Consider the following 72,089-nt stretch of genomic DNA (forward strand, 5'->3'; position numbering starts at 1 on the left):
TGCAAAACCTTTTCCATTTGATGTAGTCCCATTTGTTTAAATCTATTATGATTTTATTCTTGTATATGGTATAAGGAGGTGGTCTCATTTTTTGGCATATATTTGTCCAGTTTTTCCAACACCATTTATTGGATAGGCTGTGTTTACCTCATTGTATATTTTTGCCTTCTTTGTCAAATATTAATTGACTATAAGGCATGGGTTTATTTCTAGGCTCTCCATTCTGTCTTATTGATCTATGTCTGTTTTTATGCCAGTATCTTGCTGTTTTGATTACTATAGCCTTGTAGTATAGTTTGTTATCTGATAGCGTGTTTCTCCAACTTTGTTCGTTTTTCTCAAGATTGCTGTGGCTATTCAGTGTGTTTTGTGATTTTATATACATTTTTGTATTATTTGTTCTAGTTCTGTGAAATACACCTTTGGTGCTTTGATAGGAATTGCACTAAATTTATAGATTGCTTTGGTTAGTATGGACATTTTAACAATGTTAATTTTTCCTATTCATGAGCTTTCATTTATTTGTATCTTCTTCATTTTCTTTCTTCAGTGTCTTATAACTTTCTGAGTACAGTCTTTTACCTCCTTGGTTAAATTTATTTCTAGGTATTTTATTTTATTTTTTGATGCAATTATAACTGTAACTTTTTCTTTAGTTTTCCTTTCTGATGGTTTTTTATTGGTGTACATCTGTGACTTGTTATATTAGGTGAATTTTATTCCCCCTAGATACCATTGTGAGGGATTATAAGTTTTGAAAATCAAAGTAGGAAACCCTAGAGTTTGTGAAGAGTGTAGTGTTCCTCTTTCTTCCTTTCTTTCTTTTTTAATTGAGGAATATGAGATCACCATGCATATAAAACACACCCAAGTGTAAGGCAGTAAAGTGAACCCTGACTAAAAGCAATCTGGATAATGAAGTGGAAAGTTTGTGTCTGAGTTGCCGAGAATCTTTCATTTTGCCTGTGACTACAACAATTATGTTGTATTCTAGAAATTAAGAGGAGTTCTTCATGATGAAGGCAGGGGGTTCTTCCATGTGTCATGGTTGAAGAGCACTGAGTAGGTGCTAATTGAAGGATCAGTTCAGGAGAAATTTTATAATTATAAAAACTCAGATTACCTTTGATCATTTTTAGTGTTTCTCTTACTTTTTATATAGATATTATTGAATTTTTTCTTGTCAGAGAGCAATGTTTAGTTTTGACCCTCCTGCAACTCTCAGAAGCATAGAATACAATTTTTAGTTATTGTAAGAAAAAAGGCAAAATGATCATTAAAATGTTGGTATTGCTTTGAGCAGTGATTATTGTTTAAGTGGTCTTCATTGAATGAAATATGCTAACTTACACATATCTGTGCTTTTTAAAAACAAGCTTTTTAGACTCATAGTTTACTACCCCTTTTATATTTAGCATTATTTTTAGGTTGATTGTTTAGGTAATATTCAACAGGAATAGTTAAATGTGTAACCTCACGGATAGCTAAAAGGTCCATGAAACTAAAATTTTAGCTGTTTAGGAGATGAAATGCATATAAATATATTAAGAATCTTTTATTATAACTTGTAAATTAGCACTTTTGGACCAATTCTAACTTCAGGATTATTTTTTGTCCCTCTAAAATGCATTCCAGTTGACTCATTTATCAATTTTATGAGTAGCATAAATAAATTTAGTTCATCTGCCTATTTATATACTTTAAGTAGACCAATGTAAACAGTTTCTTATCTGCCATATGTTGAAATGTTTTAGTAAAGTAAAGACAAAACTGGCTAGTCAACAAAGATGGCATTGAATTTCATTGTTTTGGAAAAAAAAAGCTAAGTGAACTAGATGCCTGTTAATCTGGCTCTTTAAATATCATCAACAAAAGTTTCAGAATGTGTTTCCAAGGACAAAGGCGGAGTTTTCCCGGCTTTGATTGGTTGCTGCTCGGTCCTGTCCCGCAGCCATCCTTAATTGGCTTTGGGTAGATTGGAATCACATAAGCAGAGTGACATTTATTGCTTTCCTACTTGTTTCTTTGCACTGAGCCCTGAGATTCCCAAGGAGTCACTGTAAAAGATTTCTTTCATTTCGTCCATGATCTACGAGAGGGGATCATACTAAGAAGAGCAGGCATGAGCGTGAGTGGGAGGAGGGTCACTCTGCCTGCAATTACACCCTTGGTTCTGCAGAAGAGGGTATGTGCTGCTTTCCCTTTATTCCTTTCTGTCTCCCCCCCCCTTGTTACTGTGTGTTTATTAATATGTTGGAAACTTTAGTTACATATCCTGAGAGAGACTCTAATTCGTTGAGGCTACAGGTAATTAAAGAATATGCTATTAGCTTTAGACTAAGGGAAAAAATAACATCTTTGCTAGAACATCTTTGTAGTAAAAGCTCCCTGTAACAGCAGTTTGGTCTCCATTTCAGGGCATTGTGATTTAGAGACTACTGAAGCTTCTACTTTTTTTTCCTTCTATTGTAACTTCAGGCCTCTTTGCCTTTAGTGCAATAGGAAATCTGCTAGCTATTATGTTTTCTATTTGTTTACTGAGGAACAGTTTCTTTGTTTGACTATAATTTCTTATACATCCAGCTTCACTTTTGTATGGACTGTATATAATTGTTTTTACTGCTTACACATGTAGCACCAGTTTATTACTCTGTGATTTCTACCCATTTGGATGAGTTTCTCCCTATTTGCTTAAGAAAAACTTCCCAGTAAATTTCCCTGTGAAAGGGCTTTCTGTTAATTATTAATGCAATCAAGCCTGTGTATGAAAATAGTTTTTCTGTTAGTTTTTTGCAAAGATTATTTTCATGTCTTGCAGCAGTGTATTTTATAAGGTAATAAATACACTGTGTAGTGTACCATTTAAGTAAAACTGAATATACTAAACTTCTCTTGAAATTATACCAAATAAGAATATTGTATTGAATTCTTTCAAGAATCAAATCTCTTGCATAGAAAAAGAAAGCACAAAAACACATTTTGGCAATATTTTCTCTGAATTATTTTGGTGCTACTAGAAACTGCAATATTTATTTCCATGCCTGACTTTTAATAGTTAACTGTTGGTTAACTATTAGTGTGTTCCACTAAGTCAAAGGTCATGGTTTAATTTATTTGAAAATGACAACTGTAACGATTAAGAAGAATTTTAAAAAATAGAAGTATCTCTTTTTTTATTATTTTCAACTTTTAGGTTTTCAACTTGCTTTCTTATCCTATCCACCAATTTATTCACTACGGACATTTTACTTGGCACTGGAATAGTATATGGTAATTTTGCCAACATTTGTTTGCAATCTTTCTTGATGCCTTTCTCTCATTTTATTATTTTATTATTATTTTTTAATATATTTTTTATTGATTTCAGAGAGGAAGGAAGAGGGGGAGAGAGATAGAAACAACAATGATGATAGAGAATTACATTGATCAACTAGCCTCCTGCACCCCCCCCCCCCCCCCCCCCTGGGAATTGAGCCCACAACCCAGGCATGTGCCCTGACCTGGAATTGAACCATGACCTTCCTGGTTCATAGGTGGATGCTCAACCACTGAGCAACACTGGCCTGAACCATGACCTTCCTGGTTCATAGGTGGATGCTCAACCACTGAGCAACACTGGCCTTTTCTATCATTTTAAGCAAATTTAATTTAAAATATTTTGCTTTGAATCTTTATTTTGATTTAGGATTGGCAGTGCATTGATGATGACCATATAGGTTTTCTTAATCATTAGGGATGTGGAAAGGCACATTAACATATATCAAATCTATGTTCTTACGTTTTTCTTCTTTGTCCAGTTAATATTGCAGTGTAGATTGACCATGAAATGCTCATGAGGATTTTTGGGCAGTGTGCTGGTGTGGTGGAAAGCATACCACCTGGACTCTCCATTGATTGGCTCTGTGACCTTGGCACGTCACTTAAACTCTCAGAGACATGATTTCCTCACCTGGATGAGAACAGCTGAGAAATTTTCATTCAGTGCTCTCTTAAGTCTTATTTGCATGTAATTCTGTGAATCAAATCATATATTTTGCATTTTCATAGTTATAGAAAATATTAAACCATTTTTTTTATTTTCTTAGAGTATAAAACATTACAAAAAGGTGCTGTCATTTTTAAAGATTTTGAGCAGTTAGGCCCTTCCACAAAATACCGTATGGGCCATGAAGTTTCAATTGAGGGTCTAGGGAAAGTGGTATGAGTACACCATGGCTCTGCCTGGTGAGTAGCAAACCAACCATACTCTGGGAAGCTGTGATTATAACTGATGTTAGTTCTGAGCTGTCACTGGACACATCATTGGGATTTCTCTTGGTCTTTTGATAATAAGCTTCTTGCTAGGTTTCTATTATAATAATTACAGAAGTCAAAATTCCCTAAGCCCAAATCTATGTTACTCCTTTCCATTGAGTACAGGTATTAAATGTTCATATATTTTAGCACATTGTCATTTGCAGAAAACACTTCTTTCACCTGATATTGTAACCCCCAAAGGACCCATCTATAATAATAAAAGCATAATATGCTAATTAGACCAGATGTCCTTCCAGACATCCTTCTGGATGACCTTCCGGACGAAGCCAAGGCCGGAGGGAAGCCCCGGTTCCAGGTGCCAGAGGGAAGCCTGGGTCCTGGGTGCCAGAGGGAAGCTGTTTCCAGGAGCTGGGGGAAGGAAGGCCTACTCTTGCATGAATTTTGTGCATCAGGCCTCTAGTTGTGTATAAAATTGTTCTGAAAATTTTAGAACCTCTTATTTAAAAAATCAAAAAAATTTAAAAACCTCTTATTTTTCTGACTAAAAAACATACACCTGCTCTGGTTTACAGCATACTTCTTTTTCCCCCCCTCAAGATAGAAAATCATTCCACACTTGTAATTAACTTGTCATTTCCTGTATGCACAATAATATGATGCTCTTACAAATCAGTACAAGCATTTCTCAGTGTTTTGGGAGCAGCTTTTTACGTTCCCAAGAAGGCAGGTACTTTTCCCACAGGTTTGGCATAAAGTTTGCTCATCTTTAAGGAGTAGTTCTTGCAAAATAACTTGCCAACTGGAATCCTAATCATTTGAAAAGCTGAGGGCATTTCTGAAAATGCTCAGCAGCACTAAGAAGTGCATTTCTAACCAGCTAGTGTATCTGGCTGTAAGAGTCTCCTGGGAGTGGTTGGGAATTTGAATTTTAAATATGGCCCATAACATTGTATGGGTCATTTTTTTGTGGCAGATCAAATACACTTTGATTTTTGAGGAGCAGAGTATTTTGGTAGATTTCCTGTCAAGCAAATTGTAAATAAATTTTTGGCTTTCTCTAATTGTATTTAGAACTGATTTCCTTGATTCTAATGAATCGAAATTCTAGTGAAGATGGTTTTATCACGTCTCTTATAAATTATCACATCCTCACCAAAGGTTTGGAATGAATCCTTTACCTCATTTTTTCTCAGATAACTACTAGGTTATGCTTTTTTTTTTTCAATGAGAAGACTGAGTCTCATGGGTGTTGAGTGACTTATGCAGGGTCACTCAAAAGGTCATTGCCAAAGCTAGAAATAGAATCTAGGTCTTGTGACTTCGTGTGTTTCTCCTAGATACCTGTTACTCCTGAAGTTAATATGTCAATGAAATTGCCTTATAGTGTGTGTAGTTGCCATTCAACTTCTAGTCTGAAAGTAGTTTAGGCAAATTCTTTCATCTTTCTTTGTACCTCCGCCAACTCCCATATGCTCTAGTGTAGAAAACATATTATTCAGAAAGCAATTGCAGGCAACAGAATGAGTGTGTTTGTGTGCCTGTGTGTGTGTGTGTGTGTGTGTGTGTGTGTGTGTGAGAGAGAGAGAGAGAGAGAGAGAGAGAGAGAGAGAGAGAGAGATTTAGAGAGACAATTTATACCCAGAGCTCTAGATTGGTACATTGCATCAAGAAAACATTTTAAGGTTCCAAAGAGTTAACTAAAGACTCAAGCTAACTAACTTGTAAGGTATACATAAAGTGCAAAATAAAATCTACATTTTTTATAGAAAGGCTGCAAAGTCATAAGGCCAGATGTCTATATTCTGATTCCGTGGGTAGAAATGTTTCATGCCTCTGTCAGATTAATGTTGTTTTGTAGATTATGCTTACAGGCATTTCTGCATTCTTTATCTAGACTTTAGTTACAGATATATTGATAAACACACACAATCCTGAAGAGTCTCAAATCTCAGAGGAAAAGGAATAATTTTTAGAATATATTTTTCTTAAGATTCATATCCTTTTGAAAATATGAAGTTCGTGAGTATAATATGGAGTAATGCGATTTAACAGAATATTCAGTCCCCCTCTATACAAGAGAATAGTTATATTAATTTCCTTCATACAATTAGAATCATTGCTATATTAAAAAAACTGAACATGATTTTGCAAAGAATGAAACATCCTATCACTATTTTGTCCAGAACCTTTCAAGTACGTACAGAATCAATCCAAATGTATGTTGCATTCACTGTGCTTCAAGGCCTGGAGCTACCGCAGTTCCCCAGCTTCACGTGACACCTCCCTCCAGCACATTGTTTTTCTCCTTGTGCTCCCAGCAGCATTCACTGTTTGTCCTTCTGTGCTCCCAGTCTTGTGCTCAGTGGCCCATAGACCACTCCAGGCTCCTGTTTGCTTTTCCGAAGGTTGCTTATTGCCTGTGTCTGAGCTCTGGTACCATCTTGAAGCCTGGAATACTCTTTCTCATCCATTGTAATGGTATCTCGATTCAGCGTCAGTGGACATGCCTTTGTTACTCATTTCTCAATTCAGTAACTACTGTCATGTGACCAATTTTATTGTTACCTTTTATGATATTTAAGTCTTATTAGCTATCTTATGCTTTCTGGCTTTTCAAATTTGACTTCAAGTCTTCTTTGTGTATCTTGGATATTTTTTGTATATCTTATCCTATGTGGTTTTTAAAATTTGTCTCTTTTTGTCTTCCAACTAGGTTTTTAAAATTTAAGGGAAAGGCTCTTCAAACAAACTGCTATGTCAGTTACAGGCTGAATTAAATTTTATGTAATCATAAAACTCAAAAGAAGCATATTAAACAGGGAAGATACTTATTTTTCTTTTACTTTACAGGAAGAATCAGTCCAAAGCTGATGTGGCAGCCTCAGCTTCTTGCTTTCTCTTACATCTTCCTTAGTGTGTGTCCCTTTCCTTTTATGGAAAGATAAATGCAAATCTGCAGGCATCCTGTTCACCTTCCCGGCATACAGCATGGGGAGGACCTAGGGCATGCCGGCCGGTTCTGTGGGATGTTAGTGTGCTGCTCCGAAATAACCAGGAGCGTCTGCTTATGTCCTATTGGCCAGGACTGTGTCACATGGTCAACCCTGGACACAAGGGAGGCCAGGAAATGTAGGTCTTGAACTCAACTCATTGCCCTCCTCAAATCCTCATCCAATCAGGATTACAGGAAGGGAGAAGGGAAGCGTGGCTCCTGGTGGGCAACTAGCCATCTCCACTACAAGTACCTTGGCTATATTAGGCATCCAGTATGTATTTGTCCCTTGGATTTTTATTGTTGTTATGACAGATACAAACTATGATTATGCTCTTTGAACAAATGTTTTCTATTTCTTGTATGCAGATAGAAGGGGTGCTGAGTGGGGAGAGAGCAGGTTTCCTGAGTAGGGGAGTTAGAGAAAATCCACATATGGGGCCCTGAATTCAGACGGTTAGCTTGCTTGGAAGGTGGCCACGAGGTGGTAGTGAGTATAATTATTGCCCAGAGCTCTTGTTCTTGCCAAACCTTGATCTTTCTGCTGCCCTTTTAATTTTTAATATGGGGTAACTTATTTGCATATTCACCCAGGAAGGGTGCCACTGAGATGAGTGGGTTTTGTGTTTTTACAGAGTTTTTTGTTTTGTTTTTTTCCTGAGAAGTGAGTTTTTGAGAAGTGGTGTAGTAGAGATCGTGCGTTTTGGAGCCAGGAAGTCCTGAGTGTGAGCTCAGTTCTGTCACTGACCAGTGGTATGACTTAAGGTGCCTCTTTTAAACCTTTCTGAGAATCAGTTTTTCTGTCTTGGAGATAATGATGCTTCTGTACAGAACAGTTGTTAGGATAAATAGGGTAGATATTTAAAAATACTTGCCATATAGGAGTTCAACAAATGTGAATTGCCAACCCCCTTCCAATTTGTAAAATGACATGTTTTACTAGTTTCATAAACACTTAAAGATCTCCCTATTTCTATGAGTGGACTTTAATTTGAATTAAAAAAATTTAAACCAACTATTATATGCTGATAAGTGGTTGTTAGGTGATAATAGGTGGTCCTGTTATTTCTCCTTTTTCTCTCCTAGGGACTATCTGGTAGGGACTCATGGGTTGTATATTTGAAAGAAGTAGAATTGTGCCTTGTGTGTAGACATGTTTCAGTAGACAGAGGTGTCATTGCTGTAATGTTAGTGACATGATGGCAGGGCTGTGTCATTTTTCATCATCACTGGACTTAAGTGTCTGGCACAGGGAAGGTGCAGAGTGGGTTTAAATTACTATCAGTTCAACAAACACAATTTTTAACAAAATAAAATTGGGCTCCTCTGGCACTCACCTGCTGTTGACCTTTCTTCTCTACGTTTGTCTGTCTGAGGCATTCACATCATTTTTCTTGGGTTTCTTAACTTGTGGTATAAAGTCATGTGCTCAAGGCCCACCTCGGCTGGTCCCCCTGCCTTTTTGTTAGCGTATCCAGCCCCAGCTTGCTGCTGTGGACAGTTTGGTGTGCTCACTGCCTTCCACACACACCAATAAAGATAAAAACAGCCATCAGCTGTTCAGCACTGATTACACATTCTCTTTAATCCTCATAAGAACCCTGTGAGGTTGAGGGACAAGTTGGGAGGAGGAAAATGAGGCTTGGAGAGGGTAAGTGTCTTACCCAAAGTACACCACTAATGTCAAAGCACTTCTCTAATATCAACTGAGTGCTATCAGTTTGCCAGCAGTTGGTCCATGTTCCAGAATGAGGAATCTGAGGCTTGTGGCTGATGAGCTGGCGGTCTAGGATCTGCTCACAGAGCGGGCTCCAGCGTCCATCACTGCTGTGAGCACCTGGACTGAGTCTGCAAGAGAACAGGGCCCGTGCCCCATATCACTTTGTAAACGACAGCACTTGGTCCACATTTGGCAGTGAAGGCAGATTAAAAATAGCTGGCTGGTTAACAGTCTCAGACTCTTGCTGGGGCAGTCTTACGGCTGGTCTCCTGGCCGTGCCCCAGCAGCCTAAGCCAAATCGAGAAAATAAGAATCTCTTTTTGGCAGAAAAGGGAAGCAAGACCTTTGGTAATTTCAGATATTAAACCCTCTGAGAGGATAAAGATTTTCTACCCCTGTAGGATATTAAAAATGCTTGCTCTTAAGACAGCTCCAAAAGAGAAATTAAAAAACTATTTTGGCAAAAATAGCATTGTTAGTAAGTGATTATAGCTTCCTACTTGGACATCCATATTTGGACATATACATTCAGTTGTGTTTGTGAACATGTCAGGAATAGTATCTCTTTGTTTCAGAAGTCAAATTAGTTTAGGTAGTTCTGTCAAGATTTGAAGAAAAATTTTGACGTTACCATTCTAAATGCCAGAAAGAACCTCCCTTTGAGATTCCTGGTGAGGTGACTTCACACACACACACACACACACACACACACACACACACTATGTACAAACAAATTCATATTGAAGTTTAAGATGTAGACATGATTTACCTTAAAAATTCAAAGAATTAAGGATATTTAAAAACAGATTTAAACTGTATTACAAAGCTTGTAATTATATTAAGCAGGACCTCCATAGGGTTAATAGTGTTCAAGTTGTAATTTGCAAACCATCTTATTTCTTCCTCTTTTTTTTCACCCACTGGGAAATCAAGACTCCCTCTGCTGGCTATTACAGTATATGCAACTTTCCTGGCAAATTATGCTAAGAAAAATGAAACAAAGGAAAACATTTTTGGACATTCAAAAAGCTAGGTCTTTGGGACACAAAAGCATTTTTATGTTCTGGTGTTCAGTTATCTAACACTTGCATCTGCGAGGTTCCGTAGAAGTAGCAGCTTAAAGGAGCACGCAAGTTGGATGAGCGGAGTGGAGGGAACAGGATCAGGTACGAGCCCAGAGACAGGTTCCACGGCCGGCTCTGCCAGTGACCGGCTGGGATCCCTGGGCAAGTCACACCCCCTCCAGCCTCAGCTTCTTCACTGGTAAAATGAGAGGATTTTAGTGCCTGTTCTCCCAGAGCCCTTCTAATGGTTACATTTTCAGATTCTAACAGCATCGATTCCATTGCTTTCACAGGAATATGTGCTACACGTGTTTCACACCAACATAAATACTTAGGGAAATGAAGCAAAGGTAAAATTACAAAAATATATACAGATCATTTGTTCCTCATGCTGTCACGGCATGGCAATGTTAGGTTATTGCCTAACATTGTGATAGCAAACAAAGTGATATTTTGTTTGCTATTATAAGTTTGTAAAATAATACCCCCACATGTCCCAGAAAGACCGAAAATCGCCTGTTGCATTGATTCTGTGAAACCTTAAATTATAAGATGCATCATTATTTTATAGGTTTCTAATTAAACTATGACCAGCCACTGGTGGTAAATTACATCTAAGTTTCAGGGAGGTCAAATGTGAGAAAATGTGCTTATAGGAATCCGTGAGATAAGGCAGTGCCTAACAGGGCTTCAGCTGATGCCAGCCAGCTCAGGATTGAACAGTGTGATGTGTCCTGGCTTCCAATAAATCTCTTTCCTGCCCTGGTGTTTCCCCCTCTGTCTTCTAAACACTCGTCCTCTCCTCTTCAACTTGCCTTTCTTTCTCACCATGTGAGACGGTTTTTAACTTTTTCGCTGAGACATGTCCGGTGGTTATTCTGGGAAGAAATGATTGCTTAAAAGGTGAAATGAGACACTGGGGCAACACTGCGTCCAACATAAGCATGACCAGTGGTTTTTTGCTTTAAATATGAATACGCATTAACACTTGCGAAGGTCTTTTCACTTTGAGGAGGGATTAGTCTGTACTGGCATCTTCGCGGGAATTGAATGTGTTTCAAGAACACCAGGCCTCAGAGAACACTCCTTTGATGGAGTCATCGGACGCTTTAGGGTGGGATTTGGGATTTGACCCCCTTTATTTTTCATATTCGATTTAGGTTCTAGGATAACATTTATATGTGCATATGTATATGTGTGTGTACCTCTACATCCATGCTTTAGGATATTTTTGGACTTAGTTTTTAGTTTGACTTCTTTCATGATGAAATTGGAGCTGTGTGGTGTGTTTTTTTATTACTTTTTTTTTCTTAACCACATAACAGCGCAAACTGAAAGAGCTTCCAATTTCTCTTTGTAACATCTCATCCCCTCTAGGGAGAAAGGAGGCCCAAGGAAGGGACAGTCTGCAAGGCTCTTGGCCTGAGGCAAGGATTGCAGAAAAGTAAAGAACAGAGTAGGGGAGTAGAGTAGAGCAGAGAGGCTCTGAGGAACTTTCTGGGCCTCCCTGCCCCTGCAGACTGTCTTTCTTCCCTTGGTTGGAAGCCTAGATGTGGCCTGATTTGGCAGTGTCACTGATCCAAGCTGCCAGGTGTGGCCATGCTAAATCCTCTGCCCTGCCAAGTGTGGCATTTCCAGTAGTGAGGCCATACTGGTCCTCTTTGGCCTGGCCTGATGCTGGCCTGGACACGAATTCATACCCAGAACTCCTGTAAGATCTATATGGGCCACAATAACACAGGTCCTTTCACCCTGGATTAGTTCATCTCTTTACCCCATCATGCCCTGTGATTTTCCTGTGGGAATGTAGTAACATGGGAACGTACACAATTCAGTTTTTGCAGGGGAGGTATGGAGGTGATTCATCTTGTGACCTTGAGGATTGCAGATGACATCGCATCACCAAAGCCCCAAACTGCCTGCCTCTGGTTTCGAATGTGAGAAGAAACAACATGACACCTAAATTGTGTGAGAAGAAACAACATGAAATCTAAATTGTGTCGGGTAGCTTTTCTGTTACTTGTAGCTGGACTGCTTCCTAAATGATTAAATCATCATGTGATTACTTATCCTTTATTTTTTACCTCTTTGTAATCATCTGCTTGTAAATTTTCATTCATTGAAAAAAGGTACCCTGTCATTTATGTGTCTTTAAAATGATCCCTTGTTGTAGCGGCCCCATGATCCCTTGTTGATGGGAACCAGTGTTCGGCAGTGCTGGGCAAAAGATGCTTCTTCCACAGGCACCTGTGATTGCTCAGCTGGTCCTCATAACTTTGTCCCTCTGATCTTGGCATAGTGCTCTGTGTACTGGTTCTCTACATAATTTTGCTCTTTCAGTCCTCAGTATCTTTGCTCATAATATTTGTCCCACTCAGATATTCTCCTCCCTTCTTCTTTTTTTTGCATTTTCACAGATTCCCAGGTGTGACATGGACCATTGAAGTCACCTGGCCCACCTTTGTTTACTTCACATATTTCATGAAACCTTGCCTATCTTTTCTGTTTGGTCCATATGTTTCTGTTCTTTAAAAGTTTGCAGACCTTGCCCTAGCCAGTTTGCTCAGTGGATAGAGCATCAGCCTGTGGACTGAAGGGTCCTGGGTTCGATTCTTGTCAAGAGCATATGCTCAGGTTGCGGGCTTGATCCCCAGTAGGGGGTATGCAGGAAGCAGCAGATCAATGATTCTCTCTCATCATTGATGTTTCTATCTCTCTCTCCCTCTCCCTACCTCTCTGAAATCAATAAAAAATATATATTTAGAAGTTTTCAGACCTTGTGAGGTTTCAAAGCTGCTATTTTGGAATCCCTAATATTGTTTCCTACAGGGCTACACATGATGGTTTCATTCATCACTAAAAAATGTTTGTTTGTTCACTATGTGCCCGGAGCTGTGCTAACTGCTGGGGATATAATGGGAAGCAAACATTGACATCATCCCTGCAATCATGCAGCCTTCTGAGGTTGGTGTATAGTAATTACATATTCGCACACCTGCATACGTGGAGCAAAGGGCCTGGACCTAAACTGGGAGAGTCACCGAGAGCTTCCCAGCAGAAGTAACGGTTATCTGAATGGGGTGTTTAGAGAAGGTGGAGAAGCAGTGTTCCAGTAGAAGGTGGAGAGAGTGGTCTAGGCAGCAGAAACAGTATATGCAAATGTCCTGTGACAGGAAAGAGCATGGCTATTTCAAGAAACTTGAGAAAAAGTATGGTTAGAGATCAAGAATGAGAAAGGGATCCTAGGGAATAAAGTTGAAAGGGCTTACGGGGGTTTGGAATGGACCTGTTTGTGTCAATCAATTTCTGTATTATTTATATTGATGATATGTTTTGAGTTGATATAACTAATTGGACATGTACTGCTCCTGGTGAAGTAAAATGTATTGTTGAAGATCTCTTGATAGAAAGAATTTAAGACTCCTTACTACTTGATTTCTCTAAACTATATACTATTTTACTCTAGATAAGTATTTGACAGCTAGCAAAAGAATTCAAGATGGTAGTAGGAAACAACAGCTTTTCTTGAGCTGTTAGGGTCTTTTGGAACAATCTTTCTTAAAAATTATAACATTCTGTTAGAGATTTAGAATAAGTACTGATGAATATATTATTTTCCATTATCTTCAAGGGAACACAATAAGTTGCTTAACTCAGAATATCTGAGATGTCTACTCTTATCTTAGGACACTGTGTTCCTTATTTAGAAGAATGTAAGAGGGCTACTCTGACCTCGATTAAAAATATTTCATATGACTTAGGCACAGTTGCATTTGTATTAAAATAATAGAGGAAAAAAACAAGCATTAAAAGATGGCTTTATAATCCTACTCTACTTGGATGGTAAACTTTTAAAGAGCTGTACAAATAAGCTTTATTTTGGGATATAGTTGAGAGCAAGTTTCTATATGGTCCTTGTTCCTTATTTTCTACTATATATAAATAATATATATATAATTAATAGATATAATAAATGAATGATCCTTCTTCCTCCCTCCCTCCCTCCCTCCCTTTCTCCCTCCCTCCCTCCCTCCCTCCCTCCCTCCCTCCCTTCCTTCCTTCCTTCCTTCCTTCCTTCCTTCCTTCCTTCCTTCCTTCCTTCCTTCCTTCTTTCCCCCTACTTTTATCATCTGGATTCTTGCTCATATATTTGTTTAATCAATGCTTTTTTAAAAATAAATTTATTAGGGTGACATTGGTTAATAAAATTATGTTTCAAGTATACAGTTAATTCTATGATACATCATCTGTATATTGCATCGTGTGCCCACCATCCAAAGTCAAATCTTCCATCACCATATATTTTACCCACTTTACCCTTTCCTACACCTCTTCTCTCTGGTAACCACCATACTGTTGTCTGTGTATATGAGTTTTTGTCTAGCCTTTTTTTTTAACCTGCTGAATGATTATACCTCTTCTCTCCTCCCTTCTCTGGACAAATGGGGGGAAGCTATCCAGTAGCTAGATGCTTACCTATGGATCCAGTGCCCCTTTCTGCTTGATGGTGTTGCCAAATGACCAGATGAAAACCCTGAATACCTTTGAAATACCCTTGTATGGACCAGGTTGGAAAAGGACATGGCTCTCCCTGCCATCACATTCCTGGGTCTGCAGGGAGGAGGGGAAGGGCTGACTGTTCAGCCCCTGCCCAGGGCTTTCCTAAGGCATTTCCTATAGTCTCTTCTGAGCATCAGAATCTCCGGTGATTGTAGAGATAAATACTTGGTGTGCTTTGGGAGCAACGTGATATATATTGAGTTGACTTTCAAACTGGATCTCTTGACTTTATTTTTTCAGAAATGGCCTTTGTCTTATTTTTTAAATATTCTGTGTCTTTTAGTCTCAAGACTTCAGAGGCCTCAAGACGTTTCCTGAAAAGTTAACCATGTCTTGCTGTCTCTATATGGACATTGTTGTGTCTACTGTTTTAAAAATGGGTTATGTTACTCTTTTATCTCTTGCCTCCACTTAATTTTTAAGGAGGGCAGTGGAGGGGAGTTGGGTAGAAAGTGTATCAACTGCCTTGATAAGGATGTCAGCCAAAACAGAGCTCTGCTCCACCCACATTCCAGCACACCCCCTGCAGCGGCTACTCTATCTGTGTGTTACATTTTCATTGCTCGGTGCCATGTGCTTCCAGAGCAGTTTTTTAATCTGTAAACCACTCCAAAGGCCAAGGTTGCTCTGATAGCCAGGATTGCAGCGACATGCAAGGGCTTCCAGAACACAGCCTGTATGTCTACACAGTTGGCTGTCCTTGGGCGCTCTGTTTATGCTGGTGGGATGTTGTAGACAGACCTTATCAGTACATGTCTGTCTTGCTAGCCAAGTGTTTGTCCACTGATGAAACAAAAGGAGTTTTTATTCTTCTTTAGGGTCTAGGCAGTATTTCTTCCTGCCGGTATACAGTTTCAAATGATCTTGTGGGTAAATTGATATGATTAATATTCTTCTCTCCCCACTTTTTAACGTTATAAAGTAAGCTGGGAATTGGGGCTACTGAACTGGAAATGTATAATATCCCTTTGTTAAATAGCATGATGATAGGATCTTCCACTCTCTTTTTTACCTCTCAGTGTATAAAGAACACGGGAGACTGGTACTTTGCGATAGCGATTCTTAAGAACAGCTCTGTTATTTGGTTTTTACATGATCACAAAAGCTTTTAACTTAGTTTTAAAAGCTATTTAAGTCATGTAGCTTTTCTGGTGACTTCAATTTTTTCTCACATAGGAAGTTTTAGCGAAGTGATACTTTTGGCAAGAGGCACATTAAACTCTGTTAGAGAGTTTAGGCTTGGATTAACTTTCTCTTTTTCATAACCTTTAAGGAGAAGTAAATAGAAATAAAATGAGACTTTTAACAAAGGCATCCCATTGGTAGTGTAAGGGATTTTTCATAGTTACCGAAAAGATCTAAGAGATGACAGGGACTTACTACCATGGAATATCAAACAAAATAAAACTTTTTATTTTTGTTTAAATGCTTTATTGTTGAAAGTATTATATGTTTCCTTTTTAACCAAAATATAATTTTATTACTCACAGATGAAAGTATATTTTGGATAAATGTCAGAATTAAGTAGGATTTTTTGAAAAGTACGGGTTTGAAAAGTATTACATTTTGCTCTCAGCAGGTGTTATTTATTTAAAATGAGTACTTGTTCCTATTCCAGACATTTAAGTTGGCCTAGCTCTTCTAAATTTATGTGTCTTGATTCTTGGCAACTTATTTTGTTCAAATTTGTACCAGCACAGTTTGAAGAAAATCCTGGCTTTCTGGGTTGGTTAGAAATCCTTTTCATTTCCCCCATCTTTACCTCTTGCTCTTTCCTTCCCTCTTCATGAATTTGGCTTAAGCTTCAGAATGTTTACAATTTTTCATTTACTTAGCCCCTCTGATATAAAAGATAGAGCATGAAAAATAAAAGGCATGCTCCTGTTTACTGTAAGAAAACAAGGGGGTTCAGGAAATGCAGGGAACCCTTTTAGCAGCCACCAGGTCATTCCAGCCCCCCAGTTTCCTGGTGTGGAATGTGCAGCTGGTGTCTGAGGAAACTGAAACCATAGCTCGTCTTTAGGCTTGGCTCTCCTTGTCCTCTCAAGAGTGGTCATCTTCATATTGCTTTTGGCGGGAGCACCCTCCAGTGCTCAGTCCAGTCATTAATCACAGCAGCATGGATTTGGACAGCATCCTTTAGAGTCCCAACAGGGTGCTCTGAATCTAGCACAGATACAGACACTGAAGGTGCACTCTTAAGAGCAATGGCTTACCCAGATGCAATCATGATTCCAAATAGATCTTGGGATCTTACAGACCCACGTGTATTAACCACAAAATAAGTGAACTGAAATGAAAGCTCAGACAATCACATCTGACTAAAACTCAGAACTGCCACTAATGATTGGCAATATGGACTGGGATTATTAGTATGAAAAATTATATATGAGTTGCTCATTGAGAAGAATTTGACAGGAGATTTCTGTGGGCTAGGCTTGGAAGTGCAAAATTGAATGGGCTTATATTTCATCTACTAAAACACAGTTTCATGGCCACAAGTAATTGCAAGGGAGAAAAGAAAAAGGATTTAGTGAACTTCTAGCAAGTCTTTGGCGAAACTACCATACTTGAAATAGAGAAATCTTTTCAAAATGTCTGATTTTCTTTACTGCTTTTACTGTTAGAGTATATCTGGGAATAAATCACCCATGTTACTTGGATTATTTACAGGATTTAAATATGACATAGAAAATTTAAAATATTGATAAGAGATACAGAACTTTTGACTAGACCAGAGTGGTAGAGAAAGGTCATCTTCTTATAATTAATTTAATTAACATGTAACATTATATCATTAGGCTTTAAATGGTCTTTGTCCTCTAGTTTAGACATGGAAGAAAAGAGTGGAAATTGTTGGATAAAGTGACTTTGACATGTTGTAAACAAGTCTTGGGATAAGTAATCATTCACTTATGTATAAATAAATTAGATGTTGATCAAAATGTATAAGCAATTTATAATCAGCTCAACCAATAAGTTTGATGACTTCCTATAATGTTTCTAATATAATATTTTAGCTTATTTTCTTATTTCTACCTACACAGGTAATTAAAATCTACAGCGAAGATGAAACCAGCAGGGCTTTAGAGGTGCCCAGTGATATAACTGCCCGAGATGTTTGCCAGCTGTTGATCCTGAAGTGTCATTATGTTGATGACCACTGCTGGACCCTTTTTGAGCATCTGACTCTCCTAGGTCTAGGTAAGGACACAGAATCATGGTCACATCATTGCTTTTCTGTTCCTTATAGTTTGGATCATATGGCAAAAATTTTCTTCAGATACAGAAAAATAAAAGAAAATAATGAATAATTCTTTATTCTTTTTACTTTTGGTATTGGCAGTTGAAAGATGAAAATGGTAGAACAAAATGGACATAAGGATAATAATATTACACATTTACCACCCTTGTTTTTTAAATAATGATTTATGGGAATTTTAGAGCTAGAACATTGAGTCTAAATTGGTGGAAGGATATATTTCATAATAATTTTTAGTAGCACAATTAACACTTTTAAAGAAGTTAATAAATAAACTGTTATTTGGAATATTTTTTGAATTGATTATAGGACAGATATGGGGAGTATCCATGGTGGTGGTTCTTTTTAAGGGAGCATACACCCTAAACTTTTCTTGAGGAAATAAGTAACTCCTTCACATTTTATAATCATAAACATAAAGAGTAATCTTAAAATTTTTTTAAATTGAAAATGCATTGTTGTATTGTGATTCATAGAGGGCTTTTGTTTATTTTTCCAAATCTTTTAATGAGTTATACATTTTTTTCATTCTGCTAGAGTGAGTCAGGATTGGCAACAATTTTGTCTCCCCCCTCTTTTGTCTCCCCTTTCTTATTTTTGCATATATCAGTTAAAAAACATGTTCCCTTAATAAGTAGATGAGAAAGGAAGACGTCACAGCAATGCTGTTCAATGCTTTGAATTCTGCATTAATTTCCTGCAGCCACTGTAACAAATTACTACAAACTAAGTGGCTTAGAACAACTAAATATTTATTCTCGCAGTCTGGAGGCCAGGAGTCTGAAATCAGTACTGCTGATTCCTGGGCTGAAATGAAGGTATTGTTAGGAGGCTCTTCCCCTGCAGACTTCAGCAGAGAATCTTCCTGCTTCTGGGGGCAGCTGCCGTTCCCTGGCTTATGTCTCTATCACTTACGTCGCCACCTGTGTCGTCATCATGTTGCTGTCTCCTCTTCTGTCTTTCACATCTCCTTCTGCCTCTCTACCATAGGAACAGTAGCACTTAGGGTCTACCCAAGTTATCAGGAGAATGTCCTCATTGCAAGTTCCTTAACACAATCATAGCTGCAAAGTCCTTCTTTTAATTTCATTTTTTTTGCTATGCAAGGTAACATTCATTGGTTCCAGGGATTAAGGTATATATATGGGGAGGTGGGAGTTAGACATAAACTCCTTTGCATTATATGTATAAAATTTTACTGATAAATCATCAAAGTGATTTTTTTATTATTTTTTATCAGAGTGATTTTAAATAATCACTTTGTAGTGACAGCTACATTATTTCCTTCCATTTGTTTAAAGAATTGAGACTTGTATACCTTAGTCATGAGTCATTCACTTTCTTGCAAAGCTAGCAACCAATATATAAAAAGTGCTGCCTTTGTTTGATGCCTAGTGGGTGTTTACCCAGAGCAATAGCCAACGTACGGTTCAGTTCAGAAGAGAGGCTTACCTTTGTATTATGAAATGGAGTAAAGATGATGCTGGCAGACAAGGCAGGTTCTGCTTTTTAAAGATGCTGGAAAGTGGTTCCTCTAAACCTCCCTGCATTCCCTGGACCCTTCAGAAAGTGTTTGTGGACTTCAGTTTGAAGACTGTTGTCTTAGGGCACGCCAGAACCTCAGGGAGAAGACAGAGTGAAGCCCGTGGGAAAGAAGCTGGTAGTCCGACTGTGTCCACAGTGATTCTGAACCCCAGCCTATCCCCCACCCCTAGTCACAGCTGATGGTCCATGAGCTGCAGTATGTCAGCTGATCTTGACAGCTGAGCATGCACCTGCCAGGAACACCTGAATTCTGAAGGCATATACTACATTGGCCCACGCGATGTAGTCTCACCTTCCCCGGGCAGAAAAAGCTCCACCTATACTTTCTTCATTGCCACTTGTGACTAATTTAATTCTATTCATGATAATTCATCGCCTAGAAATAAGGTGTTAACTCTCAATAGGTACCTGCCATCTTCCAAACCATTTCACTTACTTATGCTTGTTGGAACATAGCTCTTAATTAGAATAATATATAATTACAGTATTTTAGACTCTTAAATTTTTCCTTTGGTGAGACTTTAAAAACACCTTTTTTTGTATAGTCACTAAAATGTATCCTTAACAAGTAGCTTGAAGTAATAAAAATCTATCCTATAAATCAGTTTTCCTTGAGACTAATGCAAGTTATATTAAGGAATAATGCACAAGTCTTTAAATGTAGAGGCTTAAAATGGAACACTGGGAAGTAATTTGAGCAACATACTAAATTAGACTTTTAGACATCAAATTGAAATAAATTTCTCCATTACTATTTCTTGGAAACTACAGAAATAAAACTAAAGGTGTGAGAATATTGTCTCATGGCTTCATCAACCATGCATTAGACCAAAGTTCATGAGAAAGAAATTTAATTCTAGAGCTTCCTTGTATTCTTTTTGTCTTTTACGCAGATTATACTTTACAATAGTAAAAAACTTGTAGATACCCAAATACTAATGTGTAATTGATTTACCAGCTTCCATTTCTTCATCTAACAATATAACAGCATAACCACTATTGCCACTATTGGCCTTCCTCAGCATAAAATGTAAAACCAAGATGTTTATTTACACACATTTAATTTGCATGTGTGTGTCTGTAGCAATATCCAATCAATCTAATATGATATTAAGTAACTTTTTTCTTCTTTGCATATTAAAATGGATGAAAAGTACTGGAACAGGCTTTCCTCCCTTAAATGTGACTTGAAGTGCAGATGCTCTTTGTCAATAGAATGAATCACTGACACCATCACCTTTAATCTGCTGTGAGTGCTATTGATATAAAGAACTAAAGGACAAACGATTTGCCAAAATTTTGATGACCAGCTTGTCAGCTCTGTATATTGCTGAGGAGACACCCTTGATCTCTTTGTGATTGACATAACGAATTTTCAATAAATAGAATTCCAAAAGAGAGGGGTGATACCTGTTATTAAAAAAATATTTTCAATACAAAAATAATTCAGCTCATTGTAAGTACCTGAGAGACAATGTCAAGAAAGAAGCAATATTATCCATAATCCATAATTTTATAACATTGAGATGATGTTGACTAGTTTTAACATTATCACTAATTAGATTACTTCTTTTTGTGTATGGGTGTACTACAAAAACATTCTGAGTATTTTAGCTTTTTTTTTTTCCACTTTATAGATTCCAAAAAAACTAGGAATTCTCCCTGACTTCGCTTCCCCTGTTGCCTTCCTCAGAGAATTTAGCAAATATCTATTAACTATTTTGTACCAAGCACATTCTGTGTGTGGATCCTGGGGACATCAGATGAAAAAAGTAGACAAAAAGCACTGTGAGTTTACATTTGAGCAGAGAGAGAAAGATGACTGAAATGTGTGGTCCCTTAGGTGATGATGAACGCTGGGGAGAGGAGGAAGGCAGGGGAGAGGGACAGAGTGGGAGAGAGCGGGGAAGGAGGAGATGCACTTTAAACAGAGGCACCAGGGAGGGCCTCTCTGACAGTGAGACATTTGAATAGAGACCAAAAGCAGACAGCAGCTGGCCTTGCAGTTAAATGGAAGACGATATTTCTAGACAGAGGGAACTGCAAGTGGAAAGACCTGGAAGAGGCAATGCGCTCGTGTGCAGGAAGCAGCCAAGTGGTGGGTGTATCTGGAGTGGAGTCTGTGAGATGGGAAGTAATGGGAGGAGGAGTTCATGGAGCTGCCATGGCTCACGTCAATTGATCGAGGTCTCGGAGGGCTTGGAGGGGACTTGACTTGCACTGAGTGAGAGGAAAAGAATTGGAGGTCTGAGTCAGAGAGCAGTGTGATCTGCTTTGGTTTTTACAGTATACTACTAAGGAGGCCAGGAGACAAGTTTTGACCTTTGGGAGACTGAGCAAGTTAGTTTTGCATTTACATCAAACTCCCTGTGGCTTCCTGGATTGGTCTTTGCCCATCTCTCATTTCTGCTAGTTGTGCAAGCTCCACTGTGCCATCTTTGCATGGCCATTGGCACACTTATGGGGTTTAGTGTTTGCAAGGTCCCGAAGCCTTATGGGCAAGAGCATTTTGACTTATGGGATAGAGGAGTGTTGAAGGTTTTCTGCACTTAAGTTCACTTTAATGTCAGAGATAAGCTTGGGAAAGTTTCAGAAACATTCTGTAAGTAAATGTTGCTTTTGATCTCTTAAAGCACACTTCAAATTACTAAAGTTAAAAAGACATTCAGAATATAGTACGGGTATATTTATGAATTCTAAAGTCTGTTTTCAGAGTCTTTACTGTGGCAACGGAAACCTCAATCTTCTTAGTATTTTTAATGTGAATGTATATGTGTGATAGCTATTGTTAATGGGCATCTTCTACATGCAAGGTGCCGAGTGAGAGGTTTTACATTAATCTTGATAGATGCTGCTAATACTCCATCTCATAGCAACCCTCCAAGATATGTTTTTTAATATTCATTGTACCCATTTTGCTTATAATAATATAATGACTAAGTGATGAAATACCTTGCCTAGAGTCAAATATTACACAAATCTAAGTTCTGTCAGATTCTAAAGTGTATTCATTTTCCATGGAAGCACGTTGGTTTCTCCTCACCCCAAAAGGTCAGGCAAATGTTCCTGGGACTCCATGGTTAGTTTGTCTCTGTCGCCCTCCCCATCTGTGTCTCTCATGGGTGCTATAAATATAAGTAGAAAATTTGAAATTTTGAACCCTCCAGAACATTTTCAGATAAATTTTCCTTACAGAGGTAGTATTGAAACCATTGGGATCAAACCTGAAGCACCAATCAGAAAGAATGTATGCACCCTTATGTTCATAGCAGCACAATTTACAATAGCTAAGATCTGGAAACAGCCCAAGTGCCCAAGCTGTGGTACATTTATACCATGGAATACTATGCAGCAGTAAAAAAGAAGAATCTCTTACTCTTTGAGACAGCATGGAGGGACCTGGAGAGTATTATGCTAAGTGAAATAAGTCAGTCAGAGAAAGACAAGTATCAAATGATCACACTCATGTGGAATCTCAGTAACAAAATAAACTGATGAATAGAGTGGATCCAGAGATATGGTAGCATGGAACAGAGTGCAGGATCTCGGAGGGAAGGTGGGGGAGGGTAGGTGGGTGGGAGGTAATCAACCAAAAACCTTGTATGCATATATGCATAACCCATGGTCACAGACAATAGGATGCTGAAGGCCTGGGGCAGGGGTGGGCTGGAGGGAGTCAATGGGGGAAAAAAGGGGACGTATGAAATACTTTCAACAATAAATATTTATTTAAAAAAAGAGAAAGAAACCATTGGGATCAAAGTGATCCAACTTGGTTCACTTGATATCAGCCATTAATGTATTGACTGAGTCAGAGGATCACCTTGGAAATGACTTGTCCTTGAATTTATACACAATCCGCATGGTGATACGCTATTTGGAGCTTTGAATACAATATCAATAGTTCATAGCCTCCACCCATAATTATTAATAAATACTGCTGAGAATTTAAATAGGCAGGACTAAATCATCAAAGGCAGCTAGACATCCTGATTTTGTTATGAATTGCTGATGTGCCTGATTTTGAATCATGCTGGGATGAGTTTATAGTTGTCTACATTTTAGAGGCATTGAATTTAAAATATCAGCATATCAGCAAATATTTCCTCTTCTCATGCGTTTTGTAACTGGTGTGTTTGCCTTCACAGCCACTGGATGTCACTATAGTCCCCCAGATGGAGTCCCCAGCTTTTACAATCATTGTTAAGGGGATGGTGGGGAGGAAAACTCCAGTTTTCAGTCCTCAGGAACTTAATGGGGTCCATGTTTGTCTTGCTCCCGTTCTGATTCCTAATTGAAGCCATGGTATGAAGCAGTGGCAATTAACACAATACCTCAAGCGCATACCTCTAGACTCCTCGGGAAGAGGAATTAATTGTATTTTAGTGTCCTTGCTAGGGACAGCTGAGATTTCCATTATGAATTTCATTGTGGAGTGGCTTTAATAAGCAAAATGAATGACTGGAGGCTTTTAATGATACCATTTTTATGTGTGCAGCTAGACCCACGTGGTCTCTTTAAGACAGAAGCGCTGCACAGTGGCAGCGAGGGAACCCTGCACAGCCACCTGCTTTGAAGCTGCTCCTTCACTTCTTTCTTTCTTACAAAAGCAGCTCAAGTGTTTTGTTCCGTTGTGTGGAGCTGCTGTGCAGTTGTTCTTTCCGTGCTGTTTAGAATCTACCAGCCATCAGGCTGTGACTACCCTCATCACCAGCAGAAGTACCTGTGAGGCCTTCAGGACGCATGGCACCGTGCCTCCCTCTCTGCTGACACTTCTGGAGCCCTGACCCGAGCTCTGGGAGATACGGTGTCCTGAGAGCACACTAAGGTTAGAGATGGAAAATATGACACTAGCAAAGATTGCTCATCGCTAAATCTGCCTCCTGGTCCAGCTGGTTTTTCTTCTCACTCTCATAGCCTGAGTTCAGATCTCATTGTCTGCCTCCTGTTATCCTGTTTTACAGACCTCCCTCTTGCCACTGCTTATTCCACTTACCCATCTGCATGCAGACCCGGTTCTCCTTGCATTCGATTCAAGGTCCTTTGCAGGGCATCTGTGCCCTGACTGCTCCTCCTGTTCCCAGCCTTCGGTCTCACCCTCCCTTTCTCCCGTTTATTTATTAGAGAACTGCCTATAGTTGCTGCATATGCTATGGTTTCTGCTCCTTGATTTGCTTGCTCATGCTGTTGAGATTCTCAGGAAGTCTTTGTCGCCCATCTTTACCTGGCTAATGGCTGTTCATCTTCCAAGGCTTACTTGCAATTTTATATAAAAATATCAATAAAGTATAACCCTTGGCCTTTTCCTAAAAATACGTAAGAAGACAAGGTAAGAAGAAAACCCTCAGCTGCCCAAGCTTACTGACAGCTAACCTAGTGCTACCATCTAGGGCAGTGGTTCTCAACCTTCTGGCCCTTTAAATACAGTTCCTCATGTTGTGACCCAACCATAAAATTATTTTCGTTGCTACTTCATAACTGTAATGTTGCTACTGTTATGAATCGTAATGTAAATATCTGATATGCAGGATGGTCTTAGGCGACCCCCGTGAAAGGGTCGTTCGACCGCCAAAGAGGTCGCGACCCACAGGTTGAGAACCGCTGATCTAGGGAGAGGAGAGAGAGAAAAGCAGTGGGAGGCATTCCACACTCAGATTTCTGACGCGGAGTGGTCCTTTCCTTATGACAGTGGGTAGGAAGACACATCTGCTTCTTCCATGTGCCCAGCCCCTGGGCACAGGCTTTTGCTGCTCAAAAGCTGGTCCTTGAGGCAATCAGGATACTTGTTGGCACTGACCCTTCTCATACATCCTTTAGGGAATTGCAAATCCCCCATATAGCAGAGTGGTGCGGAAAGCACTAGGCGCGGTAATGATGAATGGCCTCCTGGGAGCAGTGCTTCCACAGGTACACGCTATTGATGGGCGTGGGAAACAAGAAATTTGGACAAGAAATACATATCATTAGGCTGCTCAAGCAGGATTATCTATTTATTTTTAATGATTCTTTATTGTTAAAAGTATTACTTATGCCCCCCTTTTCCCCCATTGACCCCCTCGAGCCTGCCTCTGCCCTCCCCCCGCCCCCCAGGCCTTCGCCACCCTATTGTCTGTGTCCCATGGGTTATGCATATATGCATATAAGGTCTTTGGTTGATTACCACTCACATACCCTCCCCCCCTTCCCTCTGAGATTCTGAAATTAGAAAAATAAAATCTAGTGTATAATAATAGGGGAATGTTATAAACTTTGTATACCCATAGGATGTAAATTATGCAGCTTCTGCTTATCTTTTTGGAGTTCTTCTTTTGATGACTTCTTTTGATATGGGCTCATTTAAAATTATAGTGATGATGATTGAACAAAAATACATATTTGTACCAAATGTAGGAATTGTATGTATATATATATTTATATATATTTATATACATATATGTTTACATATATACAGTGTTTTCCAAATTTTGTGAAAAACATATACACAGCTATATATATGTGTATATATTTACCAGAGAAAAAGCAAGATAGGAATATACTGAAATGTTAACTGCTTATTCCTGATTGACAGGTTTACAGATGGGTTATGATTATCAGCTGTCTGTGTTTTTAAAATTTTCTGTAATGGAAATGTATTGTTGTAGTAATCAGGGAAAAGGGGATAAACATAATTTTAAAAAACTATTGAAGAGATTTTTAAAGACTTAGACATCTTCCAGAAGTCCAAGTTGGGGCAAGTACCCACCGTCTGTGCTGCTATAACACTTTTGCAACTATCTTCATAGTGCTCATATTATTGTAACGAGACAGTAATTCCATGAGAGCTGGAACTCTGTGTATACATACATGTTTGTAACCCAGGATTTAGGACAACTAAACGGCTTTTGAACTAAGCTGTACTAAACTGGAAGGTATTTATATCAAACAGTTCAAAGGATGGATTATAACGTATACAGAAGGCAGAGACTTGGAAAAGAAACCAACATGCCGTGCCCACATGGAAATGTACTGTGAGTTTTTAAAGCATGCATTAGGTGACTTGGAATTCATAGGAGCCGTTTCTTAACTCTTCAGTTATTAGCAGGCAGCTTGAGATAACGTATATGCGAACACTGTGGGAAGAGAAGGTTTTCTATGAATACAAGTTGTGATCGTTGGGTCTGAGTTAATATGAGGACTATTTCGATTTGCTGAGGAATTATCCACAGGCCTTTATACCCATCAAGCTGAAGTATCAAGATTGTTCTCTCCTTGGACTTGGGGAGCTGAATTTGGCGTGGCGATTTTCTAAGGGATCTTGTTGGTATTAAGCAGTTTTCTTAGGTTAAGGAAGCTTTTAGAAACCGAGCCCTGTTTTATTCTTTGCTTCTCCAGTTTTTGTTTTGCTTGGTCAGAGGCTGTTCATTTTTATCTGAAAATAAGGTTGACAAAATGTGTGTAGTTTCTACCTCGCACAGAGAGAAGTACAAGGACCATTTGTCTCCTGGAGTTTCCTGTAACAAAGGTATACAGAGAATTGTTTTCTGGGTGAATTAGAGGTAAAAGCCACTCTTGTTTCTTCTCTTATCAAGTGAGGAGAAGAGTAGGGACTCAGGTTTCTATTTGAGCCCCACGCTGTACTTTCAGTGGATTCAGCGAAGAAATCCCGGCAGAAGGTCACAGGTGAACACTTTCCATACTGGGAGGATTGAGGTTTTTTAAAGGACTTTCAAGTTAAATAAACTGTTTCAGAAGGAACTTCTTTCTTTTCTTCTTCTTTTTTTTTTATAAAGAAAACCTTTCTAAAAATTAAATAGAAAACAATTATATGTAGTTATCATTATTTGTTAGTTTCATTTTGCTACCATAATACTACACTGATCTATTAGAAACAAAAATTACATTTAAAGCAATATGAAGTTTTTGTTTTTGTTGTAAAAAATATTTTTTTTTTACTCTTTTGGAGACTTTCTTTCCTTTTCTTCCTCCTTTTTGGTTGTGGCTGTGTTGAAGTGATTTAAGAGGGCCTCTCTCCTGTTTTCTTTTACCAACATAGGAGTGGTATTTGATCCTTGTAATTCACTTTCCAATGCCTGAGAAATACTTCTCTTAAATTAAAAACGTTAGAAAATATAGCTATATCTTTAAAGTTTTAATAAGTTATTTTAAAGTAGCATTTTAGATGGATTTATTAAACTTTAAAAATAAGATTTTTAAAATAATCATGGTGAATTTATGTGAAAGTTGCCTGGAGTCACTTTTCAAATAGTTACTCAAAAAGTATCTGAGTTCATTCTGAGTGATAGTTTCTAATGTCATTGTTTTGAAATGTTGCAGCAAGGAGCCCCCTGTTTAAATAATTATTTGTTTCATTTAGATGTTTTAAAATATATTATAAATCTTGGTTAAAATCTGCTTGGTTTTTGAATGAGGCTAAAGAAGACTAAAGAGAAAGCCATCTAGACTGGTATTTTGTTTTGTTTTGTTTTTCCTTCTTTTTCTTAGGTCTTGGTAATGATGTCTTATGCCTAGGCTCAGGAAAAATAAAGCTGGTCTTCTGTAAATCTTTACCTCCCCTTTAAGCATATTTCTCTTCCTCTCAAAGTAATCCATTTAGGCATCCTGTATCTTCATGGTGAACTTTTTCCCTATTAAGGTCTGTATTTAGTTGGATATTTGCCTCTAAAAAAAGCCCCACTAATTTTCTGTAAGATGTGATTACCTGATCATCAATTATGCCTCTTGGGGTTATTTGAATTATTGTAGCATTAATTATTTAACATAATGAGACTTGGTTGGGGGGATGGAATATGCTAGTGTATCCAAATTGGGATGGAGATACATAAACTTAAAAAGATTGTTTTAATATAATATAATTTTTAAAAAACCAGATTCTGTAATAAGGAAGTTTTAATCCATTACCAGATGCATATATGAGGTAAGAACCTGTAGCTGCATTTGATTCTCTGGACTTTATTTGCTTTTTTATACGTTATCTGAATTTTCAATGAAATAGTATCAAGAGCCCAGCCAGTGTTGCTCAGTGGTTGAGTGTAAACCTATAAACCAGGAAGTCACCGTTCAATTCCTGGTCAGGGCACATGCCCTGGTTGTGGGCGCAATTCCCAGTGTGGGGCGCGCGGAAGGCAGCTAATCAATGATTCTCTCTCATCATTGATGTTTCTCTCTCTCTCTCTCTCTCTCTCTCTCTCTCTCTCTCTTTCTCTCTCTCTCCCCCCTTCCTCTCTGAAATAAATAAAAATATATTTTTTAAAAATGGTATCAAGAAGTTTATTTAAGGGATTGGAAAGTATGTCTTTTGCTTTCTTACATACTGTAGTATTTGCTAGCTTTATTTTAAGAAATTTTTCTTCTGAAGATTACCAGCAGGTTTTCCTGATGCTAGTACTTGCATTATTTAAACATGTGGTATTATACTTCTTTGAAATTTTCTATAGATATCATATCCCTTATTTTTCCTGTCTAGATTGATATGCTGGGCTTTATTTGCATGTAGTCAGCAAAGCCCTGGCTTTGGTGATCACATGTATTTTCCTCATTCTTCTTTTGTTACATGTTTGCTAGAGCTCTTAAAAAGCACTTGGATTTCCTACTCTTGTTCTTTTCTTTTCTTTTTTTGATGCTTCCCAGATTAAAATGATTTGCGTTACTTTTATGTACAGCTAAGATTGATATAATGGAAATATTGCCCATTATTTTCTTTCCTCTTCCATTCAAAATGTGGTTGTTTATTTTCACTTAATTAGTAAATATTTATTGAACGCATTTCAAAATAAAATAATTGGAGGTAATTGAAACATGAGAACCACAGGAACATGAGAGTGATTTTAGATGAAAAATAGAAGGAATGAGCAGGATATAAACCAGGGGTGGGCAAACTTTTTGACTCGAGGGCCACAATGGGTTCTTAAACTGGACCGGAGGGCCGGAACAAAAGCATGGATGGAGTGTTTGTGTGAACTAATATAAATTCAAAGTAAACATCATTACATAAAAGGGTACGGTCTTTTTTTTTTTAGTTTTATTCATTTCAAACGGGCCGGGTCGTAGTTTGCCCACGGCTGATATAAACAGACTCAGAGGTGATTGAGGTTTCCCTTAGGTGGGAGCTCGAGTGATGGCAGAGATAACTCTGTGCAGAGTGTTGACTTGGGGCCAGACATGTGATGCCATTCAAATCCTGAGATTTGCTATTCTGAACTTCAGTTTCATTTTCTATAAAATTGAGATATAACTTGCTTATTAGATTATTGTACTAGTGTCCTAAAGCTTCTGTAACAAATTACCAAAAACCTAGTGGCTTAAAGCAACAGAAATGTAATCTTTAGGAATTCTGGAGGTGAAGCCTAAAATTAATTTCACTGGCCTGAAACCAAGGTGTTGGCAGGGCCATCCTCTTTCTGGGGGTGTTAGGGGGAATCCATTCCTGTCTCTTTCAGCTGTTGGTGACTGTCAACATTCCTTGGCTTGGGGCCACATCACCTGAGTCTCTACCTCTGTGGTCACGTGCCCTTTCCTCTTTTCTGTCAAATCTCTTTCTGTCTCTCTCTTATAGGGATATTTGTGTTAGGATTTAGGGTCATCCTGGATAATCTAGGATATTTTCCTCATCTCAATATCTTTAAGATAATGACATTTATAAAGGCTTTGCTATACAAGATAACATTTACAGGTTCCAGATATTCAGAACTATTTTGGGGCAGTATTCAGCCTACTGCAGATATTATAAGAATTAAATACAATAATGAAAAAGGCCTCAGAATGAGATTTGTAGATATATAACTTCCTTTATTTCTATAATTGAATACATTTTTGACCTTCTGTCTCCTGTCTTCTTAACAGCAGACAGTTTAATCTTTATTTGTTTGCTTTATGGATTGTTCTCAGTCTTGTTGGGGTAAATAATAAATTCAGGTTCTAGAAAGGAGTTACATACAAGTTTAAAATATTCTCAATTGAAGAATTAGGCCTACTTTTACTCCTCTAACACTCTGGTTTGGGCATCTAAGTCTCAGGAGGGGTATTTGTTTAACTCTTGCCCAACTCTTGTCCAACCCTTCATGTTCTGAAAACTCTTGTTCCTCTCAAGCTTATTGACTATGCCATAAAGCCCCTTAAGTTCATGGTTTTCTCTTGTCCCTTCCATGCTCCTTCTGGGGCACTTGATACCACTGCAATGCTCTTTCCCCATATTGAGATTCTATGGGCTCATCTGTCTCAATATTAAACTCTGCTGTTGCTTCTTTACCGTGCTAGATGCCGGGCTTCTACTTGAGGCTAGAGGTCTCATGGGCTATAGTGTGGGTTGGACCACACAAAAACGTATCTGGTGTATATCACCATCAACTCCTCACCCTGGGGTTCTAGTTCTGGAAGGGGATAGGATACAGCGTCATTTGGGACCTACACCATCTGCCTACTATCTAGCTCTCTCTCAGTCTCCACTCTACCCTTTTCTCCACTAACTCCTTAACTCCAGCTCCTTCCCCAGAGGACAGAGGGTGGATTCCTTTAAGAGGCAATGGAAGATTGGCTAAGTATGATTCTCCCCAAGCAGTTATCTCTCAAAGATTGATAAAGTCTACTTTGAAGTACAAAAGAAAAGAAAATGCGTCTTTTTATCATTTCCCTCTCTGAATAGTGTATCCTGTGAGGGGAACACATGTGCTTTACTTAGTGTTAGAGAGAAGCAATGGGTATAAAGAAACAAACAAGCAACTATCTTGCTTAAAACCTTGACATTTTCTCCCACTGTAATTGGGAAGTATATAGATATAGTGCTTAGCACATATCATGTTTAATAATGTGGACATATATGTCATAAGCTTGAAAATATCAGCTGGGTTTGTGTGAGCAGACATATGTAAGGATAGAAAGATTGTTAGGGATGCAACTTCCTCCTCAATAGCTCAATGACTCTTGGATCCTCCCTTTCCCCGCCCCAGCCTACTTCTCTTACAGTCTTTCAAACTCAGTAATGGCAACACAATTCTTCTGAGAACTTAGGCAAAGACCCTTGGTGTCTTCCTTAACTATCCTCTCTCTTTCATTCCATGTCAAACTTGTCAGCAAATCCCATTAGCTATACATTCACAATACATCCAGATTATGCCCACTTTTTACATGTAGACTGCTACTCTAATCCAAGCCACATCATCCATCACCTTGTTAATTATAATATTCTACTTTCACCCTTAAGCCTCTTAAGATCAGTTCTGCACTCAGCAACCAATGTAATCCAATGAAAACACATCAGTTCATGTTATTCTCTGTTTGAAATGACCTCTTATCTAACTCAGAGGAAAAACCAGATCCTCACTACGAACTGCAGCATTTTTCCCAATCCCCTCAGTGCATTACTTCTCTAACCTCTTCTGGTACACGCCCTTTTGCACCCTCAGCTTCAACCACACGAATTTGGGGCACTGGGCCTCTAGTTGTTTAATATTTTTAGGAACTGCCTTACTGGCTTTGATTTCAGGCAAACTGTGTCAGAGGAGGTAGGAAGTCTAGCAGTTAGGAATGAAGTGGGACTGAAAGAAACTGTTGCTGGAGATTTCACTTCAAGGAACTTGACAGATGTGTTGGCTAAAAAGGGAGCATGAATTAGTTTAGAGAAAGGGAAAGGAAAGAATTGAGCCAAGGACTGCATCTTAGGATGGAGAAGGAGCTACAGGAGCTAGTCAATGAGACAGAAAAAGAGCAGTCAGAGTCAGGAACGGAACTGAGAGTGTCGATACACACTTAGCTCAAACTCATCCATATTCATCGAGCACTCTTGCAGGAACTTCCTTTCAGAAGAATAAGCTTCTATTTAAGTATGACATTACTTTCAAGGGTTCGGGTGTTAGAGGTCACAGATCACTATTGAGTGTTGAATTTCCGAGACACGGATACTTTCAAAAAGGTCCTAGAAAAAGCAGATTCCTTATTTGGCTGTTCTCTATTTCCTGTTTTGCATCAGTAATTTCACAGTTTCTTTACCATTTTATTGCAGTATGACATGCCTTAAGTAATGTGAACAAACCATATGTGGACAACTCGATGAATTCTCAGATATTGCATATACCTGAGTATTCACACTCAGATTGACAGAATATTTCCCATGCTCAGTGGTTCCCACCAGGCACCCACTTCCCTCCCACTATCCGCATTACCTTGATTTCTGACACCGTAGATTTATTTTACCTGTGTCGAACTTTATGTAAGTGAAATCATGTAGTAAATACTCTTTGTGTCTGACTTCTTTTATTTAATATTATGTTTGTAAAATTTATCCATATAGCTGCTTATCACTGTAGTATATATTCCACTGGGTGCTTTACACAACTTATTTATTCATTCTCATGTTGATAAGCATTTGGGTAGTTTCCATTTTGGGGCTATTATGAATAGTGCTGCTAAGAATATCACAGTTTCTTATTGAATAGGTATTTTGCACCTTATGTTCACTGCTTTAAAGTTGTCATTGCTTATTTCATTTAAGTGACTTTCTTCCTAAGTGCCTTCCCATCCTACCTAATTATCTTCATTGTTAATACAGTATGTATTTCCCTGAACATTACTTTGAAAGTATAAAGTGCCACAATAAATTAGGTTTCTTAAAAATGTTACATACTTGAATTAATATTTTCCTTTTAAAGCATTTATTTTAATTTTTCTTAACTATCCAGATTATGTGTCTTAAATGTGTATTGAATCTGTCAAAATTTTTCTTCTCTTCATGGGCTGCATTGTTCATCCTGGAGGCAAATATTTTAATTTTGGCAGCATGATGAGCTGGAGAAAAAGAATAACTACCATATTCTTAATGCTGATTTGTTATCAAACGTATATTATAATTTAAATAGCGATAAAAGAAGGTTCACAATTAGCAAAAAATGCATTGTGATATTTTATGTCATTTTTCTCTTCAGGTTCCAGTCTGCTTTGGTATAAAAATCAGTTATTACTAATTCAAAATTGAAGAAAGTTTTATCAATCTACCTATTTCAGAATTGAGTTGAAATTTTGTATCTTAAATAAATATATATACATAATATATTTTATATATTTGTATGGGTCTATATATCCATATGTATATTTGTCTACTTAGCTGTATTTTTATCCATCCATCTATCCATTGACATACTAACTGAAACATTCTTTACAGAAAGAATAATAGAAGATCATGAACTGGTGGTTGAAGTGCTGTCTAACTGGGGAATGGAAGAAGAAAATAAGCTATACTTTAGAAAAAATTATGCCAAATATGAGTTCTTTAAAAATCCAATGGTAAGTGAAATCCCCATTAATAGTCGTGGAAAATAAATAAATTAGTTGAATTTTATTTTAGTTTATGTGAAGAAAAGTGTCACCATAAATAAAATATAATTCCCTAATTGGTAACGTGTAGGTAAGAATTGTGGTCCTTTATAATTTCAGTCATATTTCTTCTTCTTTTTAATTTATTTTATTTATTTATTTTTTTTAAATATATTTTATTGATTTTTTTACAGAGAGGAAGGGAGAGGGATAGAGAGCTAGAAACATTGATGAGAGAGAAACATCAATCAGCTGCCTCCTGCACACTCCCCACTGGGTATGTGCCTGCAACCAAGGTACATGCCCTTGACCGGAATCGAACCTGGACCCTTGAGTCCGCAGGCGGACGCTCTACCCACCAAGCCAAACCGGTTATGGCAGTCATATTTCTTCTTACTCTAACATTGATTAGTCAACATAATCACAGAAATTCATATACATGGTTTTCAAGAACTCTTGTTTCTTTTTCTTGCTTTTAAAGAAAACCAAATTCTATACATTTGATTTAGGGAATGAATTATTAGATATCCTGCTTGATGAAGCAGGTTTCAAAATATTATAGTTTAATAATTTTCAGAGAATTTGGGAAATTTAAAATATATATAATTTCTAAAGTAAAAATGAACTGATGATTGTTAGGGGTGTTGTAACTTAAACCAGAAATTTAAGATGGACATGAATCTGGCCCTGGCAGGATAGGATATTTCAGTTGGTTAGAGCATCATCCCAATATGCCAAGGTTGTGGGCTCAGTCCCTGGTCAGGGCACATACAAGAATCAACCGATGAATGCATAAATGAGTGCAACAAATCTCTCTCTCTCTCTCTCTCTCTCTCTCTCTCTTTCTTGTTCTCTCTCTCTCTCTCTCTCCTTCTCCCCTCTCTAAAATCAATTTAAAAAGATTGACATGAATCTTGATATTACAAATTATTTTGTTTTCAGTGCAGTAATCACTGAGCAAAGTAGAAATTAGATAAAGATCAGTGTATTATTTAGTAAATACTGTTTTCATTGTAGTTCTCTTTAAATGATAATAAATGTATGTCACATTCTAATGAAGACTAAGGATCTGGAGAAGTCAGAATAGCCTCTGGGATTATTATTTAATTGTGTTTTTTTGTGCAGCTGTAGCACTTTTATACTAGGTTTTGGATAATTGGATTGAAATAATCCTTTAAGGAGAATATATGATACTAAACATAAATAGAATATTTTCAAACCCTGAAAGACTTCTTACTGTTTTATTTGAACCTATTAATGAAAACATAATGATCTTTGACCAAGAAAACAAGAGTTCTAATAAAAATTAAATAGAATTAGAATTTGAAGGGAAACTATTTTCTTGTTATGAATCTTTATAAAAAGCAAGAATTTAAAAGTCATAATTATAAACATATGGTTTAGTGTTTATTCTGAGTTTTATCTATTTTTTAAAAATGTAAACAGGCTATACATTCATTTTGTAGACCTATAACAGTGGTTCCCAACTGGGGTGGTGATTTGACAATGTCTGGTGATGTTTGTGGTTGTCACAAAGTGTGTGGGAGGGCTGCTAGTGAGCAGGGGCCAGGAATACTGCTAAACATCCCACAATGCACAAGACAGGTCCCTCTCCCCTCACCACTCAGTATTATTAGACCAAATGTTAATAGAACTACTGTTGAAAAACCCACTCTAGAAGAAGTAATCTATATATATAAAAGGCTAATATGCGAAGTGTCCCCTTGGGGGTTCAACAGGGAGACCAGGAGTTCGATAGCTCCCTATGATGTGCACTGACCACCAGAGGGTGCCACGAAATGAAGGAAGGCCCTGGCCGGCAGCCGGCAGCCGGCAGCCGGGTAAGGAAGGCCCTGGCTGGCAGCCAGAAGGAAGACCCCGCCGGCAGCTGGAAGGCCCCAATCGGCCCTGATCGCTGGCCAGGCCTAGGGACCCTACCTGTGCATGAATTTCGTGCACCAGGCCTCTAGTGTAGAATATATTTCCCCAAACTTGTCTGATTATAAAAATTATCCAGAGGAGGGGGAGAGTGCTTATTAAAAACACAAGATCCAGGACTACCCGGAACTATGGAATCAGGCTCTTCAGGAATGAGGCCTGAGAATTCCTATATCAAACAACTACTCTGGATAAATTTTATGATTAAACAAGTTTGGAAAAACAGTTAGTGGAAAGAACTGGATTTTTGCTCTCTGGCTCTTCTACACTGTGGGCTGTGACCTTGACTATGCTTTTCACTTCTATGAACTTTGACTTTCTAAAATGGAGATGATAGTCCTTTAGCACCTGCTAGAGTGGTTGCAGGATTCAGGGAAGAGATGCAGGAGCAGGCACTGTCTCGAGGGCAGTGTTTTGTGTAAAGTGAGGTATGGAAATCTCTTCATGGGCATCATCTGAAGGTGTTTGCTACTCTGGGTCCTACTCTGACCATTTCGTTGAAATACCTGAAGGCAGAGTCCAGGGACTGGCATTTTTAAAAGCACTTCATATTTTCAACACACTAATTTAAAGAACTTTTGCCAGAGATTACAATGGTCATAATTGAATCTGTTTTAGCACAGGTTTTGGGATAATGTAACCTGTTTCTTCTTGTCAGTATTTTTTCCCAGAGCATATGGTGTCTTTCTCAACGGAAACCAATGGTGAAATATCCCCCGCACTGATTTTGCAGGTAAAATACATTTTCATTAAAATATTTAAGTAATAATAAAGGGAAACTTTAAGGTCCATATTTATAAATGTCCAGAATTTGCAATGTTATGCCTTGAATGATTAATTTTTGCTGGAGGTACAACTGAAAAGAGCAAAATCTGGATGAAGAATTTCTTAAATCAATAAGACTCCCTATTATTCTTCCCAGTTTGGGTCAATTATCAAAGAATTTTAAAAATTTAACATGTATCATGAAAGGAAACTTGCAGTTTTGCTCTGTGATGTGTTTAAAGATTATGTTAGTCTTTTGAAAAATTAAAATTTCCAGTAAAAGGTAGTCATTTTAATAATAGGTATTTAGTATTAAGTTTTATAACAAATGCCCTCAATCCTATTTGTAATAAAATATTTAGCTATTAAATAGGAGGAGAAAAAATCTATCTAGAATATATCTATTTTATACACTAACATTTGTAATATCTATGACAGAAATACTTGAAATATCTTAGCTGAATTAAGAGTACTGGTTATTTAATTAAAAATCTCCTTGGTTTTGCACTTTTTGGGCTGATTTCTTCTACACTGGCTATAACTGTAGGTGATCGTTTCCCGAGTCATTTTCATTATAGTAAAATAATGATTTTAGTTATTTTATTTTATTGTTGATAGATTAGTAGAATTTACACTAGCAGCTCTAGAGTTATTACTAGGTTGAGGGTGAACAATCTCTTTATAATGGGTGCTGTTTGATCTAAGCCCTGGGCACCCCCCAATCCACTCAATCTTTTCTGATCATAAATGAAGAAAACTTTTAATATTTTCAATATAGATTCTACTTTAAATATATTGATAATGAAATATATTGGATATGGCAGATTCATTTTCTGTGAGCTTCTTATGAGGTTATATTTCATTTTGCACTTCAAAATATTTTAAAGATACGATTAGTCTCGAGAAATATTTCTTAAAGCTACTTATATGCTACTGGGTATTCACAGATGCCCCATCAGAATATTCGGGTAAATGGTAGCAGCAGTACCCAGCACCTCAACTCTCAGCCTTCGCAGGGCCTCACCAGTGGGATAGACAGGGTGGTGGGTTGGAGTTTTTCTTCCACCACCTTTGAAAAATTCTCCTATAATGTAGTTATATTACTTTAATGTTAAATTATAAAAACAAGAAAAACCAAAGCCTTGGAATCAGATGGTTTTGCATGAGGCGCTGACCTCTTCTGTCCACCGAGGCTATGTTTCCAGTTTTTAAAATGTTTTTTCTTCTCTAGTGTGACCTCTATGGCCCCCTTTTAAAAATTTAATTGGTTTGCTTTAATAACTTGGAAAGCACTCAAACTAAAAATTGTACTTGCCTGTTTTGCATGTCAATTAATTAATATCTGTGACTCATTAAATTAAAAAAATTTAGTAATTTACTTAAAGAACATAAATATCTACTAGAAGCCTTTCTCTGGTAGCCTTTTAAAATGTTCCATTGTTTTAGCTAATAATTTCTCGTACTTTCAAGTTTTACCTTTGCATTTATTTATCAATAGGCATTTTTATTTTCTTCTTCTAATGAGATGCTAATGCATTTCCATTGTTTTATTAATGATACTTAGCACAGCCACTCAAAGCTATTTCTTTTCATTGTCTTTTTCCTGACCACCACATGTGCCAGTTAATTACTACTGTGTAACAAACTATTCCAAACCTTAGTGGCTTAAGTACCCACTCACATTTTGCCAACAATTTTGTGGGTCAGAAATTTGCAAGGGTTTAGCTAGGTGGGTCATTTCTGACACATTGATTCATGGAGGGGTTGAAGATTCCCTTGTAGGTTGGCTTTTCACTACATGTGCCTGGTTCTCCTTGGCCGCTCTGTCTCTCCCCACGTGGTGTTTCATCCTCCAGGATTTCTCAGGGTAGTCACATTTCTTTTTTTTTTATTTTTATTTTATATTTTATTGATTTTTTTACAGAGAGGAAGGGAGAGGGATAGAGAGTTAGAAACATCGATCAGCCGCCTCCTGCACACCACCTACTGGGGATGTGCCCGCAACCAAGGTACATGCCCTTGACCAGAATCGAACCTTGGACCCTTCAGTCCGCAGGCCGACGCTCTATCCACGGAGCCAAACTGGTTAGGGCGGTAGTCTCATTTCTTATGTGACCATTAGCCTCCAGGAGTTAAGTAGTGGAAGCCATCAGGCTAGTTAAGGACTATAGTTACTAGTAGAATGGGCGGGCTGTCACTTTTGCCAATTCTATTGGTCAAAGCAGTCACCAACAAGCCTTGCTGAAATTCATGGGGCATGAAGAAACAGATTCCACCTCTTTGTGATTCAGTGGCTAGATCACTTTGCATAAGAACACATGGAATGGAAGATATGGTTGTAATTCTCTTTGGAAAACATAACCTGGCATACCTACTCACAACTGAGAACCCTAGAGACAAAGAGATAGAGTTTGCTTTACACTCATCATGGAGGTGAACTTGACTTAACTTTCTCAATAATTGAATAACTGAAGTCAGGATTGTGGTCCTACACCATAATAAAGTTGAAATTGTTAAGTTCTCAGGAAAAATCATAGAAAAGGGTGAAAAGTGTCAGGACTTAATTCCATAGATGAAGTGTAATTTTTCATATGGACATTCAAATAACATATAATTTTAATGTTGGCTAATTATTGATAACTTAGAATGTAAACATATTTTGTAAACCTATTTTCACTTGGAGCTTGAAAGACTGATTTATTTCCTGTTGTGTATGTATTGTCATTTCTATAATGGAATATAGGTGGTATTGATATTGTTAGATTTTACAAGTTCATATTTGAAATCTGAACATGATTAATATAAGGCTACAATATCATTGATTTAAAAACAGTATGGAAGTGTCTAATTTCTTTTTCAGATGTTTCTGAGTTCAAGCACATATCCTGAAATCCATGGCTTCTTACATGCGAAAGAACAGGGAAAGAAGTCTTGGAAAAAGACTTACTTCCTTCTAAGAAGATCTGGTTTATATTTTTCTACTAAAGGGACATCAAAGGTATTTGGAAATATAAGTGATGTGTTATAAATCATAGATGTTGTAAGTTAAAATGAGTTTTACTTTGTTTTCTTTATTACTTTATTACTTGATCTCAAGAGTTGGTAATGTTTTTGGATTCCAAACATTTGTTATAATCTGTTTGAAAACTGACTATGCAGCTTTATTTCCCACTAGATACGTCCTTTGATGGAATCTAGATGATCTTATTTCAGTACCACATCTTCTGCTCATCTCTTTCCCATTATGAATTCACCTCCTTTCTTCTCACCCTGCAGTGCAGATTTTGAGGCCCAATATAGTTCACACCTTTTCTTTTTACGCCAGGTCATCCTGCTAATCTTGCCCACTTCTGAACTTTGATATTGATGCCATTAGTGACACTCAGCTGAGTCTGTAATTGCTCTTTAATGCCTTTGTGTCTGTTAGTTTTCTCTCCTGGAGGAAATTATGTTATGATCAGGGATAGATGCATTTGTTTGTGTGTTTGAGTATGTATACCTATGTGTACAGTTGCATAGACACACATGTGCAGATGTCCATACCCACATACATAAGCACTCACACATGTAATTCACACAATGCTTGGCACTGTGCAGTCTGTGTTTCTATGTAGTGTAGTCGATGTAGACTGTGCCATATGGTGTGTGTTTTATAAGTGTTGACATTCCATGTCACGCAGTGATATCTTTCAAGTAAAACTACTTTGGGGAGTTTTCATGAGAGGTTATTTTAATTGTATTTTGTCAGTGATGACATTATTGATTCTTTATGAGTAATCAGTCCTTTTTCTCTGGCTGTTTTCCAATATTATTATAACCATTGATGTTCAGTAATTTGTCTGCCATATTTCTAGGTGCATTCAAATATATTCTAATAAAACTTGCCTGATTCTCAACATATGCATTCAATCTTCAAATTCCTGTTTTTCTTTTATGCTGGGAATGTTCATCCATTATTTATTTCCCATTGTCATTATTTGATCCTTTACATTTTTAGGAGGGTTAGCTGTCTTGACTAATGGATCCAGGTGCCCCTTTGCTTGTGACTGCCTAACTTCAGTCTTTTCCTCTGTCTTCCTGGGACCTTCTTCCCTTTCTCTGTGTGCCTCTTATAAGGATACTTGTCATTGGATTTACGTCCCAAACAAATAATATGAAATAGTTACAGTTTCTTGAAGGCCATATCAATAAGAGGATCTTTCTCCTTTCTCCTCCCCTGTTTCACGGGTCCTGGGCTGGGTCTATTTTAGCAATTTTCTTTTCTGTGTTATTTTCCCATGGAGCTGGAACTACAGTCACTCATTAGATATAAATGCCTCAGAATAGTAACACGCAGAGAAACAGTTATGTGCATAGCAATTCTCACTGTGCCAATCATCAGGGACAGCATAGCCTGCTGGTAAATGACTGAAATTTCTGTGGATTAGGATTTGAATGGGTTGCTAAAATTGCTGAATGTTCTGTTTCTGTATTTTTTTTTAAATTTTCTTTCTTTTTAGAGCATTGCTTCTCAAACCTCAGTGCATAAGAATTGCCTGGGAGCTTGGTAAAATGCAGGTTTTGATTCAGTGGGTCTGGGGTGGACCCTGAGATTTTGCATTTCTAATAAACTCCCAGGAAATGCTGGTGTGGTCCAGGACCACACGACCAGTAGCAGGGTTGTAAAGAACAAATGTATTTCAGTCAGTTTTGATTATATACTCAACCCCAGAATTAAACACTTCTCTAAGTTATTAACCTATCGCAGAATAATATGACCCAGTGATTTCCCATGACCAGTTCTAAATCCCATGGATTTTCCAGAGAAGAGATAGCTGTTCAGGATTCCACTTTGCCTTGAAAATCAGACACAGCCCATTGCCAGGTAATTTCCCTGAACTTGTCGGTACAGGCTTCCTTCTGTTAGCGCAGGGAGATAGTCATGCTCCTATCGTTGCTTGCCGTGGTGTGGTAGGCAGTACACAGGCGTGAGGAATGGTTATTTCTTTTTTTTTTAAATATATTTTATTGATTTTTTACAGAGAGGAAGGGAGAGAGATAGAGAGTTAGAAACATCGATGAGAGAGAAACATCAATCAGCTGCCTCCTGCACATCTCCTACTGGGGATGTGCCTGTAACCCAGATACATGCCCTTGACCGGAATCGAACCTGGGACCTTTCAGTCCGCAGGCCGACGCTCTATCCACTGAGCCAAACCGGCTTCGGCAGGAATGGTTATTTCTGAACGAAGCAGGAATCATTGTCTGAGGCTCCTTTTTCTTCTCTAATTGCTGCAGAAGCTTAAACCAACCTTCTTCCCTTTAGTGAACTACAGTGATTGAAACCCAGAAAGGAAAACATTTTCAAAAACCATTCTTTCTGGCTTCTGTCTTTTAGAATCCTTTAAATGGGAGTTAAAGGGAATAATTTTAGAATAGTATTTTTTTTTTGTATATTGGAAGTTAAATCATAAAAAGTTGCTACTCCTCAAATTAAATAGTATTGTGTCAAGCCCCTGGTTATTTAAGGATAGAATGTCTTAGTTTTTCTTCCCTTCTGTTTCTGTGACATTATTTGGAGTTCCATGGCTCGCTATGATGTGCACTGACCACCAGGGGGCGGCACAGAACATGGCAGGTGACCAGCGATGGTGGCGGGGCACTGAGGGAGCAAGAGAAGGCGGAGGCGGGGAGGCAGGGGAATCTGATGGGCCCTGATCGCCGGCCAGGCTTAGGGACTATACCTGTGCATGAATTTCGTGCATTGGGCCTCTAGTGTACTATAATAGAAATGCACAAGATATAGTGTAAAATACATACCTTTGTCAACACTCACACACTTTCTCTTTTTAGGAACCACGGCATTTGCAGTTTTTCAGCGAATTTGGCAATAGTGATATTTATGTGTCCCTGGCAGGCAAAAAAAAGCATGGAGCACCAGCTAACTATGGATTCTGCTTTAAGGTACAGGCTTAATATTTTGATAGATGAATAAAGCAAGCCTCAGCCTTTTAGGTAAGCTTGAGTTTCTTTTTAATTTCTTTAAAAAAAAAGAGAGAGAGGCAGCTTTCTCTTACATATATGGGAGAATTTTAGTGGCTTTTATTTCAACAGGTGTTACCTTCAAGATATGCATTAACGATAAACAATGTGCTGTGGCCTTCTAGCCTAACAAAGCGCGAGGGCCCCGAGACCTGAAAATGCTTTGTGCGGAAGAAGAGCAGAGTAGGATGTGCTGGGTGACGGCGATTCGATTGCTCAAGGTAATCTCACCGTAGTTGGGCGTTTCTATTAAATGCTGGGAGTACCACCAGGGTTTGAAAATAGCTGTAGTTCAAAATGCAGAGATTCACTATGAGTCTGTGTGGGTATGTGAGGAAGAAGAAAAATCACCACCCCCCAATGTGTGTATTTTATTTTTATCTAAAAGATAAACATTTGCAGAGTGGGGGTAGAGTAACCTAATATTTATCTTTTATGTGTGAAGTAAGTCTTCCATTTTTAGAAATGTTCTGCTTTTAATTTTGTCTAAGAATATTACACATAGAGCCAGGAACAGATGGAAAGTTCTGTACATGACTTAGTGTATATTTTAAAAACATGGCCATCCATCCAATATGAAGTACGTTTTGAAATGGACCCACCTAGCTAGGTTCAGTGTAGTGGTTTCGTGTTTCATTTAATTGTTGTGTAAATTGATTTCTATTTTAAGTACAACTCAAATTATTATGTAAAGATTACTATAGATATATTATTAAAACATCTACCTTTGTGCTAAGTAGAAATTACAACTTCATAAGCATAATTTGTGGGTAAGCATTTTGAAAGGAGTAAGAATGTTCTAAAGGTAGGTAGAGAAAAGAGACATAGAACTGATGTCTTCCAAAATGTATAGAAAACACTTATTTTTCAAATCTATATGCTTGTACGTTTAACACAACTTTACCACAGAAGCTGTGGCTTCAAACAATACACATTTATTGTCTTGCACCACTGTCATTCAGAAGTCTTAATTGGCCTAAAAACAAAGTGTCAGCAGGGCTGCATTCTCTGTGGGAGGAAATCTATTTCCTTGTCCTTTCCAGCTTTTAGAGGCTACCCAGACTCCCCGGCTCATGGCCCCTTCCTCTCCTGAAATCCAGCAACCTGCACCGAGTTCTATTCACACAGCATACCAATGGTTCTCTCTCTTCTGGTTCCCCCTTTCTACTAGATTTCCTCCCACAGAGAATGCAGCCCTGCTGACACTTTGTTTTTAGGCCAATTAAGACTTCTGAATGACAGTGGTGCAAGACAATAAATTTGATTCAGATGTGGGCAGATTCAGATGTGGGCATCTATGGGGCCATTATTCTGCTACCACGTTGGCGTCCCCTATTTGCTTCAATTATGGCAAAGCTTTTCCAGGTGAGGCTGGAGAGGGAGGCAAGCATCAGCGAGGCCCTATTTTTAAAACAAATAATATATATATAAATTTCAGAGAGGAAGGGGGGAGAGAGAGAGAGAGAGAGAGAGAGGGAGAGAGAGATATGATGATGAGAGAGAATCATTGATCAACTGCCTCCTACAGGCGCCACACTGGGGATCAAGCCTGCAACCCAGCATATGCCCTCTCCTCCCCCTCTCCTCCCCCTCTCCTCCCCCTCTCCTCCCCCATACCAGAATCGAACCTGGGACCCTTCAGTCCACAGGCCAACACTCTATCCACTGAGCCAAACCAGTCAGAGCTCTTTAGAAGGAAGATAAAACAACCTCAAAAAGAATGATGTATATACGGATTAATTTCCAGAGCATTCACAGATGCCATTTTATGTTGCAAGTCTTCCTTCCTGAATTGTTTTCAATTTTCAATTGAGGGGTTATTTTAAAGCAAATAGATGAACCTGGTGAACGGGAGAAAGAGAGTGAGGAGGGAGTGTGGGAAAGAGAGGCTTTGTAATGACTTCCATGTGAGGACAGCCTGGGGCCCCTTTCTCCAACCTCATCTCCTTCCATCCTTTCTTTCATTTTATTGTTGGAACACATCACAATTCCCCAACTTGTACACTATTTCAAGCCTCTGGGGTCTTACTTGGACTGCTCTGTGTCCATGTAGAGCTCTTTTTCACTCCTTTTGGTACGGTTACAAAACCCTCTGCCTTTCTCCTTTCCTTCTTCTAGGGAAAAAGAAGAGGAGGAGAGCCTGACTGGTTTGGCTCAGTGGATAGAGCGTCGGCCTGTGGACTGAAGGGTCCCAGGTTCGATTCTGGCCAAGGGCATGTACTCTAGGAGAGTCTTTCTAATTACCTTTTCCTGTCTGTGCGAGGTACCCTCCCCTGGGGCCCAGTGCTATCCTGTGCTTATCTCTGTCATGGTTCTAGTCATATTGGATGGAAATAATCACTCTGATCCTCTTTTCTAATTAGAGTGGTTCTCAACCTTCCTAATGCCACGTCCCTTTTATACAGTTCCTCATGTTGTGGTGACCCCCAACCATAAAATTATTTTCGTTGCTACTTCATAACTGTAATTTTGCTACTGTTAGGAATCGTAATGTAAATATCTGATATGCAGGATGTATTTTCATTGTTCGCGACCCACAGGTTGAGAACCGCTGGTCAATAGAAGATCCAGAAATTGACCCAAGCCATTATACTCAATTAATATTTGACAAAGGAGGCAAGAGCATACAATGGAGTCAAAACAGCCTCTTTAATAAATGGTGCTGGGAAATTTGGTTAGATACATGCAAAAAATGAAACTAGATCACCAACTTACACCATACACAAAAACAAACTCAAAATGGCTAAAGGACTTGAATGTAAGACGGGAAACCATAAAAACCCTACAAGACTCCATAGGCAGCAAAATTGCAGACATATGTTGTAGCAATATCAATTTATAACTGCCCAGTTCAACCAAAATAAAGTTGTAGTTTTGAGAAAAAAAAAAAAGCAAACCCTGTCAGAATGGCTACCATCAACAAATCAATAAATGACAAGTGCTGGCGAGGATGTGGAGAAAAGGGAACCCTCGTACACTGCTGGTGGGAACGCAGACTAGTGCAGCCATTATGGAAAACGGTATGGCGTTTCCTCAAAAAATTAAAGTTCGACTGAGAATCGAACTGTGACCTCCTGATTCATAGGTTGACGCTCAGCCACTGAGCCCCACTGGCTGGGCCAGTCAGGCCCTTTATTCTGGGGCCAGTGAGAAATTGGTGAAGGGTATCAAACAAGAAAGTGATATGATCTGTTTTATACTTGAAAATATTCAGAGCCAGGAGTCTGGGCTTGTCAGCACAGACATGCTACTGGAGGACTGAGTTGGTTTCCCTGGCAGGTGGTCAGTGGGGCCTCTGTTGGATCTCGTGGCTAGTGCCACTGGGCTTGCCTGGCATTAGGGGTATCTTTAGATGGTCTCCTTTAGTTGTCTATTGTGTTATTTCCAGAGTTTATCATGGCACAGTAAGTCCTCACTTAATGTCCTTGATTGTTTCTTGGAAACTTCAACTTTAGAAACGATGTATAATGTAACCAATTTTATTTTAGTCTAATCGATAAAAATAAGATTTAAGTTCCTGTGGCATATTTCTAGTCACAAAAACATCACCAAATTTCTAAATAAAACCCAAAATGCTTCTAACATTTAACCATTGCAATAAATGTGAGCTATATATACAGTTAAGAAAAATGTATAAAAACAAGTGAGGTAATGATTTCCCAATCTGTTCAGGGTTGAGGTTGGCGGAGCCCATCCTGGCAGCTCATTGCCCAACGCCCTTCCATCCCAGCCCCACACACCCACACTCACTGAGACTGGGACAATGTGGACACGCCAATTCACCTCAGTTGCACATGGTTGGGATGTGGGAGGAAACCGGAGTCCCAGAGAAAACCCACAAAGACATGGGGAGAACATGCAAACTCCACGTAGACAGTGGCCCTGACTAGGAGTCGATTTTTTTCCTCTTCGACGTTATAATAAAACTAGAGGCTCGATGCACGAAGATTCGTGCAAGAATGGGCCTTCCTCCCCCTGGCTGTTGGCACCGCCTTCGCGGTAGCATCATAAGACTTGGGCTGCCAGGCTGCAACTGGGAAATGGGTCTAAACCAGGGGTGGGCAAACTTTTTGACTCGAGGGCCACAATGGGTTCTTAAACTGGACCGGAGGGCCGGAACAAAAGCATGGATGGAGTGTTTGTGTGAACTAATATAAATTCAAAGTAAACATCATTACATAAAAGGGTACGGTCTTTTTTTTTTTTTTTTAGTTTTATTCATTTCAAACGGGCCGGATCCGGCCCGCGGGCCGTAGTTTGCCCACGGCTAGTCTAAACTATAGAAAATCATAGAAAATCCGAGACTTAGGCAAGGGATTTGCTCATGTACAGTGTCCTAGTTACATGTCTCCTTCCCTTTCCCTCAATTAAAACTGTGCTGGCTTCACTCTAACTTTTTTTTCCCCTTACCTGCCCCTCTATAGGGGCAGGGAAGTGTTAAGGTGACCCATGCCCTACCCCTCGGCCAGAGTTAAATGCCTACCAAAGACCTCCAACAGCACTGAAGCAACTACCTAACACCACAGGCACCTGGGACAATACATCTTTGAAGAAAACAGTCATATTAGTCGGTAGCGGGCTTTTCACTGCAGATAAATAAAAGGTGGCAAAGCAGCATGCACCTTGTGAAAGTGTTGGTTGGAGGTTATTGTATATTCTCCAAAATGAACTTGACAAGGAATTAAGCTCCCCTGTCTTCTTTTTCAAAATTATTGTAGGTTTAGAGTTGATTTATAATAAAATTTATTAGGTCTCATTAATGTCAATCAGACCTTAAATTAGAAAAATAATTTTTAGATTTTGAGAGGAAAAAAAAGGATAAAGAAGTCAGCACAGAGAATTTTAAATGAATATGGGTTTATATTCAGGTTGAAAGCAAAATTTTGAAAATAGTGACTTTCTGCACTCCACTCTGATTTTCTGTCTAATTACCAAATCTATCCACCTCACTGAAATTGCTTTTAAGGAAATAGTCTTTATAGTAGAGATTATAAAGACTATTGGAATGTTTAAATGGTATTCACCCCAAGGGTAAAATTGGATTCCATGGTATCTCTTAAATCTCTTTTTATAAAGGACCTACTTTAAAGTTCATCCTAGCTCCATGAAATGGAGAGTTGTAGAGTGTAAACAGCCCCCCCCCTAAAAAAAAAAAAAGCCCGTCTGCCTCAGGGGTTGCTTCCTTCCTTTGTTTTAAAATAAAGTGACCTAAATCTTAGGGGGTTATCTTCCAGTTTCAGATGGGGACCCCTGCAAGATAAGTTTGGTCATGGCAGTTGCATACTTAATGTTTCTCAAACTAATAATCCGGTTTATAGTTTATACCCATTTCCCAGTTGCAGCCTGGCAGCCCAAGTCTTATGATGCTACCGCGAAAGTAAAGACGCTGCAGTTCTGATCTATTGCCATTTACGTTGTATTTTGTGACCCTTTGTCTGAAAGCAGCCTGATTCCCCACCATTTTGATTTCCCTGAATGTAAAGCCATACATAAAACCGGGTCATAATAGTATCATTACCGGAGGAGATACACTGCCAAAGGTCTTTGACACAGAGCCCTGCCATGGATTGATCAGAGACGATGTGATCCATGCCATGGATTTATCAGAGACATTGTCAATGACTGATTGGTGAATTTTGCCTGGTTTTGCTTAGGAGGCGTTTGCAGAGTCTTTGTAGCATAAAGCCTGGCACCCTTCCCAAGCGAGTGTTCTTATCAGTAGGTGACATACCCCTCTGAACAGTTTTAGTGCTAGTGGTGCTAAAAATAACGTATAGAAATGTCAGTTCCAGATCTTCATACTGGTGAGCTACACCTAAGAGTGCGCCCAGATAAAAAACACTGTGTTTTTAAATGTATCCTTTCAAGGAACTGAATGCTTACCTTACAAAAATTTTGTTATTAACTTATTGGTTTTAAGGAACACTTATAGTTTTTATTTTTTATTTTGATGGTGTTTAATGAAAGTATTAATTGCCATGACTTATCTGTGCAGTAAAAGTGGTGGAATGTGTTTTTATTCATTTGTTCTGCAGTATGGCATGCAGCTGTACCAGAATTACATGCATCCGTATCACGGTAGAGGTGGCTGCAGTTCTCAGAGTATATCACCCATGGTAAGCTCCAAATTATCAAACCTATATTTTATTTTATATTATATTAATTTGCAGTTACATGGCATTATAAATGCACATTATAATACATCTACATTCTTTCCTTTTGGTCAAGTAAAGCAATTCTTTGGCATTATCTTACCATAATGTTATATTGAATTACTTATTTTTTGATTTTGTATGATTGCGGCCTATGTGATAAAATCGCAGCAGCAGAGTTTATATGAAATATTCAATTAAAATAGATAGCTACATGTTAAAGAAAATGCTTAAATATTTGAAAGAATTACTTGAGTCCTTTTGTCTCATTATTTGAGGATTTGATCTTAATAAGATGATATATGGAATATTTTCTGTGGGGTTGTAAATGTTTCCTTAATTATTGATTTTTAGTATGGGCTTATTTATTTCTGGAATTGTTATACTAGTAGTCTACTATAAATATTTGAAATTTTTAAAGCTGTACTATACACATGTGTACTTTTTTGCATTCTGGCTCTCTAACAATAAAATTTTTAAAGTTCCATGTCCTTAAAAAACAAATTGCTTTACAGAAAACCCAGAAACTGCCAGCTGATATATAGGTCATGCATTATTATATTAAGTCTACTGCTGCTTCTCAGATTTATACTGAATACAACATGGATATTCATTTGCAGACACACACACACACATACACACACACATCTTTATTCTTTAGGACCAATTTTAATTTTCTGTGCATTAACACAAGAATGTTGTTTATTTATTTATTTTTATTGTTGACACTATTAGAGATGTCCCCCACTTTCCCTCACTTTGCCCACTTCCACCCAGCCCTCTCCCCCTTTCCCTCTCACCATCTCCACACTGTTGTCTATGTCCATAGACAGTGCATATGTTTTTTGGTTAATCTCATCATCTTCTCTCATCCAGTCCCCCTTATCCCAAGCCCCTCTGACCTCTGACAGTCTGTTCCATGTATCCACACCTCTGTTTCTTAAAGTTTATGTTCTATTTTCACCTGTGCTTCTTCACATTGAATATATTAGGAATTCAGACATATGTGCCTGTGTTACAAATCAGCTAACGTGCTGCACTTCCACTTAGGTTAAAAATACGCTCCGCATGCCTGTGACCAAGGCAGACACATTTCCCCACATGTAATGTAGCAGATGAAATGCTCAGTTCTAGGAATGAGGCATGAAATAATGTTGATTATGAAGCCTGATAGGCTAATATGGAAAAAGAACTCCAATTCTGTAGTTATGTTGCTTTAACTATAAGTTATGGAAGAGTAACTTCTCACCTTTGTATCCTATTACTTTTAAGCCTTAAAATAAGAAACAGGAAATGTAATGAATTTCTATAAAAGCAACTGCTTTAAGGTATTTTTATAATTTGTCAGCTTATCTTTATCTTTCAATCTATATGAATAAAAAGAATAATGAATTTTATTATCTTAATCCTTTTCTAAATCCTTCTACATTTCTTTTAGAGTGTAAAGTTATTAGGATGAGCGTGTTAACACCAGCTTTGAAGGCAATTATTGTTTAGTGCCCTCTTAATCATAGGAAAAAATTGTCACAAAGAACTTTCTGGTCTCATCACTAGCATACAAGTATGTTATTATTCTTGCTTGTTTCCGTTGAAAGTGATCCTACTATGGATCAATATGGGTATGACAGTTTGGTTGGTGTAGCTTTCCTTGTTCAAGACCATGTTTAGGAAATGACACTCCTCAAGTAAACCTGGTTGGAAATAGGATTGGAGGAGAAGGAGTTTAGGTGTCCGTGTGGTGAGGACCTGTCTGTCCTGTATGGCAGTTGTCATGATCAAAGGGCATTTGAGATTTGGGCTCCACTCTTCTTAATTTACATGAAGGAAATGAAGATGTTGGGGAGTGTTTGTATTATCCACACAGAGTCCGACTGTTCTAGATTTTCAGTGACCTATGTAATGTATACCAGCGCCCCTCACCTGCCTCTGCTGGTTTTCATCCCAGCACTATTTTCGGAGAAACATAGAAAAGTTAGTGTATTTTAGTTATGTTTTTGAAGGAACAATAGTATCATCTTATCTTCAGAGATACATTTTGAGAAAGGAAATGAGAAAAACATGTTCTTATGCCATAATGAATATCTTAGCTACATATAGCACTTAATAGCCACCCCTATCAGCCTTTGAAATGAGAATCATCAGCAGATATTTTAGGAAGCCAAATATAGTTGGTCATTTTTAGGGAAAACAAAGGATTCATTTAAAGGAGCATCTGTTAATATAGTCCTGGTTGGAGAGAGGGGATGGGAAAAACAAGTCTACAGAAATTCTTATTCTTCCTCACTTTTTAAAAAATATATATATTATTGATTTTTTACAGGGATAGAGAGTTAGAAACATCGATGAGAGAGAAACATCTACCAGCTGCCTCCTGCACACTCCCTACTGGGGATGTGCCTGCAACCAAGGTACATGCCCTTGACCGGAATCGAACCTGGGACCTTTCAGTCTGCAGGCCAACGCTCTATCCCCTGAGCCAAACAGGCCAGAGCCTTCCTCACTTTTGACCCTGAGCTGGACATCCTGTGCCACCGTTTCTTCCCTGTACCCCACTCTGTGGTACATAAGGGTACCCTAGATAGAGCCTGTCAGTCACTGCTTTTACCATAAGCTGCCCGTGTGACCTTAGTGGAGTCACTGGTGTCCTGCAGTATAGACAGGGGGTGGTTGAATAATCTTCAGAATCAATTTCATCTCTGATGTCTTGTGGCTCTGTATGAAGCAGATGAGAGATAATGTATGAGGAAAATCTGTGCCCTCTTGCTAAGGACTACACTGCAGTTTCATCTAGATCTTTTAAATGTGGTGGCAGAGAGTGAGTGGCTACTAGTTGCCACCTAGTTGAACTGCCTGAAAACCATTTTATATCCACTTAGAAGGACTGGATCTGATCTCACTGTGTGGCCTGGATAATCCAGACTGTCCCAGGTCTTTTCTCTCTTTAAAAAAAGAAAAAAGAGGCATGCCCTTAATATCATGGACCCTTTTTTTAGGGCTTGCCCTGTTTATCCCACTAGAAGAAAGAGCTAGAATTAGGGACACATGCTTTGAAAAATACACCAATTCTGAATGTTATCAACATTGCTTTTCTATGTGAAAGAAATTGAGCTGAAAATGACCTTTTGAGTTCAAGTTCGATCTTCCTTCACTTCCATTTCTTTGTCCACCAAAGGTAAACTATTAATTTTTCATCCACCACCTGCCATTCAGCAGAAAATATTTGCTATATTCCTGTGTTTCCTTCTAGTGTAATGTAGCAAATGAAAAGACTTATTTGTATTATAGATTCCCTACTTATGTCAACTAATTATAGAGCATAAAATCTTGTTTTATATACTGGCCTATCATATTATAGGAAACAAAAATAAGAACACTGGGTACATTTATTGTCCTCTCCTAACAGTATTTTTATGACACTGGGACCTTGAGATTACAAAGCCCATCTTGGCATGTGAAGTAGAGAGATAATAAGTCTACAGCTACCATTATGAGTGAGATTAGGTACTCTGTGGTTTGAGCAGGTAGAGGCTTTTCATTAAAGTTGGCAAAGCAGAAGTACATCCAACTGGTCCACAGCCCAGCACAGGTGAGGAGGGCAAAGTCAGGTGTGACCGAAAATAGAGATTACAGGGACAGCATCTGTCTGGCAAGAGCAACTGCCAGTTACAAAGGCTCCTGTAACAAATGAAAGATTGCAGGCCGGGTCTCTAGAAATAAAGTTGAACCTTAATAAGATTGTGGACTACTATAGCCTGGTCTGAAGAGGAAATAACAAATGCTAAAAAGTGCAGTGTGTGATGTGGGGATAAATGAGCCCCCTGATTTTTCTGTGTGTGGACAAGGTTTAAAACACACATGTGACTGTGGTCTGTTAGGCCAAGTTGGGGATGGCTGAGTCCATGTGGAGAGAGATAAAATGGTCTTAAGCCAGGAGTCTCTTAATGCGCATTGGCTCCTCATTTACCGTTAGACCAACATTTTTTGTTTTGCAACTCTGTTAACTAGTGGAGAATAACTGGTAAACATTGCCCATGCTGTTTTTGAATGTTTTTTTTTCTTTTGCAGAGTTTTATTTTATTTTATATTTTTTAAAAGTGAACTCAACCATATATGCATAACACATGGACACAGACAATAGGTGAAGGCCTGGGGCAAGGTGTGGGGGCAGGCTAGAAGGGGTCAATGGGGGGACATATGTAATATTTTCAACAATAAAGATTTAAAATAAAAAAAGAAAGGTTATTTTTAAAAAAGTGAATTTTGCCCTAGCTGGTTTGGCTCAGTGGATAGAGCATTGGCCTGCGGACTGAAGGGGCCCAGGCTAGATTCCGGTCAAGGGCACATGCTCGGGTTGCAGACTCGATCCCCCAGTAGAGGGCATGAAGGAGGCAGCGGATCAATGGTTCTCTCTCATCATTGATGTTTCTATCTCTCTGTCCCTCTTCCTTCCTCTCGAAATCAATAAATATATATATATATTTTAAAAAGCGAACTTTGTAAAAGATATTTTTAAATTGATTTTTAGAGAGAGAGGAAGGAAAAGGAAGAGAGAAAGAAAAATATCCATGTATGAGGGGAAACATCAATCAGCTGCCTCCTGCACACCCCCTACCAGGGATCGAGCCTGAACCTAGGCATGTGGCCTGATCAAGAATTGAACCATTGCCCTGGCCGGTTTGGCTCAGTGGATAGAGCGTCGGCCTGCGGACTGAAGCGTCCCAGGTTCGATTCCAGTCAAGGGCATGTACCTTGGTTGCGGGCACATCCCCAGTAGGGGGCGTGCAGGAGGCAGCTGATCGATGTTTCTGACTCTCTATTCCTCTCCCTTCCTCTCTGTAAAAAATAAATAAAATATATTTTTAAAAAAAGAATTGAACCATTAACCTTCTGTTGCATGGGGGGGACACTCAACCAACTGAGCCACACTGGCCAGGCTCTTTTGCAGAGTTTTAATTCTTAAAAACTGAGTAACACTCTTGCCTGGAGATTTTGACAGTTGTCTTTTTTTTTAAAAGCTGCATGATGTGGGGTGGCATACTTTTAAAAAAATGGTTGTGAAGTAGAGCCCTAATCAAACAAAAAGTATAAATAAAGTCCAGGTTTTGGATATTTTATTTCATGTTCAGAATAATATAAATATGAAAAGTAATTGACAAAAAATAATTAGCAAGATATTATTTGTTTAAAGATGTCTTCTTGTTATATCAGTTCTTCTTTTGTCATTGACATATTTTTGCAGCTCTCACTTTGCCATGTTTATCCTCACAAAATGAAACATTATTCATATATTAAATTAAATAAAATTTAATAATATGGAGTTTATCTGAATTATTTTACTAAATTTTATTTTCTATGTTAGATGAAAGTTGAGATGATAAACTTAAATACATATTTTAGTTCTATTATAAAATGAGCACTATTGCCCGTCCAGTGTGGCTCAGTGGTTGAGCATTGACCCATGAACCAGGAGGCCACCTGTTCCATTCCTGATCAGGGAGCATGCCCCTTTGTGAGCTCAGTCTCCAGTAGGAGGCATGCAGGAGGCAGCTGAACAATGATTCTCACCACTGATGTTTCTATCTATCTCTGCGTCTCCCTTTCTCTTTCTGAGATCAATAAAAATATATTAAAAAATAAAATACAGTTATAAAAATGAGTGCTATTTTTCTAAAGAAGTGATATAAGTCAGATTGTTATAGTTTTATCATATCTCGAATCATAACATATAGCTGTTTCATAAATAGCTAGATTTGATATTTAAATGATAATTGTCAAAGCACAATAGGGAGATGAGTTTGGAAGTCATGGATATTTTTAGCTACAGGAAGAGCTAACAATTCCTTTCTAAATTGGTGTTTTTCTGTTTTAGTAGAAAATATGAAGAGAGGGTTGTTTTAGGAGAAACCATGCTTACCTTGAAAGCTTTTAATTCCTTTACTCAGCACTCAATTCAATGACCTTACCTAATACTGTATAACTTATTTAACCAAACTATCTTATAGCATTGTTTTATCTTGAATATGTATTTTTAACATTTTAATTTCTTGCTAGCCGCCTTTGGAACCACATCCTAGAATGAAAACCTATTGCCAGCAAAACACTGTAAGATAACTTCAAATATATTTTCCTGTTAAAAAAAAGTTTTCTTTTCTTTTCCAGAGAAGTATATCAGAGAATTCCCTGGTAGCAATGGACTTCTCAGGCCAGAAAAGCAGAGTTATAGACAATCCCACGGAAGCCCTTTCAGTTGCAGTCGAAGAAGGACTCGCATGGAGGGTACACATCAGTTCATGTTCTTTAAAATCATTGACGATTTCAGTTTGTTTTACCCAGAAAGTTGAAATGTGTTTTTCCCTTCTTTGTGCAGAAAAAAGCGTGCTTACGCCTGGGCAACCATGGCAGCCCCAAGGCCTCTTCACAGAGCTCCGCCATAAGCATGGGTATGTCTGCATCTGCACTGGGATTGCACGGGAGGGCATTCAGACATAGTCACTGAGGGGTCATGGTGGAAAGTTTATATCATTAAACTGTGATCCTGTCATGCAGAGCTTTGTATTCCTTCCCTCTGTTTCTTCAGTTATCCACCGGTCCCAACCGTGGTTTCACCACAGGATTTCTAGAGATGAAGCTCAGCGGTTGATTATTCAGCAAGGACTTGTGGATGGGTAAGTTTGATTTTTGAATGGTCGTGATTTAAAAAAAAAGAAAAATATGTATTATTTTAAATATATTTTTAGTAATTTCAGAGAGGAAAGGAGAGGGAGAGGGAAAGGGAGAGATAGAAACATCAATGATGAGAGAGAATCATTAATCCACTGCCTTCTGAACGCGCCCTACGGGATAATGAGCCCATAACCTGAGCATGTGCCCTTGACCAGAATCAAACCCAGGATCCTTCAGTCCGCAGGCCAACACTATCCATTGAGCCAAACCAGCTAGGACTATATATATTTTTATTCATTTCAGAGAGAGAAAAGGAGAGGCAGAGAGAGATAGAAACATCAATGATAAGAGAGAATCATTGATCAGCTGCCTCCTGCATGTCCCTTACTGGGGATTGAACTCACAACCCAGCATGTGCCCTGACGAGAAATTGAATGGGTGGCATCCTAGTTCATAGGTCAATACTCAACCACTGAGCAACACTGGCCGGGCGAATGGTCGTGATTTTGATTTCTGCTACAGCCAGTAATTACTTATTCAACAACACAAAGATTTTTAACTTCAGCTTATTGAAACAGAAGTGACTGTGTTCTATAAGGATGGTTGCCAATGTATCCTAGCAATATCTATAGAATACCTGTTCCATTGTGTGTGCTTACTATTTGTGCATAAGTGAAGGTGATTTAATACTTTCTTAAATAATGATCACTAATATTAAAGTTTGATGCAGGGTATGTTAAGTAGAAAGTTGCTTATATATTCAGATGGTCTTTTTTTTTCTTTCTGTTTATATTCCAGTTTTTTCTCTAAATTTTAAAAGCTTATATTAAAAGTAATATAAACCAATAAGAGTACTTCTTGACTGTTTCTCATGTTATCTTTTAGTGGGGTAGTATGGGAGATATAGTAGAAATATAAAATGTATTATGAATGATTGATAATTTAAAGAATTTTCCTTTTCTCAAAGTATTTCAGATACTTCCTATAATACTGGCTAAATTCTCTTCCCAAATGCAATACAAATTAATGAGGTTGTATTGAGGTTTGGATGATAAATGAAACCAACATCAATTTAAACAAGGGGTGACGGGATCTTATATCTTTCAATGGTTGGCTTAAGATGATGACAAGATTTCAAGGTGATTTAATACTGACATTTGGATAAAAATGCATCTTCACATGGAAGATTATTAATAGCAAGTCAGAATTCCACTAGACTCTAAATAAGAAAAGATTTTAATATGCTTCCCTGCGTGGAGCATGGTCTTGTTAGATATAAATTTGGACAGTCAGCAGAATTACTATCTGATGAGACCAAGAAAATACATAAACCACAGAGAACAGATAAAATGTTTTGTGAGATTATAATTTCCCTTCTTTCTGAACCCAGTTTTTGTAAATTGAAAGAAATAATTGCATAAAGATTATAGTATCTTTGTATTTTTAATTTTAAAAAAATGTTTTTTTTAAATTAACACTTTGGAAAGATGTGCTGCTGCCAGATAGTCCACTAGGTGGCAGTGGTGATTTACTGGGGAATGGGGAGGGACTCACAATGAAACTCCCTTTTGTCCCATCTCCCAGTGATACAATGTCAGAATCTCACACAGCATAGATAACATGGATAATCCCATCAGAGATCTATGACGTCTCAAATTTGGCTGCCTCTTTGCCTGGGCACACTGAGATTAGGACTGGAGCCACCAGTGGGGACTGGTTGCTCAGTCTGTGTGCCAACAAGTAATACAAAGCTGGTTTTGCACTGTTTTGCCAGTGAGTACAAATCCACGTCAGGTAACTCTTTTCTCTTAGGATATTACTTCATGTCTTGCTTTTCTAGCCTGACATTATAAAGGCTTTTCTGATGCATTCTTCAAGGTCAAAGTACATGTTCTTTGGGTGTTTCTTTATCTTAAAATATTATTTTCAAACATTCAATAAATGATTTCTGGATTGATTTTTTTTTTAGAATATATTAATTTCTCACTTTCTATTGTACATGTAACAGTAGGAACCAGAAACAAAAGAAAAAAGGGAGTCCAGAGGAGGAGGTTAAAAATTATTTCATTTTAAATAATTTTCTCTTTCAGGACCTATTAGGACCCAGAACTTAAAATGAAAATATGCTAATGCCCCATTCATTCTCTGTACAAAACAGTTTCATGTAAATACCCAAATTCCCAGTGGAAAAAAGGACACAACACTAATTATTGATACCATGATAGCATTACATTGGTTATTGAGAGCAAACAATCTGACAAATGGGCTCTATAGTTATCCTTTTAAAATTAGCACTAATGACAGTTTTACAGTTGAAAGTAATGTTAATACCAGATCATTTACCAGGTTGGATAATCCCATCATTGAATACACAATGAAAGAAAACTTGGGCTGCATTTATGTGTATATTTTCTAGATTCTGTACATGCTGCATTTATATGAAAACCATAAGTAAATGTAGAAACATACTGAAATTCCTTCTCTCTCTTTAGAGTTTTCTTGGTGCGGGATAGTCAGAGTAACCCTAGAACCTTCGTACTGTCAATGAGTCACGCACAAAAAATAAAGCACTTTCAAATCCTACCAGTAAGTATTTTGTGATTTCACATTCCTATATTAGAGATGATTTTAATGCATAAGCTTTCAGAAACTTTGGGTTTCTTTAGTCCTTTTATTAAATATAATTTGGGAGCTTGTGCTTTGACTAGAGTTAAGGTTGGCATAAATGGTTTTATGAGTCTGAATTTATATAAGAAATACAGGAATTGTAAAAATTAAATTTTCTTTTTCCCATGAAATACGATTTAGCAATTTTGTATAGGCCTACTGCCACCTATTGTTAAAAGGCCACTAAAGATTCTTTCCTAACTTCTACTGGTGATTCTTTACAAACCATTATTTTAAAGCCCTTCTCTCTGATCCCCAAATGTTTTTTTGTTTGTTTGTTTTGTTATTTTTGTAGTTTTGTTTTTAATCATTGTGGATTGATACGTAGGTGCTGTAGAACTGGAGGTCATTTAAACTATTCTGAGCACATTTAAAATGTTTCTGTAATTCTCCTTCTGAGTGGAACAACTTGCTTTGGGGTTTTTATTGCCTGTGTGTGTATTTGTGTGTGTGTGTGTGTGTGTGTGTGTGTGTGTGTGTATGTGTGTATGCATGTGATCTGTAGATTGGAACCAGGTAGTATGCAATAGAGAATTATTCTACTTTCAGGAAAGTATTACATGAGATTGCTAAATTACTGTTTCCTTTTGAATGGTTCTTTTTGGAATTATCCAAAGTCTATATGAAGTATCTTTCCTACTTCATTGATTATGTGAATGATGTCCCTGGCAAGTATGAATTGCTTAATGCCAGAAGATCACACTGACTAAAGAAAAAAAAATCACTGTCATCCCATTAACATAATGCTTGATTGCTTCAGAATCAATTTACAGATACAAATTGTGTGAATATTCATTTTTAATGTACTAAGTGAGCCTGTTCGGTAGACAACATTTAGAAATAGAAATTAATATCTGTAAGTGGGATCATTAATAGACTGAATAGTGCAGATTTCTCACTGTATATTGATTCAGAATAGTCATACTATTCCAATTACAGAATACTGCATGAAGTACAGCCAAATTGCTTATTCTAGGATCAAATGATATTTCCTTTAAATGCACGTGAAATTACAAAAAAAAAGTAGGCATGCCATAACATTTTTTTCACTGTCCTTTAGTTTTATAAGTTTGTTAATTTTGCCTATATAAAGACACATTATGCAATGGAATGTGATTTTCCTGCATATTTTGCCCTTCTTACCAGTTTGTTATTTTTCTTCCTGTAGGTGGAAGATGACGGCCAGATGTTCCACACCTTGGACGATGGCCACACAAGGTTTACGGATCTAATCCAGCTGGTGGAGTTCTATCAACTCAATAAAGGTGTTCTTCCTTGCAAGTTGAAGCATTATTGTGCTAAAATTGCTCTTTAGCCAAACTAGAAGTGACTTGTTAAACTGGTGAAGAAAACAAGGAAAAAAAATACAAAAGGAAAAAGAAAGACCATAAAAAGTGTGAAAGCATTGCTATGCTGAAAAGAATTTATTTCACCTCCAAGTTACAAAAAATAGTTTGTGCATTGAAAATAAGCAAAGATTTGGTTGCTATTATATTCCTCATTTAAAATTCATTAGTTAAAATTAAACATCTGAAAAAGAATGGTTTGATGTGTTCTTGTGTGATTTTACATTAATATATTATTTTCTTCAAAGATGCGTATTTTAAACAATTTTCTGTCCTTAATATAGCAACATTAGAACTTTCAACTGCAAAATATTAAAAAAAAAATTGGGTTCAGAATGAATTATTTGAGGACTGAGTTTAAATTACTCTTTTTATATATTAAGTATGATTAAAAACTCAAATTATCAATTAAAAGAAGCTTTCCACAACCTGTCAATAAAACTAAAACTATTTTTAATTATATATTTTCTGAATTTACTATAACCTTAAAATCAAATGCTATTTGAAGTAGCACCTTAAAATTATTGTGCAATATATTGACTTTTTTCAGGATGAGTTTTATTACATTTTTAAATTATTAATTGTACTATAATATTTACACTGGCATTGCACCTATTAGTGACACATTACTCATTGCATTAAAAAAAATTCATTTAGTGATTAACTGGAATTATCCAGTCATGTGTCCCATAATGGCAGTAATACATTTTGAGAAATGTATCATTAGGCAACTTCATCATTGTGCAAACATCATAGAATACGAGGGGCCAGGTGCACAAATTCGTGCACCTTGAAAGGAACTGTGGGCCATGAGGCTGCAGCAGGCACAGGGGTGGGTCTTGGCTCATCCTCTGCACCCCCACCCGCTGTGGCCCCTGATCCTTTGTCTGCCCGAAGCCCTGCTCCCGCCGCCACCGTTCCCATGTGCTGATGGCACCGGCCCTGCTCACATCCACTGACGGCGCAGAGCGATTGGGGCCAGCGCCAGCAGCGGTGCGAGTGGGGCTGGTGCCGTCAGCGGGTGCGGGTGGAGGCTGCTGCCTCAGTCGCCCCTCAGGAGCAGGGGGAGGTGGAGAAGCCCTCAAGGGCAATCAGGGCTGGCAGCCGCCACTCGCACCTGCTGATGGCGCCGGCTGTGGATGCTAGTGGGGCCGGTGCAGGCAGCAGGTGCGAACGCCGGGTGGGACCGCGGCACGCGGGAGCAAAAATTTTCAGTAACTACCAGAGGCTCGTCCCAGTGATAGCGACCAGTGCCTCGCCTTGGTCTGGCACCCCCCCCCCCCCCCACTCACCTGCTCCACCATCCCGCCGCAGCCAATGCCTGCCATGTTCTGTACACATCCCCTGGTGGTCAGCATACATCATAGCGACAGGTTGTTTGGTTGTTCTGGTTGTTCCACCATTTGGTCTATTTGCATATTTGCCTTTTATTATATAGGATGGGACCATTGTCACATATTCGGACTATCATTTACCATATTCAGTGCATGACTGTATGTTTGTGAGAAAATGGTCAAAATATAGAGGGAATTTTTATAATTTGCATATGCTTTCTTATAGCATATAATCTATGACAATGTTACATTGTCACCTTGATATTTCACATTTGTCCCCATGCTGACAACTTTATGAAGGCTCCTTAGATTGTTACAACACTACTAGATCATTAGTTTGATTAAAATCAGTGAAATCAAAGGCTTAAACTCTATTAAGATTCTAATAGGTAAATATGTGCTAATATTTTTGCCTGCCCCCTCTTCAGTATTTCACCTAGGCAACATCAATATAGAAGCCAAAGATTTTGGAAGCGAGATACTAATCTCTCATCACTTCTCTGAGATCATCTGGGAAGTTTTTGATGGGATACTATGATTCTGCTTTTTCCATTTTCTGTGGCCAGGCTATTCATTAAAAAAAAAAAGATAAGAGAAACAAATTATAAAATAAACATTAAAATTATACAAAATATTGCCCATTTCTTCTAATTGATTCTTATAACAACATTGTGGGAAAATTAGGTGTGTTTTTTTGAAAGTGAGATTTAAAAAAAAAACAATATTTCAAAACTGCATATTTTAGTGTTAGATAAAAGCTGTACATTTTTATAACAACATTTGAAAACATCCATAAAATGCTAATTTAAATTAATTATTGCTGAAAATAATTATTGATTAAATTTTAAAATATTTATTTAGCTGATGCAAACCTATTTCTTAAAACATTGAAACTTAGAACATAAATTTGATGCTATAAAATATAGATCTGGTGTCTATAAAGGCTTGGAAGACACATAGGACCACTGAATGGAGGAGCTTTCAAAAGAGCTCTGACTATTTCTAATTTATTTCCAATTTGTAAAAAGTGTGTTTTGAATGAAATGCTTTTTCTCATTTTGCACCCAGTTCAAATTGACAATATCAGAAAATACAGCATTTTAAATGCTACACTCTAAACTGACCAATTTGTTCTTATCTTTGTTATTTGTGTCTCTAACTTTATTCATAATCTAAAGTTATTATGGAACCCACATTTTGAATGTAATTGCTTTGTTTGAACTTAAAGCATGAGTCAAGAAAAATTATTGAGGAAAGGTTGACATTATCTTTCCTTTTTTCCTCTGATAAGTGTTTTGAATGTATATGTGTGTAAATCTAATAGGAAATTAAATCTGAGATTGTCAGACACACTTATAGTTAGTATAATATTAAAATGGCTTTCCAGGAAAAATGTGAATTACCTTTGAATTATTTTTTGTTTTAATTTAGCCATGTTCTGCTATCTTGCACCATTTTGGATAGAGATTAGGGCAAATCAGCTCTGTTTTCTTCTTTTTTCTTTTCATATGGTGGAGTTAGCACACTTCCCTCTCCTAGAAAGAAGCAAACACAGCAGGCCATCTGGTCCACGTTGTCTTTAAAATGTTCTTATATGGAAAAATGAAGTGATTACTTTGAAACATTCAGGAAATCCAATCAAACAAGATAAAAATAAGAGTTTCAATCAGAATAATTACTTATTTCACATATAGAATGGAATAAGCCCTGACTGATTGGAATATATTAGGTGGAGATTTTTGTTTTAGCTCTGCTTTACGGTGCTCAACATCAATGAATTAGATTCCGATGTGGTCTCTGCCTTCTGATCACCAACAATGCCTTCTGATCACCAACAATGGCTGTGGTAGTTGTATTATGGTAGTTATATCAGACTATGGATTATGACCTTTCTGAAGAGGAAAGATTGTCATTGGTAATGGTTACAATTTGATGTTTCAAGCTAGTTCCACTATTTAGAAAGCTCCTCTCTATTAGCAGGCACTTTTAAGTCTTTTCATGCCTTGGATCTATGCACAGAGTAGTATGCTTGAGAGGTAGAGTTCTCCTAACACGTATTGAACACCCAATCAAACTTTATACCTGCCTCTTGTGGGATGTGTCACCTCCTTGCAGCCCCGGCTCCCACAGTTTTACCTTCTGGGACATTTAGGCTTGCTGGTCACTGGGGCACTGCTTGTAATGTCTCTAGTTGCAAATACTTCATGGCACAAAATACAGATGTGAACAAGAGAAAGGCCAGCCAGCCACTTGGCCGAGCACATAACTCTACTCACCCAAAAGTTCATTACAGAGATCCCTCAACTTGAGAAAGGTATCTAAATGAATTTCTGACCGGTATAAATAATTGCTCCTGCAGTTGGGGTATCACGTGACTAGTCCTTTCCCATGCCCTTCCTCTTGTAATTATAAAAATTTTACCACTTCCTAATTTGACCCCACATAACACACATGACATTAGAAACTGGAGTTAAGATTATAGCTCTGAAGTGGACTTTGGTGACTTGAATTCCAGACCACTATATAGTAGCTATGTAGCCTTGGTTAAATCAGTTTCTTCATTTCTATAATCGTCACTCATTTTGTAAGTTGCCTGTAAAGTAGCATACGGTCTAGAATCTGAACTTTTTTTTCACATTAGTGATTGTACATTTAGGAACCGAACCCCACCTCACTGGGACATTGCCCTTTCCACCACTGAGTGCCCTTCCACCACTTGTATGCCCTTCCTGCCAAGAATACAGTGTATGGTATATGTTGTGCCTCTGCTCTCATTTCTGTCCTTCCGATAAGACTGCTTTTATGGAAGCAGCCATAGTTACAGTACAGTGTGTGTGTGTGTGTGTGTGTGTGTGTGTGCCCAGCCTGTCTGTAGGACAACTGTGCCCACCTGTACCAGCCCTACAGATTCCCCTGCTTTCTTCTTACTGATTAAAAATATGAAGTGAGCTTTGGGACTTTTACACATTCTATCTCCCTCCCCTGAAATAACACTGACTGACAGACTAGGAAATAGGTGTGTATTATGTGCCGTTGAGTTGGCTCCCACTCCTGGTGACTCTAAATGTGTGATGTCCACAATGTTCTGCCCTCAACAGCCCTGCTCAGCTCCTGTAGACGCCTGCCTATGGCTTCTTTTATGGAGTCAGTCGTTCTCATATTTGGTCTTCCTCTTTTCCTGCTGCTTCCTATTTTTCCCAGCATTGTGGTCTTTTCCAAAGAACCCTGCCTTCTCATGATGTGCCCCAAATGTAGAAGACTTGCTCTAGAGACCCCCACCTGTACAACACAGGGAATGGGCTAATGTGTGGCTGAGTGGAGAAAATTGAAAAGACTACTAGGTGATTGGTGCATGTCTGAGGAATTAATAAACTTTCACAGGATGAATGTGTCCCTGGTCATCCCCTCACAGTGGATTCTGCTTCCCTGAGAAGTGCTTGTAATGTTAGTGATCAGATTAGGAGCAAAAAAAAATGATGTTCTTACCTTGTGTGCTTGTTAAGTTCACTTCAGCATGTATTGAGTGCCTATTATTTGAAAGGCACGTTTAGAGCCCGTGAAATCGAATAACAGAGTATAGATATGCAAGTGCCTGTCCTAGAAGCCAGGCTGGGTAAGTATCTATAAATACAATGGGAGAGAGACATTGGCAACACTTGCTGAAAGATGGGAGGAATAAGGTGGGTCCCGAAAGCCCGGGAGGAGTTACATTTAGCAAATCTTGCAGAAAGAACTGTACAGTGTCATCAAAGGGACAGTGGTAATGCCAGGCAGCACGGAAAGGACATAGATTGAATGTAGGAGTTTTTCAGCAAATGATAGCTTCGCTGTAACTGGAGTATACAGGGTATTGTGACAGAGATGAAAGTCATGGCGAGTGGCACTAGAAAGGCAAGCTCCTGCTGCATTAGGGAGAGCTTCATTGCGAGGCATAGTGGTTTATATTTAATTAAAGAAAGCCAGAAGTTCCTCAATGTATCACCCCACTAAAATTCTTACCTGTTTGAAATCAGGAATGGGCTTTATTCATCTCTTTATCCCTGTATATTGGAAATTCTCAGAAATGTCTGTCAAATGAATGAGTAAAATAATGAGGATAGAAGCACTCCAATCATGTCTGAGTTAGAAGGGCAACTGTGTATAAGGTAAGGACGGGCAAGGGAATCAAAGGAGGGTAACCCATCCAGAAGCCAATGAAAGAATCTTGCCAATAATCAGGAGAGCCTGCTCTAGAGCCATGGGTGTAAAGGAATAATTTTATGGAGGGGGAATCATTAGTGATTCGATGAGTGTGATGAGGGATAAACAAAGAGAGGAGTCAAAAATAATAGGTTTAGGGCCAGAGAAACTAGGAAGATGGTGATATATGAGGATGAAAAGGTTATGATTTTAACAAATGTCATCAGAATTATTAGAGAAAAAATTGGTTTTATTTAGAAACTATAGGAAGGTGAGGCTTGATGCTGAAAAAAAGAAATTAAGAGGATTTCATTTTGCATCGGAAGTTAAGAATTTGGTCGTGGAAATAAAGAGGGGAGGCAGTGAGAGAATGAATCAAGAGTCCTAATAAGATGGCAGAAGGCTGGAAGCTGAGGAGAAAGATGGCCATTGAGAAAGTTTAAAGACTAGGTGGCAAAAAGACTTAAGAATATGGATATTGAGTACATAATTTTTTTATGTGTGCTCTGTAGTTTTGCAACTTAATACCCTTTCATCTTCCCAAACTTGAATAAAGTCATTTTTATTTTCTCTATTCAATGTAAGGCCCTGGCAAAGAAAGACTGTCTTGTTCATGATTGTCACCTCAGAACTTAGCAAAGTATATAAGAATGGTATTAGGTGCTCAATGCCGATTTGTTGACTGAATCAATTCAATGTACAGGAGTAGAATGTGAGGTCAGTTTGGGGACTCCTAAAACTGGAGTTTCTGTGGGACATCCATGAGGAAATCATTCCAGACCTCTGGAAATATAAATCAATTTATCTGTCTACTTCTGTCTACCTATCAGTCTGCCTATCTATGTATCTATCTATCTATCTGGTTTCAGATATTATGCAATAAACATCAGAATTCAGATATACCCTGTGGTTATTTACCTATGCTTGGAAATCATTTTGGTTTCCATCCTTATTTTGTTTTAATTCATTGAAAATTTATACTCATTTTAAAATTGGTTTCATATTGAATTCAGTCGAAAACGTCCAAGAATCGCCATCTGTTTTTCTGGGCCAGTGGCATGGCATTTTTCCCATTTCACTTTTTAAATTGCTGAATCTCAGCACTCATCAAGATCCTACTGGATTGTTTCCCTTGATGTAATAATTCTAAAATTGACAGGAAGAATGAACATACAACAGCCAAGACCATTTAGAAAACAGTGGGATGTTACTACCACACATATTAAAATGTAAAGTAAGAGTGATTAAAATAATTTTAAAATTGTTTTTGTTGTTGCTGATGACTCACCAGAGAAGAAAGCTACTCCTTTTCCTCTCTTTACTTCAGGAAACAGAGACGAGCATTGTGATTGTGCACATCTGAGGTGCCCTTACACATCCATATCCTACACATCTGAAAAGAGGTGGTAAAACCTCGTGTGTGTGTTTTTTTAAGGATTATTGAAGGGTAGTAAAGGGTAAGGTACTCAAAGAGGAGGAAAGGGATTTTTATGTTGCATGAAGAAGAAATGGGCTAACCGAAGAGAGAAATATAGCTCAGACATAATTGAGAAGCCAAATGGGTTGTTTGGAGGAGCAGAAATCTGTGTCCATCTTATCACAGCTCTGTGGAGAGGTGAATGATGGGAGAATGCCTGCGAGAATAGACTCTTAAGTATATTATCTTTGAGACTAGAGACAAGGGCTTCTGTGGCAGAACCTGTGGTCAGAAGTAGCCTGGCCAGAGTGCCAGCAGTGACCTGATGGCAGCAGACCCATGGCAGCAACCTCTCTTAGCAAAAGGACCACATGGTGCTGATCGCCAAAGAGAAAGATCAAGCCCTGGCCCACATTATCTGGGACCATGCCTTGAATTTCCACGAAGGTGAGACTTGTTGCACGTAAGTGTCATTAAGCAAATTCATATTCCTTTTAAATGGGAAAAAGAGAAACCAGTAAAAGACTCGAGAATAGGCATGGATTTAGAAATCAGTAAGTGATTTCTAAGGTTTTTAGGTCTGATGGGACAACTGCTATCTTATAGCTTCCTATATCACTATGCCATACTAAAATTCAGATAGTTCAAAAACCTAAACATAAAGTATTGTCATAAAAAACTGGAAAAATTAATACAAACATTTATGTAAAATTGTGGCTGTATTTAATCATGATATTAAAGCTATAAATAAAAGAAGATTTGAAACATACAAAATTAAAATCTGTACAAAAGGGAATTACCACTATAAATAAGGCTTAATAACAAAAAATGGATAAAATATTTATAACATTATTAATAAGAAATAAGTTTAATATGCAAAATGCCTTTATATATCAAAAAGCAAGATATGCATTCCAATAGAAAAAGGCAAAGAAATGAACCGGTAATTAAAACAATATATAGTCACCCAAAAAAACACCCATAAAAAGATGTTTAGCCTCATTAACATTCAGCAATCAAAATTTAAATTTGATTAGTTATTTATTTTTCCAATAATTTAGTATTAAGTATTGTCAAGAATCTGGGGAGAAAAATCAAACATCTCCACAACATTATTGGTGGGAATTTCAAGTGTTGCCTACTTTTGGTAGAACAGTTGGGCAATATTTTTTGCCATTTTAAGAAACTGAGATATAATTGACATATAACATCGTATTCGTTTTAGGTGTACAACATAGTGCTTTTATATATTTATATATTTCAAAATGATTGCCACAATAAGCTAGTTAACATCCATCCCCACACAGTTACATTTTTTTCTTGTGATGAGAACTCCTTTAGTAACTTTCAAATATACGTTACAGTATTGTTCACTATAGTTACCATACTATAACTTACATCCCCAGGATTTATTTATCTTATAACTTGTACCTTTTGACCACCTTCACCTATTTCACCCCCACCTTCCAACCTGCACCTCTGGCAACCACAAGTCTGTTCTCTACATCTATGATTTTAGGTTTTTGGTGTTTTTTTTTTTTATCTATTTCACATATAAGAAACAGTATTTGTCTCTTTCTGTCTGACTTATTTCACTTAGCATAATGCCTTCAAGGTCTATTCATGTTGTCACAATTAGCAGGATTTATTTATTTATTTAGTTAGTTAGTTAATCCTCACCAGAGGATATTTTCCATTGATTTTTAGGGAGAGTGAAAGAGAGAGGGAAAGACAGAGAGAAACAGTGATGGGAGAGAAACACATCGATTGGTTGCCTCCTGCACTTACCCTGACCAGGACCTGCCTTTGACCAGAATCTAACTCTGGACCCTTGGTCTGCAGACCAACACTCTATCCACTGAACCAAACTGATTATTTTTTATAGCTGGATAATATTTGTCAATGTTTATGTAAAATAGAAAATGTGAATTCCCTTTTATTTTGAAACTCTATTTCTAGTAATTTAGTCTAAGGAGAAAACTGGTCAAGTGCATCAAGATGTACTCATCAATTCATTTTCTCAGTCATTTACGTACTCATTCACGCAACAGGTATTTTGTTAGTGCCCATCACAGGCTTGACTATGAACAACTGGGTGCACTGGAAAGACAATGGCCACCGATTTTGTAAAGCTTATGTTATGACTAAGGATATAGACACAAACCAGAAAAGCAAATTAAAAAATAGCTTCCAGTTATTTGTAAGGAACTACTAACAAGAATAAGAGAATAGGTAATGTACAATACATAAGAACTCCAGAGAAGACCTCCCTAGGGAAGTGTCATTTAAGGGGAGACAAACACTGAAAAGAGAGTTAGGTGAAAGCCCTGTGGATGAAGGACTTCCCAACCAGTAAAAGGACCGTGTGCAAAAGCTCAAGGGGAAAAATAGCATTATATGTTTGAGGAACAGAATGGTTGGCATGTTGTGTGAGGAAGGAGTAGTACAGATGACAGTGAAGAGACAAGTAACATTCAGGTCATACAAGCCCTGTTAGGCCATGAAAAGGAGTTTGGGTTTTATTTTAAGGGTAATAGAAAGCCACTGATGGCCTTTTAAGAAACAAAAAGTGATAAAATAGGATTTATATTTGAACAAACTCACTCTTGAAGCTTTGTGGATAATGGATTGGAAGTGGGCAAGAGCAGATATTTGCTGCAGCACTATTTATAATAGTGAAAAACAAAGGAAATAGAAAATACCTAGGGGATTGATCATAATAATCATAATGGAGAATTATATATCTGTATGGAAAAAAATATCCACAATTTTTGAGTAAAAGTGTGCGTGTGCACACACATGCACGTGCTTGCTGGCAAGCACATATGAGAAAGATGGTCACAAAAATGATAGTAGAAGTGGTTGACTCTGCCCTTCCTATAATATAAAATGAGTGGAATTTTATGTGTTTTTATAGCTTTTTATGAATAGGTATGTGTTTTATAATTAGAAAAATAAATTTCTTTTCAATTCAGAGAAAAAAGATAGACTTATCTACACAGGGGAAATCATTTAATTCATTTTATACTCTCTACTTTTCTGTTTGCCTCCTTCAATTGTTTGCCATTTCTTACTGTGAACTGGCATTAGGGTCCAGTAAAATACACATGTGGATTATTGGAGGTCTTATCCCTCCAATGTACTGTTTCAATCTGTGCATGCTATTCTTCTGCCAAAACATGTGGATTCGTTATTTCCCATTAATTCTCAATGGGCAATGAACACACACCTTGGCGGACACCTGCTAATTCCTTAAAGAAAGAAGTCTAAATTTAGGCTCTCCTCTCAGGCTACGGTCTTTGTAACTCAAAGAAACTAGATAATTCTCATTAAAAGAGAACTTTTTTTTAATCTTCTCATATTAGGCTAGCTTTAGCTTTTATTTTGAAAGACGTAAAGATTACAAAGTGTCAGCTTCAAACTATCAAGTCCTCTTCCAGCGACATTATCCCAGACACGTGTGAATCCTACACAGGTCCTTGGGAGCCTGGAGGTTGTTTGAACATGTTTTCTGAAAGGGCATCCCTTTTTTGCTGCCTTACATTGTAACATTGTGACATTTTACTACATTAAAAGGAAGAACTTATCTGAAATTGTAATCTACCTGGTTAATTTTCAATCTTTTCAAAAAGTGGGAAATGATAGTTTTCCTTTCTCTAAGTTCTAGATGCTGTCTCTCCTGCCCTTCCCATTTTATAACCCTATCTCTATGATACATTTTCCTTGGTTTCTCATAGAAAATAGCTTAGCCTTTGTGCTTTCTTGGCCTTATGTCTCTTACCTTTTTGGTTCTTCTCAAAAGTGTCCTTTACTCCAAGTGACAATTATTAACTTAGAGTCATTAAATCATAGCTTTCAAGTAAATACTCAAATTCTTCGTGCATTAACTTGGTTCTTGAAATCATCCACAACTCTTCTGGTTGGTTGAAGGCTTAGTTTTGTGATTTAGGGGGAAGAGGATGATAATAATGATGATGATGACTGGTTAAATATTAAGACTGCTGAATGCACCATAGAATCCTCCTGCATAACCATGACATCCCCGGTACCTGTATGTTTACCTAACTTTTGTAAAAAAAAATTACATAAATAGAACATCTTCATTGCAGAAGAGTCTGACAGAAGTAAAAAAAAAAGTTTACCTGTAATTTTACCACCCCCAGAGAACAAAATACTGCTAACACATTGATATAGGTGAGTATAAGTTATGTATTGCCTTTGAGTGTTTCACATTAGTTATGCTCTGCCTATTTAACATTATTTTTTTCCAGGTGTCTGACTTTTATTTATACACAATCAAATTATTTTTATCTTATGTGCACTGCCTAGAAGATTTGAATATTTTTTCATTTTTAATAACTTTTGAATGATTTAATGATGAAATTTTGGGAAGTGACAATTTAAAAGAATTGTTCCACTTATAAAGATGAACCACTCCCCCATGTTGCTTCCAATAGATTGTCTAAAATTTTCTGCATTCTGTATGAAATTCCATGTTTTGTGAATTAAAGATGAGGTTCTTTCCCTTAGTGCACTGTTCCTCAAAGTGTGGTTTGTGAACCAACTGCATTAGAAACTTCTCTCAGTGATTCTGATAGAGCCCAGAAGTCTGCATTTGTATTAAGCAGTACAGAGATTCTGATGTTACTAAGCTTTCAGAGCCACTATCTTAGTGCACTTGACCATTCCTGCCCAGTGCTAGTCTATGCCAAATGTGTCTCTGTTTCCAAAATTATAGCAACAAGACAATTCACCAAATTCCCAATACTGTAAAATGATAATATTGATTTTCACTGATCATATAACTAGTGAAGATGTTTTCTCTTCTCACTGTTTCAGTTTGTCCTTTATTTTTAGCTCACTGGGGTGAAGGACTTCATTTGAGTCACTCTAACTCAGCGGTTCTCAACCTGTGGGTCGCGACCCCTTTGGGGGTCGAATGACCCTTTCACAGGGGTCGCCTAAATACATCCTGCATATCAGATATTTACATTACGATTCATAACAGTAGCAAAATTACAGTTATGAAGTAGCAACGAAAATAATTTTATGGTTGGGGGTCACCACAACATGAGGAACTGTATTAAGGGTCGCAGCATTAGGAAGGTTGAGAACCACTGCTGAGTCTAACTCATAATACAAAAATGGTTTATGCTTTTAAAGATTAGACATGTTATGCATTAAATTGATGTATAAGTTAACCTAACTAATGTTAATACTAAAGAAAGAGCAAATGTGTAAAACACAGCAATTTTTGTTTTACAAGTCACACTGAAAATCTAAAGAATCTGAACATTACTAGGGGACAGCCAGTGGATGTCACCAGTGCGCCACGGATTTGTAGAACCAAGCCTTGTTTTTTGCTGTTACCTCTCAGAAATAACTGAGGCTGGTGGTTTTATACGTTCGCAACATCCATTTTTTTCCCCTTTCTTATAAATTATTGACTGATTCTGTACCAATTAGTTCTACCAGTTGGTATGTTTGTTACCAAGTTAAGCTTTAAGACAAGAACCTGGACTCAAATCATTAAAAATTTAGAGGCAGTTGATTAAATATGCAGATAGTCTGTGAAGCTATTTCTTGAAACCATTGTATTGCCTTTTAATACTAATGATTTGTATAATTAATAAAAACAAGCTTGAAAGCATTAAAGAAAGAAATGAGATATTAAAGGCAATTGGGCTAAATGCCAAGAAGTAAGAATATAATGCGATCAGGGCACATTTACCCTATAAGTTAGTTCTAGCTGTTTTGTTTTAATAATGTGATTCCTTTTTAGCAAAGACTATGCATTGAACTCTGCAATTGTTTTTGGAAATTATGTGTTGGATCAGTGAGTGGTCTGAGGTCTAATTAAATACATTTTGAGGATTGTATACTTTTTCTTCCAATTAAAAATCTTA

At 37.8% G+C, this 72,089-nt stretch overlaps 1 protein-coding gene across 1 annotated transcript; it reads left to right on the forward strand.

The window, feature by feature from the left end:
* Positions 1-1,949: 1,949 nt before the first annotated feature.
* On the forward strand, positions 1,950-59,445 carry GRB14 (growth factor receptor bound protein 14). Its single transcript, XM_006083197.3, has 13 exons — positions 1,950-2,185; positions 17,641-17,797; positions 33,550-33,671; positions 36,298-36,372; positions 39,265-39,402; positions 42,237-42,347; positions 42,551-42,646; positions 48,461-48,541; positions 54,737-54,853; positions 54,945-55,017; positions 55,155-55,242; positions 57,733-57,826; positions 59,076-59,445. Exons 1-13 carry the CDS (start codon positions 2,123-2,125, stop codon positions 59,220-59,222), a joined length of 1,362 nt encoding a protein of 453 aa, XP_006083259.1. The 5' UTR covers positions 1,950-2,122; the 3' UTR covers positions 59,223-59,445.
* Positions 59,446-72,089: the final 12,644 nt, after the last annotated feature.

The sequence above is a fragment of the Myotis lucifugus genome, unplaced genomic scaffold, assembly GCF_000147115.1.
Source record: "Myotis lucifugus unplaced genomic scaffold, Myoluc2.0 scaffold_5, whole genome shotgun sequence".
Classification (NCBI taxonomy): Eukaryota; Metazoa; Chordata; class Mammalia; order Chiroptera; family Vespertilionidae; genus Myotis; species Myotis lucifugus.

Coding starts and splice junctions, on each gene's coding strand:
- GRB14 (XM_006083197.3), top strand. CDS start 2,123: ATGAGCGTGAGTGGGAGGAGGGTCACTCTGCCTGCAATTACACCCTTG. Junction 2,186..17,640: donor CCTTGGTTCTGCAGAAGAGG/GTATGTGCTGCT, acceptor CTACCTACACAG/GTAATTAAAATCTACAGCGA. Junction 55,243..57,732: donor CAGCAAGGACTTGTGGATGG/GTAAGTTTGATT, acceptor CTCTCTCTTTAG/AGTTTTCTTGGTGCGGGATA.